This window comes from Caretta caretta, chromosome 4, assembly GCF_965140235.1.
Source record: "Caretta caretta isolate rCarCar2 chromosome 4, rCarCar1.hap1, whole genome shotgun sequence".
Classification (NCBI taxonomy): Eukaryota; Metazoa; Chordata; order Testudines; family Cheloniidae; genus Caretta; species Caretta caretta.
In genome coordinates, this window is record NC_134209.1 from 9496854 (window position 1) to 9567700 (window position 70847).

At 51.6% G+C, this 70847-nt stretch overlaps 1 protein-coding gene across 1 annotated transcript; it reads right to left on the reverse strand.

The window, feature by feature from the left end:
* Positions 1-11746: 11746 nt before the first annotated feature.
* LOC142071814 (butyrophilin subfamily 1 member A1-like) lies at positions 11747-21932 on the reverse strand. Its single transcript, XM_075127365.1, has 6 exons — positions 21776-21932; positions 15071-15103; positions 14941-14973; positions 14125-14145; positions 13994-14020; positions 11747-12584 (listed from the first exon to the last, which is right to left on the reverse strand). The coding sequence occupies exons 1-6, from the start codon at positions 21930-21932 to the stop codon at positions 12082-12084; spliced, it is 774 nt and encodes a 257-aa protein (XP_074983466.1). The 3' UTR covers positions 11747-12081.
* Between the last annotated feature and the right edge of the window lie 48915 nt (positions 21933-70847).

Genomic DNA, 70847 nt, shown 5'->3' on the forward strand with positions numbered 1-70847 from the left:
TGGGTACAAGGAGCGTTGCTGCAGAGTGAATGGAGAAGCCAAAACCACCCATGGAGGTGGGGTGCGGGGGCTAGCAAACTATAACTGATCAACATGAGGCAGGGTCAGGAGGCTACACCTAGAGAGAGAGAGAGGCACAGAAAGAGACACATGGATCTCAGCACTCCTTGAAGCTGGAATCGATCAGGGTTCCCAGGTGGCCTTGGTCGCTGAGGGACCAGAGCGCTGGAGCCAGGCAGAGCCCCCAGCACAATCAGTCAGGAAAAGCGAATGAGGAGGACTTGTGGCACCTTAGAGACGAACCAATTTCTCTGAGCATAAGCTTTCATGGGCTAAAGCCCACTTCATCAGATGCATGCAGTGGAAAATACAGCAGGAAGATATAGATATAGCGATACAGAGAAGACAAGAAAATGGGGGTTGCCATAACAACTCTTAACGAGACCAATCGATGAAGGTGGGCTGTTAGCAGCAGGAGAAAAAAACACTTTTGTTGTGATACCTTAATTGATTGGTCTCGTTAAGAGTTAGAATGGCAACCCCCATTTTCTCATGTTCTCTGTGTATATATATCTATATATCTTCCTGCTGTATTTTCCACTGCATGCGTCTGATGAAGTGGGCTTTAGCCCATGAAAGCTTATGCTGAAATAAATTGGTTAGTCTCTAAGGTGCCACAAGTCCTCCTCGTTCTTTCTGCTGAAACAGACTAACACAGCTATCACTCTGAAGCCGCACCAAAGGCTCTTACGTAAATTAAGTTGTCATGGGATAAGAGGGAAGACCCTTTCATGGATTGAGAACTGGTTAAAAGACAGGGAACAAAGGGTAGGAATAAATGGTAAATTTCCAGAATGGAGAGGGGTAACCAGTGGTGTTCCCCATGGGTCAGTCCTAGGACCAATCCTATTCAACTTATACATCAACAATCTGGAGAAAGGGGTAAACAGTGAGGTGGCAAAGTTTGCAGGTGATACTAAACTGCTCAAGATAGTTAAGACCAAAGCAGACTGTGAAGAATTTCAAAAAGATCTCACAAAACTAAGTGATTGGGCAACAAAATGGCAAATGAAATGTAATGTGGCTAAATGTAAAGTAATGCACATTGGAAAAAATAACCCCAACTATATCTACAATATGATGGGGGCTAATTTAGCTACAACTAACCAGAAGAAAGATCTTGGGGTCATCGTGGATAGTTCTCTGAAGACGTCCACGCAGTGCGCAGCGGCAGTCAAAAAAGCAAACGGGATGTTAGGAATCATTAAAAAAGGGATAGAGAATAAGACGGAGAATATCTTATTGCCCTTATATAAATCCATGGTGCGTCCACATCTTGAATACTGCGTACAGATGTGGACCCCTCATCTCAAAAAAGATATACTGGCAGTAGAAAAGGTTCAGAAAAGGACAACTAAAATGATTAGGAGTTTGGAACTGGTCCCTTATGAGGAGAGATTAAAGAGGCTAGGACTTTCCGTCTTGGAAAAGAGGAGACTAAGGGGGGATATGATAGAGGTCTATAAAATCATGAGTAGTGTGGAGAAGGTGAATAAGGAAAAGTTATTTACTTGTTCCCATAATATAAGAACTAGGGGCCACCAAATGAAATTAATGGGCAGCAGGTTTAAAACAAATAAAAGGAAGTCCTTCTTCACTCAGCGCACAGTCAACCTGTGGAACTCCTTGCCTGAGGAGGTTGTGAAGGCTAGGACTATAACAGGGTTTAAAAGAGAACTGGATAATTTCATGGAGGTTAAGTCCATTAATGGCTATTAGCCAGGATGGGTAAGGACTGGTGTCTCTATCCTCTGTTTGTCAGAGAGTGGAGCTGGATGGCAGGAGAAGAGATCACTTGATCATTACTTGTTAGGTTCACTCCCTCTGGGGCACCTGGCATTGGCCACTGTCGGTAGACAGGATACTGGGCTGGATGGACCTTTGGTCTGACCGAGTATGGCCATTCTTATGTTCTTATGTTCTTGTGTTTTCAAACAACAGGTCTTGGTTTTGTTTTGGTGTTTCTCCTACCTGGCCACATTTTCATCAGCACCCTTTGGGAGCTCCCCTTCTTCGGGTGGCTAAAAATCACAACTAAAATTTTTATTTAAATTATGACATTTAAATATAGGGTTTTTTTGAAAATTTACATCAAATTTCTTATGTACATATTGCTAGTTCTTCTCTTCCATTTTATGGTCTGAAATTGTCAAAGTGGATGTTTTCTACTTGTTTGTTTTTTTTTCGTTTCCTAAGTGTTAATAAGATTTTGGATTTTATGTCGATATTTTTCTACTAAGAAGTTTCACACTTAAAATGCTCATCTGTGCTGAAAAAGACAAGCCCAAGGCCTCATTAATATCCCCTAGTATGAGACTATACAGACGCAGAATTGAAAATCAAGAAGCCTGTGCTCTGTGCCTCCTTGGTCAAGAGCTTTGAGATCTACTAGTGAAAAGTGACGTGGAAGAACGAGAGAATTTCTGGCCAGGACACTGTACTTCCACAAGTAAAGAGCTGAAATGCTTCAACCATCAGGATTTGCAGTTTGAAGTCAATAGGACTTGTGCCCTGAGCATTCTCGAAAACCCCTCTCTTAGGTGGCTAAAGGCAGGCTGAAGAGCCTAATTTTGGGCTCCACTTTTTGGAAACTTTGGCCGGTATAAAAAAATTGCTATTGTAAATTACTGAGAGTTTAAATAACTTTTTATCGTTAAAACAAAATTGTTTCACTGTTGAAGTGACAGATTTTATGCCACAACATGACAAGTTCTTAATAAAAATACACGGAGTCCCTGACGCTGCAAACTCTCACTGAACTTTAAACCACAGGACTGTTTCTATGAGTAAAGTTCTGTGTCTGTTTAAGTGTCTGCAGGATCCGGGTATTAATTTTCAATTTTTGGATTTTTGCATATAGCAATTTTATAAATTATGAGACCCAGTGGCTGGGAGGTGTGGGGGCTGCGGGCTCTGGGGTGGGGCTGGGGATGAGGAGTTTAGGGTGCAGACAGGGCAGGATTAATGCAGGGGCTCTAGGGGCTGCAGCCCTGGCTAAGGGGGACTCCGCAAAAAGATCTCCAGGCTGCCAGAAGTGCAGATCTTTTGGTGGGGCCCCCTTAGCCCGGGACCCTGGACTGCGGCCACTAATGTCCCTGTGTCCGGCCCTTCCTAGCGGGGAGCAGGGAGGCGGCTTCGTGCACTGCTGTCCCTGCCCCACCGTGCTGGGCTGGAGCTGGAGCTGTGAGTGCCTGGAAGCTCCGCCCGCCCGCTGCCCTCGCCTGCAGGCTCCACCCCCGCAGCTCCCATTGGCCGGGAACCGCAGCCAATGGGATCTGTGGGGGCGGTGCCTGCAGGCAGACGCAGGACAGCGCAAGGAGCAACCTTCCCCCCCCGGGGCCGCAGCCAGGGACATCCGTGCCGTGCCGGCAGCTGCAGGGTCACTCCGGGAGGAGCAGCGCAGGGCCAGGGCAGGCAAGGAGCCTGCCTCAACCCCAGTGCACCCCCAAATGGGAGCTGCCCCAGGCAAGCACCCCGCACCTCACGCCCCAGCCCTGAGCCCCCTCCTGCACCCTAACTCCCTTTCAAACCCCATACCCACACCCCAACCTCCTGCCCTGAGCCCCCTCCCGCACCCTAACTCTCTCCCAGACCCCCACCCCAACCTCCTGCCCTGAGCCCCCTCCTGCACCCTAACTCCCTTTCAAACCCCATACCCCCACCCCAACCTCCTGCCCTGAGCCCCCTACTGCACCCTAACTCCCTCCCAGACCCCCACCCCAACCTCCTGCCCTGAGCCCCCTCCAGCACCCTAACTCCCTCTCAGACCCCCACCCCCACCCCAACCTCCTGCCCTGAGCCCCCTCCCACACCCTAACTCCCTCTCAGACCCCCACCCCAACCTCCTGCCCTGATCCCCCTCCCGCACCCTAACTCTCTCCCAGACCCCCACCCCAACCTCCTGCCCTGAGCCCCCTCCCGCACCCTAACTCCCTCCCAGACCCCACCCCACCCCAAACTCCTGCCCTGAGCCCCCTCCCACACCCTAACTCCCTCCCAGACCCCACCCCAACCTCCTGCCCTGAGCCCCCTCCCGCACCCTAACTCCCTCCCAGACCCCCACCCCAACCTCCTGCCCTGAGCCCCCTCCCGCACCCTAACTCCCTCCCAGACCCCACCCCAACCTCCTGCCCTGAGCCCCCTCCCGCACCCTAACTCCCTCCCAGACCCCCACCCCCACCCCAACATCCTGCCCTGAGCCCCCTCCCACATCCTAACTCCCTCCCAGAGCCCACCCCAACCTCCTGCCCTGAGCCCCCTCATGCACCCTAACTTCCTCCCAGAGCCCACCCCACCCCAACCTCCTGCCCTGAGCCCCCTCCTGCACCCTCACTCTCTCCCAGACCCCCACCCCAACCTCCTGCCCTGAACCCCCTCCTGCACCCTAACTCCCTCCCAGAGCCCACCCCACCCCAACCTCCTGCCCTGAGCTCCCTCCTGCACCCTCACTCTCTCCCAGACCCCCACCCCAACCCCCTGCCCTGAGCCCCCTCCCGCATCCTAACTCCCTACCAGACCCCCACTCCTACCCCAATCTCCTGCCCTGAGCCTCCTCCTGCACCCTAACTCCCTCCCAGAGCCCATCCCACCCCAACTTCCTGCCCTGAGCCCCCTCCCGAACCCTAACTCCCTCCCAGAGCCCACCCCTACCCCAACCTCCTTCCTGAGCCCCCTCCCACATCCTAACTCCCTCCCAGAGCCCACCCCACCCCAACCTCCTGCCTTGAACCCCCTCCCACACCCTAACTCTCTCCAAGAGCCCCACCCCAACCTCCTGCCCTGAGCCCCCTCCCACGTTCCAAACCCCTGATCCCCAGCCCTGCCCCAGAGCCCGCACCCCCAGTCGGCCCCCTCACCACCTTCCGCACCCACCCCCCTGCCTCAACCTGCAGCCCCTCCTGCGCTCTGAACTCTGGACTCCCCCAAGCCCTCTCCCCACCAGCAGCACGGTGCTCCGGGGAGAAGGGGCCTCTCTCCCTTGCTGGGTGCTGGCAAGAGGGAGCTCTGGGGCCAGGAGAGCGGCCTGTGGCAGCCCTTCATCCCCAGCTGGCTCCCCTCCCATCTACCCCTCTCCTCTCCAGGCCCCTGCTGCGTGGCCCTTCATCGCTGGTGTGCGAGCGCGCGGCTGAGAGGGAACTTAGACTCCAACCCCCTGCTCGAAGCAGGGCCAAGCCCAACTAAATCATCCCAGCCAGGGCTTGGTCAAGACGGGCCTTAAACACCTCGAAGGAGGGAGATTCCACCACCTCCCGAGGGAACCCATCCCAGTGCTTCACCACCCTCCTAGTGAAATAGTGTTTCCTAACATCCAACCTCGACCTCCCCCACTGCAACTGGAGACCACTGCTCCTTGTTCTGTCCTCTGCCACCACTGAGAACAGGCGAGCTCCGTCCTCTTCAGGTCGTTGAAGGCTGCTCTCAAATCCTCCCTCACTCTGCTCTGCAGACTAAATAAGCCCAGTTCCCTCAGCCTCTCCTCATAAATCATGTGCTCCAGCCCCCTAATCATTTTCATTGCCCTCTGTTGGACTCTCTCCAATTTGTCCACATCCTTTCTGTAGTGGGGGGCCCAAAACTGAACACAGTACTCCAGGTGTGGCCTCACCAGAGCCGAAGAGAGGGGAAGAATCATTTCCCTCGATCTGCTGGCAATGCTCCTACTAATGCAGCCCAATAGGCCGTTAGCCTTCTTGCTGTTAGCCTTCATGTCCAGCTTCTCGTCCACTATAACCCCAGGTCCTTTTCTGCAGAATTGCCGCTTAGCCAGTCGGTCCCCAGCCTGTAGCGGTGCATGGGATTCTTCCGTCCTAAGTGCAGGGCTCTGCACTTGTCCTTGTTGAACCTCATCAGATTTCTTTTGGCCCAGTCCTCCAGTTTGTCTATCCAGCATAGGGGTAGGGTCCAACTTTTCATTTCTACTTGATAGCACGTTATTTAATAAAATGGATACATTCAGGAGCAATAATGGTCTCCATGAGGTTTGAAATGCAATGTCCTGAGCTTGGCCTTGGGGTGACGGTTTATTTGTGACTTTCCTGCTGTGAAGGAGGAGGAATAACATGGGTCTGAGTTTCTCAGATTTATTCATCTGCAGAGGGGAAGAATGTGAGAATGGGCCTTCATGGGGTGAGATGGGACCTTCAGGGAAGTCTCTTGACATGTTTCTTTTAAATTACAGGGTCTAGCAGGGCTCTGCTGTTTATTCCCTGCAGGTATCGTGCATTCCTCGATCTGGAAGGTTTAGCTCAGTGGTTCTGAACCCATGGCCTGTGGGCCACTTGCAGCCCAATCAGCACACAGCTGTGGCTCATGTGACATCCTTGGGGCATTCAGGTAGTATCTGTGTTGTGTGGATGCAGCCCACATAAGGAGGGGGCTCAGGACTGGGGCAGAGTGTTGGAGTGCTGGGGGAGAGGGTTCCAGCTGGGGGTGTGGGCTCTGGGGTGGGGTTGTGGCTGAGGGGTTTGGGGTGCAGGAGGGGGCTCAGGACTGGGGCAGAGGGTTGGAGTGCTGGGGGAGAGGGTTCCAGCTGGGGGTGTGGGTTCTGGGGTGGGGTTGGGGCTGAGGGGTTTGGGGTGCAGGAGGGGGCTCAGGACTGGGGCAGAGGGTTTGGGTGCAGGGAGTGAGGGCTCCTGGTGAGGGTGCAGGCTCTGGGGTGGATCCAGGGATGAGGGGTACAGGCTGCAGCGGGGAGTGAGGAGTCCCCCCAGCCCTCTCTCTGTGCAGCAGCCCGGGGCCAAGGGAGAGGCACCTCTCCCCGCCTGCACGGCCTTGATAGCCTGCTGCACAGCCGCGCGGCTTAGAGGGAACTTAGGTAGCTGCCAGGCAGCATGAAGGAAACACCACTGAGTGGTGCGATCCCCACAGTCATTGACACAAACAGGCTGCTCCAGGTGTCACGGCAGTCACACAGCCAGACAGCTTTGGACAGGTTGGGAGACACCCCCAGTGATGCCCTGGATGTATGGCTGACGAAGGAGGAGGAGGAAATTGGGCAGTTACCTCTGCATGACATTTTCCTGGAGTGGCATCCCTGGGTGGAGTGCCACGTCTGGGCTTGGCCGACTAGCATGGGCTGGAGGGGCAGGAGAGTGCTGCAGAGCTGGGAGGAACGGCTGTGGGAACCGGACGTGGGGAGGTTGAAGTGTAGGTTCCTGGAGACCTGTGCAGCGCTCAGCCCGGAGCTGCAGGGGTGGAGTCCTGACACGAGAGCTCCCCTCGGCCCCAAGAGGAATGTTACACAGCCCTTCAGGCCAGCCCTTGATGTGGTTGCACCACTCAGGGTGTGACAAGGGGTCTCTCTGTCCCCAAATGTCTTCCCATTATCTACCCTTCAGCTCCCACGAGAGGTCAGCTGTGTGAGAGCCCAAGAGAGTACAATAGCACATGTATCCCGGTGCCTTGTCTGGGAGCCCCTCCGTCACTGTCCCGAGGAGTTGGCTGGGAGTCTGCTTTCCTCCAAATGTTCAGTCAGGTAGTTCACGCTCTGAGGTTGAGCTGCAGGTCGCCTGTCAGCCCCAGAGGCACAAGGAGGTGGCATTCCCTCTGGCTGGGCTCTCACTGAGTTAACCCGTTGAGCATTTCGCCCACTTAGGCCCTGGTTTTCTGCAGACATTACAGGTCAGGTCTCTGAGAGCCCTTGGATGAGGTCTCCCCGCATCAGCCGCTCCCCCCACTTTGGGTTTATCTGAGTCCCTCTTCTGGGGTGCCCCCATCGGTTCCCTTTCCCAGTCCCCTTTGAGTCTCTCTTGATACCCAGAGCGACTGTCCACAAACTCTTCTGCCAACCCGCCTGCACTACGCAGAGCCTGAGGCTTCTTGTCCACTAACCATCTTTTAAGCTAGTGGGGACAGGGCTCGTAGAGTTGTTCCAAACCAGCCCGATTATACAAATCCTCCAGGGTAGTGACACCTGCACCCTAACCTCATTTGTGGAGATACTCTCCCCTCAGAATGGTGGCTTCTATATCTGTCACACCCGGGGTCTTCTGCACACCCCAAGAGCTTTTCCTATAACCCCAGGTGCCAAGTCACACTTAATCAGTAAAGCCTTTTTGAACCGTTCATAGCCACCACTATCAGCTCCATCCACTCGGCTGTATGCCTCCGTACCTTTAGGGCCAAGTAAGGGAGTGAGACTGCGGAGTTGTCTGCAGGATCAACCAGGTTCAAATCACATGCCTTCTCAAAGGCTATGAGGTAGGCATCCATATCCCCCCACCTTATCTGGAACAACCATTTAGGATCTAGGCTCCCTGTGGACTTGGCATCCCAGGGTCTTTCCCCACTTTCCCTCTGTGGGTCCTCTTGCCCCTCCACTTCTCTAGCTGTAGTTCATGCTTTTCCTGCTTCTCCTCATGCTCTGCCAGCTCCTTTACCTTCAGCTGCAGCTCCCGCCTCTTCTAATCTATCAAAGGGGACCTGAATCATGAGGGCACCCTGCTGGACGGGGAACTGGCTCTTGGGGGCATCCTGCTGCCACCTCTGTTGCTCTCAGGCCTCACTGGAAAACCCCCCTGGGTCTGGAACCTGTTTCTTGGTCCTTTCATCTGTCTCCAGAAGGCTTAGCCCTCTCCCTGGACAGGGTTTGTCATGCTCTTCCTAGGGAGGTGGCCTAACCAGCGCCGAACGAGGGCCTAGGTTACATGCCCTTTTCTTGTTGTTTCCTTTGACTACCCTTGTTTTACTGCTGCAAGTCACTTATTGCAAAATACTCCTGGTGCATTCAGCATCCCACCTCTGCCACCAACTGTTGTGGATCCACGGGATCAGTTCTACACCCCCAGCTTTGGAACAGGCTCTAGGAGGAACCCCATCAGTCTACCAGACCCTCCAGGGGGCCCACTCGGCCTGCAGGATAAGCAACACCGCTTCACTGCCTCCTTCGACTGGACCTTTAGCACTGCTGGGTCACAGCAGGATTTCTGTTCAGCAAGTCCTACTGTGGTAGACTACGTCCTGGTAGAGACTTGTCCGCTCCTCAGGGATTAATGTACCTCAGCCAGCATTTGCGGTGACACTCACATCATGTTGTCAAAACAGTCGGGTCTATTAATCAACTGGACTCAGCATAGGACGTCCTTAGGTTGGCACAGAGAACTGAAGGTTAAAGCACAGTTCAGGTCCATTCTGGCTAGCCCAGAGCCCAGCCACGTTGTAGTGAACCCCATTGCTCAAGTTCTGTCTGTCTCTCAGTCTGACCTTCTTGGTCAGACTCCAGGGGAAAGCCCGACTCCTTCCAGCAGCGAGCTTTGATCCCCCACCTCACACCTTTCCCATCTTTGTTCTCGAGCTGGGGGATGTTGCTCAGCTTCCCTGTTGTGAAGTGGGGAAATCCACCTCCTCTGGGTCATTGGTTGCTAGGCAACAATGTCTTGGTGATGGGCTTTGCCATTGTCTTCACACTGGGGCTTGCCTCAGTCAGTCTTTTCCCAATGACCCATTTAGTCTCAGCTAGGTAACATGTCTCTTAGCCTGCCCTGAGCGCAAACAATCCTCTGTCTCCCACTGGCATCAATGCAACATATAGGGGCCATGTAAATAGTACAGAACATTCCCGCTGCGTGATACAGCTCTCTGGTCAGACTGAGCGCTCCGGGGCAGGGACCTGTCTGTGCTCTTTGTCTGTAGAGCTCCTAGCACCACAGGGCCCCGATCCTGACTGGGGCCTCCAGGCACTGCTGTGCTGTAAACAAATAATACCAGTAATGGACTGATAACAACATGCAAGGGCTTGACCAAAGCTGTCCAACCTTTACCGAGACCCTTTCCACAGCATTCACCGTGGGGTGGAATACAAGGGTGGGAATTACACACACACACAAACACATCCTCCAGAGTTTGTCCAGCTGTACTCGGAGATGGGTTGGAGTGGCTGCACTGGACTGGTGCCCAGGAGAGGCTGCACAGTCCTGGGGGTAGGGGCTGCTTGTGGCCAGGTGGTATTAGAGCACATGGCCATGGTAAAGGGGCAGATCTGGGAGGGAACCTGTCCTGGTTACAGGGTTATCTGCACCTCTGGCCCCTCTCTGGGCTCTCTGAGTGAACCCTTCCAGTGTCCGGGCTTGTAATGGCATGGTGAAGTGTACTATACAGTTCAGCCACTAGGTGGTGCTGTGTGTAACAGACCTTATATAAGCTAACCTCCGCCATGCCGGGCCGAGCATTAGAGGATCTTGTGGCAGGCGCATCTGTGGTGTCTCTCTAAGCCGGAGGCTCTGTAGCCAGGCCAGCTCTAGTACTGGAGCCTGACCTGCTGGTAGCAGCCCTGGAACCTGCCATCTTCCAGGGGTACATGTCAGGCCTTGTACCTGTGTGTCCATGTGTATATATATCTGCCCACTTGAAGTTTCCACTTCATGCATCTGATGAAGTGGGTTCCAGCCCATGAAAGCTTATGCCCAAATAAATTTGTTAGTCTTTAAGGCGCCACAGGATTCCTCATTGTTTTTGCTGAAACAGACTAACATGGCTATCCCTCTCAAACATGTTTAATAGTGAGGGTAATTAACTATTGGCACCATTTACCCAGAGTCGTGGTGGATTTTCCATCACTGACCATTTTTAAATCAAGAGTGGATGATTTTTTTAAAAAAAATATCTGCTCTAGTTCGAGCAGGAATTATTGTGGGGCAGGTCCCTGGCCTGTGTTACACAGGAGTCCAGACAAGCTGATCACAACAGTCCCTTCTGGCCTTGAAATCTGTGAACCTGTGAAAACAATGATCAAATCCAGGGCACAACCGAGACTGACTCCATAAGTCAGTGGTTTAACAATGATGTTGGTTTGGGTCATCAGCTCCTTAAATCATCCAATTAATAGAGGAGATGATCAGATCCTGCGGCTAACATAAGAAAGCACTGCTTTCGTTTCATCCTGCAGCAGGAGATGGGAGAAGGCGGCTGTTTTGATTTAAGAAAATCCTGTTTAGACACCAGAGACACTGGAGCCGAGGTGGGTGGGGGTGGAGAAGGCTAGCGCCCCTCAAGGGCAGTATTATGAGGATGGGGAAGTATTATGAGACTGATCTAGTTTTTGCCCCCATGCTTTGTTCCGCTCAGGCTGGGTGGGCCTCCATGGCTTTGGCATGTAAGAGTCTAGTCTCCTGTGGGCTGCAATAGTTTGGTTTAATCTTCGATGTTGGGCTTGATGTGAGCGTGCTGGGTGTGTTGGTGGCCTGTGATATAGAGGAGGTCTGACTGGATGATCTCATGGTCCCTTCTGACCTAAAACTCTACATGGAGCTGGTGTAGGACATACCTGTCATTTTGGGTTTAGGTTCAGCATTCCTGGATGCTGTGAACCCAATGATCAACACTCATCCAGAGAACCGGAGCTCCCTCCATTCCTCTGACTCCATTTCTTTCACCAGTAATGTCGCAGAACATGGTTACTGGTTAGGAATCTACTTTCTTGGAGCCTTTTATCCAGTTTGGACAATGTGATGTTTTGGGACAGGGTTTGACACATGTTCTTACCCCTTCCACTTATCAATGATGATCAATTGATAAATTACAGTACTAAGAATCAGGAAACATTCATTGATTATGTGCAATTACAGGTGTTAATTAGAGCTGAACAAAAGTTTTCATTCAAAAAATATCTTGAGGAAATTTGGCCGATTTACAAAAAGAGATTTTTTTGTGAAAACATTTGGATTTTCTTGAGGGTTTTTTTTTTTTCCATTATTACAAAATTTTCAATTTAAACCTTTCATTTGGGCAGAGGGGTCCCATTATGTATTGTTTATTGGGTTCTGTTCTATTCTATGTAGCTTCTTACACCACACTCATCACCATAATATCAGGATTTCTTCTGCTTTGCCAATTTTGAGCCCTCAACTTAGTCAAATGGTAGGATTTTCAAAACTGAAAATATTCATTCTGGAAAATTCCAAGTTTTGAGAAGAATAAAAAAATAATGGAAAATATTTAAAAATGAAAAATTAGTCCATTTCGGAAAACAACAGAACAAAAAACGTCTTTGACCAGTGAGAGGTGCTATCCCCACAATGCCATATCTCAGGGACACAGCGTGATTGGGGAGTAGACCCAGAAGAAAGGGTGGAGCTGTCCAGTGAAAGAGCTGGTGAAAGTGTAGATTGGGGCCTCCATACCAGGATGATAAAATGACACCAGGCCCCGCTCATAGTCCAGATACACTCCGATCTTCCCAGGGCTCCCAGTCAGGGGCAGGAGGGTCTCTGGGGAGGTGCGAGCCCGGTAATGGCTCCCACACTGATCCACGGCCCAGATCCTCTCCTCAGGAGAAAAGCAGATCCAGCCCTTCCTCCTGACAGATTCTTTGGCCACCCCCACAGCCCAGGTCCTACCACCTCCAACCGCTACCTCCCAGTAGTGTTTCCCCGAGGCAAATCCTTCCGAGCCCAGCACGCAGGTTTCACTGTCAAATCTCTCAGGGTTGTCAGGCACGTCCTGCTGCAGGCCCCTCCATTTCACAGATCGCCGATTCTTAGAGACCTTGAGGCTGGGATGAGCCGTGTCCGGATCCAGACTCACCATCGCTGCAGAGATGGGGCAGAGCATCAGGGGCAGAGTGCAGCCCACTGCATAGGTGCTGACTCCGTGGGTGCTACAGGGCTGGAGCACGCACGGGGAAAAATTAGTGGGTGCTCTGCACCCACCAGCAGCCAAGCTCCCCCCCCACCTCACTTCACCTAACCTCTGCCTCCTCCCCTGAGCACGCTGTGTCCCTGCTTCCCCTAGCTCCCAGTGCTTGCAGCCACAAAACAGCTGTTTCGCGGCGTAACAAGCTCTGGGAGGGAGGGGGAGGAGCGGGAACGTGGCACACTCAGGGGAGGAGGCGGAGCCGGGGAGGGGATTTGGGGAAGGAGTCCAATAGGGGCAGGGAGGGGGCGGAGTTGAGGCGGGGACTTTGGGGAAGGGGTTGGAATGGGGGCGGGGCAGGGGTGGAGTCAGGGCAGGGCTGGGGGGAGAGGAGGGGTCGAGCACCCACGGGCACCAGCAGAAGTTGGTGCCTATGCCCATCGAGGCTGTTTCCCATCCTCCCGCCAGCTCTGTCTTGGCTAGGACACTCTCTGATTTCCTGCCTCTAACTCCCAGGGATCTGCTTCTCTGCATTTCACTGCAGCTCTCCTCCCAGGCAATAGGGGCAAATAGTTCCCCTGGAAGAGCTGGGGATGCCTCTAGCTCCCATTGGGCCTGTCTGTAAGCTCTACAGAGGCCCCAGTAAGGAACGAGCTCAGGTGTTACACACACGGAGATCATTTCAACCATTAAAAGAACTCAGTAGTCACCCACCACAAAATCTGTGCTCTGGGGCTGCTACCACGTTTCCACAGCTAAGACAGCACCTGAGTTTCCAATCTACACCCGAGTTGGGAGCCCTCTATTCTAATACCCACAAAGTCCTATCAGACTCAAATTTGGTAGATTTGGTCCAGGTCTGAGGTAGAATTTTTCTACCATATTTGAACTGAATTAGCCAAAGGGCTACTGACTGACAACTCCATAAAAACAGAGATTTCACCAGAGTTCAAAAAGCATTAAGACAATTACCCGCAGCCAGTTAAGGTAATTTACACAGTTTCCTAGAACCCTTCTAGTTCATGAAGTTAATTAATAACAACACAACACATGAGAATTCACCATATGTGTCCAGTAAAACCCCAACTCTGAACCATAATTACCAACGGCTGCAAGCACCTACCCCCCTGAATTGACAGCAGGTAAGTTCCCGGCCTTAGGAGCACTCTGACTTATTGCAGTTACACTGGAGAGCTCGGGACTCCATCCTTAAGTGTGAGCATTTGTTTTATGCAAGTAAACTGGGGACGAATCTGGCATTTTCATTGACCATACTGCTCTTTCCCTGTGACTTCTGGCATGTGCGCGTTTGCTGGGCAGCAGAGTGGTGCAGGGGGTCTGACATTAAAATACCAGCTTCACTTACCTGCATTTTTGCTGACTTTACTCCAGCCTGAAATCAAACACACCAAGAGGTGAGCACTCCCCGGAGCACGGACTGCCGGCAAAGGACACAATGTCATCTGGGGTGGGGGAAAGGGGACACATGGCACTTACCAAGTTCGGCCAGGGATTTCTCTGCAAACAGAGAGACATAGGTATGCAGTCAGTTCTACAACAGCTCCTGGGTTAGGGAATCTGCCTTTAAAGGACCACTTTGCCCTCTCCACTGTGCTCTCTGCTGCCCTCTTTCCGCCCAGGTTTCCTGGCCTGAGCTCCATCCTCATAGAGCTCTTAGTGGCTTTGGGCTCTGTCAATTACACCCCCCTTCTTGGCATCTGACCCTCGCTGGGCTCCTATGGCCCTGCCCTAGCTGGGCTCACCTGTGGTGTAGTGTCCACACTCCCCATGTGCCAGGCAGCTTGGTGAGGGGCTAGGCCCTGATAACATGGCAGTGAGGGTTTAATGAGCTAACCTTGGCCCTGAACACTGGATCTCAGCTCATGGGCCCAGCAACATGAGCTGGCTCCTTCTCACTGAGTTTGTGCCTCAAAGTGTCAGAGAGTGCTAGGAGACTTTGGGACTGCGCTGAGCCCCTGTTTCCAGGGCATCAGAATCCCCCCCACCCCTCCATTCCTTTAAATTCAGTAGCAAAAAGGTACGTGGGCTCAGGCAGACCCACCAGTTTTGGATATGGACATTCCCCTGTGTGCAGATTTTAAAGGAAGGGGCTGAAATCAGGCTTATCATGGAAACTGAGCAGCAACCTTATCTATGAAGCAGTTACCCCACTCGATGATTAGTCAGAGCTCCCCGTCCGTTTGATTCCCAGAGCCTCTCCTAACAGATAGTGCAGAGACAAAAGCCAAAGTCTGTCTGACTATGGACAGTGAGAGAAACTTGTTCAAGCCTCCGGAGAGCCCAGACATTTACCTCTCTCGTTCTCCAGCTCAGCGCGCAGAATCTCTGGAAGAGAAAAGGAAGAAAGAGGCGAGGTTTCATCTTGTTGCATTAACTGGGTTATTCCTACTGTTATTTCAGGGAACTTGTCCCAGGAACTTACCTCTCTCTTTCTCCAGTTCAGATCGCAGGTTTTCTAAAGAAAGAAGAGTGAAAGAGGTGAGATTCTGGGGGGCAATGGTCCCCTCTCATACTAGCAAAGAGCTGCCATTGTATAGAACATCATAGATTCACAGAGTTCAGGGCCAGAAGGATTGTAGTCTGACCTCCTGTACATCACAGACCTTAGACCCTCACTCAGTCACTGCTGTACCAGGCCTAAGGTTACAGTTCAGTCACGGGTATTTTTAGAGAAAGTTGTGGACAGGTCATGGGCAATAAACAAAAAAATTCCCCACCTGTGACCAGTTCATGATTTATACCATAAGTCCCCCTAAGTAAATCTCAGCGGGGCTGCTGCTGGAGGGGGAGCAGGGCCATTGGCACCAGCTGCCAGGGGCCACTGAGCAGCAGCTGCTTCAGCTGCCCGAGGGACCACTGCTCAGGCGCTCTCTGGGGCCAGCCCCACCGGCTGCTGGTCAGGTGGTCCCCGGGGCCAGCTGCCCTGGACCATTCCAGCAGTGGCTGGCAGTCAGTGCACCTGGCCGTGGGGCTGTCGGGACAACTGGCTGACCTGATTTGGAAAAAGACGTTGAAAAACTGGAAAGGATGCAGAAAAGAGCCACAAAAATTATTTGAGGGCTGGACAAAATGCCTGACAGCGAGAGACTGACTTATAATAACTGGATTATTCACACACGTAAAGTTAAGCTTGTATCTAGCTGAACTGGGGCCCTGAGCTCTCTGGGCCTCAGTTTCCTGAGTGTAAAGCGGGATAAGAAAGGGTTCCTCGCCTTGTGCGGTAACTGCAGTTCTTCGAGTTGTGTGTTACTCCATGCTCTGTGTATTCACAGCCCGGCGCCTCACATCGGAGATTTTAGGTAGCCGTTTCTGTTCGGCCCACACATCCGCTCTCCCCATCTCGTGCTCCGCATTAGGTCAATATAGCGCTGTGCAGACAAACTGCCCCCAGTTCCTTCTCCACCACAGAGCTCATAGGTCAGAGCTCCAGAGCAGGGGGGAAGGAGGGCAAATAGTGGAGCACCCACAGGGACACATCTCAGAGAGCGACAGGTACGGCACCAGGTGAGGGACCCTTTCTCCTTCTTGCAGCGGTGTCTCTGTGGGTGTCTCGGCGACTCGGCAGTCGTACCCGTGACGGAGGGGTGGGGTTTCAGAGTCGAGTCTAGTCCTGAGCATCAGACATTGGAATAAAATATAGCAGAGGATGCAGGGGTGCCGGAACTGGGGGGATCAAGGGGCCAGGCCCTCCCCCCACTTTTTGCCAGCTATAAAGGCAAGTGATGGTGGGGAGAGGAGTGAGCAGCAGGCGGGGTCTTGGGGGGAAGAGGGAGTGATGCTGGGGTTTGGGGGAAGGGTTGGTGCAAGGTCAGGGGCTTGGGGAGAAGAGGTAGTGTGAGGTCAGGGCCTTGGGGGCAATGGGTGGCGTGAGCACAGGGAGAAAGGGGCGGGGCCTCAGGCGGGGCATGGCATGTGGGGTGCAGCCACAGTTCAGGTGCCTGTGGGCCCCTCACACACTTCTAAGGTGCCTCTGCTGAGATGTGGGTGACTGCATGATGTTCAGCAAATGTGTGAGCAGATGTCCACGTTTCTGCTCTGCACATGTCTGTGATCGGAACATTCTTGAGTAAGGCTGTGTAAGTGGAGAGAGATCTCCTGGAGTGAGTTTGAACTGTACAGGAAGGTGGAATGCCTTAAGTGTGATAGCAAGGGGTAATGCAGTCTGATATCCATCTTGAGAGTCTTTGTTTAGTGATTGAGGCTCCCTTAGATCTGTCTGCAATGGAAAGAAGTAGTCTGCGAGATTTTCTGAAGAGCTTAATCCTCACCAAATAAAAGGACTCTCCTGACATTGAGAGTGTGTAGTGTCACCTCCCTTTTATCCTGGTGTGGTTTTGGAAAGAAAGTGGGGAGATGGATAAACCGTGTTTATGAGGAAGTGTGAAGATATTTTCAGTAGGAACGTGGGGCACAGTCATAATGTAACCTTATCTTTGAAAACAACTGTAAACAGGGGGTATACCAATAGAGCCCCTATCTCTCCCACTCTCCGTGCAGACATAATGGCCACTAGGATTGTAGTTTTCATAGAGAGGTGTAGAAGAAAGCAGGAGGCCATGGGTTCGAAGGGAAGTCTTGTAAGAAACCGAAGGACGTGGTTGAGGTCTCATGACAGTGTAGAACATCTGATTGTGAAGACTGCAAAGAGCTACAAAAGGATCTCACAAAACTGGATGACTGGGCAACAAAATGGCAGATTAAATTTAATGTTGATAAATGAAAAGTAAACATAATCCTAACTATACATGTACAATGATGGGGTCTAAATTAGCTGTTGCCACTCAAGAAAGAGATCTTGGAGTCATTGTGGAGCATTCTCTGAAAACATGCACTCAATGTGCAGCGGTCGTCACAGAAGCAAATAGAATGTTGGGAATCATCAAGAATGGGATCGATAATATGACAGAAAATATCATATCGCCTCTATATAAATCCATGGTACGTCCACATCTTGAATACTGCGTGCAGATGTGGTCGCCCCACCTCAAAAAAGATACATTGGAATTGGAAAAGGTTCAGAAAAGGGCAACAAAAATGATTAGGGGTGTAGAACAGCTTCCGTATGAGGAGAGATTAATAAGACTGGGACTTTTCAGCTTGGAAAAGAGGTGACTAAGGGGGGATATGATAGAGGGCTATGAAATCATGAGTGGTATAGAGAAAGTAAATAAGGGAAGTGTTATTTACTCCTTCTCATAATACAAGAACAAGGGGCCACCAACTGAAATTAATAGGTAGCAGGTTTAAGACAAACACAAGAAAGTATTTTTTCATGCAACGCACTGTCAACCTCCGGCACTCCTTACCAGAGGGTGTTGTGAAGGCCAAGACTATAACGGGGTTCAAAAGGGAGCTAGATAGATTCATGGTGGCTAGGTCCAACAATAGCTATTAGCCAGGATGTGCAGGAATGGTGTCCCAAGCCTCTGTTTGCCAGAAGCTGGGATTGGGTGACAGGGCATGGATCACTTGAGGATAACCTGTCTGTTCATTCCCTTTGGGGCACCTGCCATTGGCCACTGTCAGAAGGCAGGATACTGGGCTAGATGGACCTTTGGTCTGACCCAGTATGGCTGTTCTTATGCTCTTATGTTCACACCACCATCTCAGCAGCTCACCTCTTGGGCACACAGAACACTCCTGCGGACACTCTCAGCAGGAACTTTTCCCAGGATCACAAATGAGAAATAGACCTTTCCATTCTCCACAGCATATTTCTATGTTGGGGAGTCCCAAAGATAGACTTATTCCCCACAGCCAGAAACAAGAAGTGCTCCCAGTTCTGCTCCGGAGCTGTCCTGAGTCATCACTCTCTCGGAGATGCCTTTCTCCTACATTGGAACACAGGTCTCCTCTATGCCTTCCCTCCAATTCCTCTAATGTCAAAGGTCTTGCTTGAGGAAAGAAAAGAAAGGGCCAGGGTTATACTTATAGATCCCTTGTGGCCATGACAAACATGATTCCCATACTGTACTCAACTGGCGATTTGCATGCCAATCACTCACCAGCCTGTTCCTCATCTCCCCTCTCAGGATACTGGCAAGGTCCATCATCCCAATCTACAGGTTCTCCAACTCAATGCTTCCAACGCTTAGAAATGACCTGCTCTGAGTATGTAAAGACCATGTCTACTCAATAGTGGAAGAGATTCCAGCTCTGGTGTGACTGGAAACATGTCACCCCTACATCCTCTCCACTACCACTTGTGGTAGATTGCATCCTAGAACTGAAAATGTCAGGGTTATCGCTACGCCCCATGGAAGTGCATCTCGCTGCCATCACTGCCTTCCATCGTAAGACGACAACAAGAAGATGTCTCAGGGCATGAGTAAACCTTGCCACAAATAAGAACATAAGAACGGCCAGACTGGGTCAGACCAAAGGTCCATCAAGCCCAGTATCCTGTCCTCCAACAGTGGCCAATGGCAGGTGCCCCAAAGACCTCTATCATATCCCTCCTTAGTCACCTCTTTACCAAGCTGAAAAGTCCCAGTCTTATTAATCTCTCCTCATACGGAAGCCGTTCTATGGGGTGGTGAATGCACCAGGTCCAGAGTTTCACTGCCTTGGTACAAAGGGAAGGTGAGCCTGCTCTTCCCTAGTGATTTATGGAAAACATACATGCAGTGTTCTCTATCATAATCTTTATATGCTTGCCCCAGGCAGTGGGAGGAAATGTGAACAAGTTTCCTGACTGCTCTGAGTTCCAGTAAGTAGATATGCAATGTGGATTCGAAGGGGAACCATTTGCCTTGACTAATGTTTGTGTCCAGGAGAGCTCCCCATCCCAGTAGGTATGCATCTGTTGTTATTATTAACGTTGGGGGTGGTTGAGTGAAGGGAACTCCTGAGCAGACATTGTGAGGGTCTTTCCACCAGTTGAGGGAGTTTTTGACTGTTGCGGGCATCAATAGAAGTTTGTTTATACTGTGTGTGCTTGATATGTGCTGAACCACCACTGAAGCCCGTACATGTGGAGTCTCACGTGATTTATTACAAAGGTGCCTGCCACCATGTGTCCCGGTAGTTGAAGACTATTTCTGACCAAGGTTTGAGGGTTGGCCTGTCCTGTTGAGATTAAGTTGTCTCAGGTGTTTAACCTGCATAATGGGAGGAAGGCTTTGGCCTCTGCTCCATCTAGGTAGGCCCCTATAAATTCCAGATGTTATACTCGAGTTAATATGGTCTTTTGGATGTCTACTTTTATGGACCTATTCCTCCAACTGGCTCTAGTCTTTTGTGGGGGCGTCAAAGCATCATCAAAGGAGCATGCCTTGAGCAGGCAATCATCCAGATACAGGAATATTATCACTCTTTGTTTGCAAAGGAGCACCACAACCATAGAAAGGGCCTTTGAGAACACTCTGGGTGCAGACAATGAAAGTGGTCTTGTCCCAGAGTGAATACTAGAAACCTTCTGTGGATCGCGATATGGAAGTAAGCATCTTGTAGGTCAAGGGTCGAGAACCAGTCCCCATGGTCCAGAGATGGGATTATTGCTGCCAAAGTCACCTTCTTGAAGCGTTGCATCTTTACAGATCTGTTGAGTGATCTTAGATCCAGAATGTGTCTCCAATCACCATTCTTTTTCAGTATCTGGAACTACTTGGAGTTGAAGCCCTTCCCGCTGTGTCGAGTAGGAACTGGTTCTACAGCACCTAGGTTCAGAAGATAACTTGTCTCCTGATGTAAAAGCTGCTCATGAGAAGGGCTCCTGAGGAGGGTCGGGGGGGAGCGGTAGGCAGGAGTGAGGGAGGTAAAATGGATCGAATATCCTGTGGAGATGATCTCCAAAACCCACTTGGTCCCAGTTTTGATGAAAAAGAGTAAGGCAGTTGCTAAAGTAGTGGTGATGTTTGTGTTTTTGCAGCAAATTAAAATGGGGGTGGTACCTCGGGTCCTCAAACAACAGATCAAAAATTGTGCATATATGTAGATGTCTGTAATGTTGATGATTGTGGGGCAGTTGATCTTCGCTTTTGTATTCATTGTGTTTTCTGTTGGGGTCCATAATGCCTCTGGGGAGGAGAAAATTGATCAGGCCGGGATCTCTGTGTCATCTGTGATTTATTATATCTTCTTTTTTATGCAGGTGCATAAATTCTCAGTGAATGCAAAGTGGCTCTAGAGACTTTTAGTATGTGGAGGGATTTATCCATTTTCTCTGCAAATGATTTGGATCCTTCAAATGGAAGGTCCTCCACAGTAGACAGGAGTTCCCTTGGAAAGCCAGAAAGGTGAAGCCAGGAAGCTCCGCATGCCCACTGCTGTTGAGATGAAGCAAGCAGCTGTGTCAGCGATGTTTAGAGAGGGGCCTGCAACAATGTCCTGGCAAGAAGCTGACCCTCAGTAGTGATCACCTGAAACTAATTGGAGATGGTCAATGAAGGTGTTTAATGTAGAATAATTGATATGGTTGTATTTTGCCATAAGAGCTTGGTAATTAGCAATCTTAAATTGCAGGGTCACCTAAGAATATGATTTTCAAGTTGTTTTAAGTTCTTGTCATAGGGTGTTGATTTAACATGGTGCTGTCTGCCACGTTGATTTACAGCATTGGTGACACGGGAGTTTGGGAATGGGTGCGAAAATAAAAAGTCCGAGTCTTTAGAGGGAACATAATATCTTTATCCGCTCTCTTGCATGTGGGATGTACTGTGCCACATAGTCTTTGCTGGGTCCAGCGATACCTCGTTAATAGTGAGTGCAATACAGGCTGATGATGAAGGGTGTAGGATGTCAAACAGCTTGTGTTGCAAAACCTTGACTTCTTCCAGTGGAATTTGTAGAGAATCCACTTCTCTCTTGATGAAGTCTTGAAATGGTTTGAAGTCATTTGCCAGAGTTGGTGGGGGAGGCATAACAGCTTCATCAGGAGAGGATGAAGAGACGTTAGTCACTGGAGTAATCCCTTTGTCTCATCTCACTGGCTGTTCCTGAAAGTTCTTCTATTGTGGTTCAGGGGATCTAGACAGAGAAGCAGTAGGAGATTGCCTTCTCCTACTGTGATGAGCAACACTAGGGGCCCTCAAGAATTGGAGACTATAGGCCGCCCACAGGTCCCCGTATGGTCACTGAGGTGGTGCAAAGGGCATTGATGGGTGCACCCAAGGGTGTCCATACCAACTGTGTGGGTCATGTCTCTCATGGTGGTAAGCTGGTTCTGCAGAGGTTTCTGGGTGATTTGCTCCCTGGTAGTGGGACAGAGAGCCTTCCAAGGAGACTGAGGAGAATCTGTCATCCTCCTCCTCCTCCTCGTCACTTGGAAGAGGTGGAGCTGTCATGGATGCTGTGGGAGACTCCATTGGTACTGCATGTGTGTCTGGGCACTGAGATGTGGTCAGTACCAAGAATGTGTCGGTGCTGAACCGGGGCCACTCAGGCATCTCTGAAACCAGCAAGTCTTTAGGCAAATGAAATTCCTGTGATACCAGAATAGCAGGTGGCGCCGTTGAGGGAAGCTGAGCAGACGTGGCTCATGTAGAAGGAGCTGACAGTTGTGGGAGTCTTTTGCACTCTGATAAATGGCCGGTAGTGTTGTTCTGGTCTTCTGAAGAGCCGAAGCACTTGGTATCGAGGCCCTAGAGCGCTCTATCGGAGATGAGCTAGAGGAGCTGGTTCTCTCTCTACCACCCCTTTCCCCCCAATGGTACCAAACTCCCATAGCCTGTGCCCCTTGGGTTTTTAGGCTTACTGGTGGTACCAGTAGCTGAGGAGCCAGTCGTCTCGTGGGTACCCCGTTGTAGATCAGTCAGTACCAGGGTGGTTGATCTTGTTAGGGATCATTTCTTTGTGGTAGATTCTCTACCCAATGACTTGTAGCCTGCTTTTTTGTGTCTTTTTGAGAGGAATCCAAAAATTTCCTCTTCCAAGCTGCCATAGTGTGTTGAGCCGAGGAAGTACATGGAATCGGCCACTTTGGGGACTCTTGTACGGGGGTGTGTGTCCCAGGGCCAGGGTCAGAGGCTGATCCGAGTGAACTTTCCATCATTAGTAGTCATAGTTTTAGTTAAAGGTTATTCCTAGCTTTTAATTTCAGGCAGAAAGTACACTCTTAAGGCACGTGTGACTCTCCAAGACAGCAAATGCAGTGGGAATGTACATCACTGACTGGAATTGGTTCTTGGGAGGAGAAACAACACTTAAACCTGGAAGAGCCAGGCATACCCTGTCCAGGTTTCACTTCCCCAGAGGGAGGAGGCAAGAAAGAACTAAGGACAGGGAGTTCGCTAGTCTTATAACAAAATAAAGAGGGGGGATTAGTTTATTGTTCCTTTTTTTTTTTTTGAAAAAAGGAAACAGAAGGGGAGTATGAACACTAACTGACTGAAATGCAATGAACGAACACTAATCACTCAAAACAGAAAGTAAAATATAGATGAGGTATTCTCAACTCGGAGGCTGCTGAGGCCCTGTCTCAGGTCAAGGTGGTTGAGAAGGAGCTGAGGGCAGTTTGCCCGTGCAATGCTCTATAGCTCTAATACAGGGCCCGAGACAGGGACAGCATCTGTGGGGGCTGAATAGACGCTGCTACCTAAAATCTCCGATCTGAGGCATAGGGGGCACAAATACACGTTCAGTGAAGTACCCACAGGACACTACTCGAAGAAGAATGATACTTCCTTCCTCCCACCCTTTGTCTTATCTATTTAGCCCTTCAGGCCTTCTGCCATGTGTCTCTGCATGGTCCAGCACAACGGGGCCTCCAGTTCTCTTGTAACATCACTCATAATAATGTAACTCTGCTCAACTCACGAAAGGGCAAACCGCAGAGATTAGAAAATACGGAGCGGTGCAGAGACCTTCCTTCCTGCTGACAGTGAACCAGAGTCAAGAACATGTTGAACTAGATTTGATTCTTTGCAACTAGATGTGTAACCCACTGGCGGGGTGAGTTAAAAGTCCCCCTGTGAGTCCATCCACAGAGAATACAAGATGTTACAGCCCCTAGCAGCGGTGAACTGCACCTTTCAGAGGATCTGGCCTGAGCCAGTTGGAACCCGTTGTTGTCACGCAGAGGCTCATGTCACGCAGTGCTGACTGTGGGTGCTGGAGACTGTGTTCAGATGACAAGCTATTGTCTTAAGTGTGAGGGGGCTCCTGGTCCTGCTTGAAGGCTAAGGACCCTATAGGGAAGTGTCAGTGTGTGATCTGAGGCCTGAGAACAGGAATGGTCCAGCTAGTCCATTGTCCTGTCTTCAAACAGTGGTCAGTGCCAGAGGCTTTAGAGGGAATGAACAGAACAGGCCAATTGTCAAGTGATCCATCCCCTGTCAAGTCCCAGCTTCTGGCAGTCAGAGGTTTAGGGACACCCAGAGCATGGGGTTGAATCCCTGACCATCCTGGCCATTGATGGACCTGTCCTCCAGGAACTTATCTAGTTCTTTTTTGAACCCAGGTCTATTTTTGGCCTTCACAACATCCCCTGGCAACAAGTTCCACAGGTTGACTCTGTATTGTTCAAAGAAGTGCTTCCTTTTGTTTGGGTTAAACCTGCTGCCTAATAATTTTACCCAGTAACCCCTGGTTCTTGTGGTGTGTGAAAGGGTAAATAACCTTTCCTTAATCGCTGTCTCTAAACCACTGATGATTTTATAGAATTCTATCCCCTCCCTGCGTCCTCATCTCTTCTCTAAACTGAACAATCCCAGCCTCATTCATCTCTCCTCCTAGGAAAGCTGTGCCGCATCCCTAGTCATTTTTTGTTGTCCTTTTCCCAGTCTAATATATTTTTTGAGATGGGGTGACCAGATCTGCACACAGTATTCAACGTGCGGGCATACCAGATTTATATAGTGGCAGTATAATATTTTCTGTCTTATTACCGATCCCTTTCCCAATGATTCTGTTCTCTTCTTTGGCTGCCGCTGCACATTGAGTGGATGTTTTCAGAGAACTATCCACAGTGACTCCACGATCTCTTTCCTGAGGTGTAACAGTGAATACAAACTCCATCATTTTGTATGTGTAGTTAGGATTATGCTTTCCAATGTGCATTACTTTGCATTTATCAACACTGAATTTCATCTGACATTTTGTTGCCCAGTCATTTGTGAGATCTCTTTGTAATTCTTTGCAGGGAGCTTTGGACTTAACTGTCTTGAGTAATTTTGTAACATCTGAAAATTTTGTCCCTTCACTGTTTACATCTCCAGCAGCCAGTGTGCAAAGAGCCGGCCTAGACAAGGAGGGGAACAGTTGTGCTGTTCTGCCTTAAACTCACAGACTTTATGGCCAGAAGGGACCATCAGGATCATCTAGTCTGACCTCCTGCACATCGCAGGCCACAGAACCTCGCCCACCCACTCCTGTAACAGACCCAGAACCTCTGGCTGAGTCACTGAAGTCCTCAGATCATGATTTTAAAGAGTTCAGGTCACAAAGACTCTGCCATTTACACTAGTTTAAACCTGCAAGTGACCCATGCCCCATGCTGCAGAAGAAAGGGAAAAAAAACACCAAAAAACAAAAAAATCCTTGGGTCTCTGCCAATCTGACCAAGGGGAAAAGTCCTTCCTGAACCCAAATATGGTGATCAGTTAGACCCTGAGCCAGCTTTGTGTCTCTCTGTTTTTGGGTTTTGTTGTAGTAATTGGTCCTGCAAATTTACCCTAATAATGAGCTCAACTGTGAGACAGGAGTGAAAGCTCACAAAATGTCACAATAAGCTATAACAATGAATCTGGAGGGGAAAGGGTGAAAAGGGGAGGGAGACAGACTGAATTAGTCCACACAAAAATGCCTCCTGATAGAACTCAAAGACTGTGTTAAGATCATGCCTGGTAAACAAGAGAAGTGTGGGATCAGAAATCAGTGAAACAAAATTTGTCAGAAATTAGGCCTAAATGGTGGACAAAATAATGAGCGGACGGGCTATTCCACCCCTCACTCCATTTTGGGGTTCTTAAAAAAAAGATTTTGGCGGGAATATATTTGAAGAGATGCAGGGTACTGCTATTCTGGCTGAAAGAAGGGGAAGGAGTGAGCTTCACCATCATGGCTGCCACTCCTCCCTCCCCTGGAAGCCCAGGCCTTCTTCATCCTAATCCTGAGAGATGTCCTGACCAGACCAGGCCAGAGAGAGGGACCCAGAAGGCAATGCCACGTCCACCAGCTCTGGCTGACTCCTGAACACCACGTGCAATGTGATGTCTGCCCCCACCAATGCGTCCTTTTCCTGCTCTTTATTAGTTCTTCTCCTTCCAGTCTCTCTCCTTTTTCTTTCTGTCTAATAAGAATCTGGCTTAGCTGGCCAAGAATGCTTATTTTGCAGCACTGCTGTGATCCTGCGACCAAAGAGGCAGTTAAAAGCTATGCCCCAAACAGCCCAGTGCTGGTGTGATTTTTCCAGAGTGGCTGATCAGAATATGGGCTGGCTTGCGTTTCTCCGCAGTGAGGCTGCCAGCGAGAGGCAGCACCAGAACAGAAGCTGCATTTTCTCTCTTTGCTACTCTTCTTTCTCGCTGTTTGAAAGAGGTGCCGGCATCAAAGGAAAGGAGCATCATACGCTGGAGAGAGGCAAAGGTGGGACAGCTGGGGTGACTCTTGACTCTGCAGCCAGGGAGAGGAGGAACTGACTCCCTCCCAGTGTCACACAGCATATTGTCGAAATACTTCTTTATTGTGAATGATGATTTACAGTTTAATATATTCCTAAGAGAGTATTTGATGTTATTTCTATTCCATCATTATTCCATACTTTCTATTATGGCTCCATGTCTAGTTGGCAGCTGGTATCTAGCAGAGTGCCCCAAGGGTCGGTCCTGGGGCCGTTTTTGTTCAATATCTTCATTAATGATCTGGAGGATGGCGTGGATTGTACCCTCAGCAAATTTGCAAATGACACTAAACTGGGAGGAGAGGTAGATACCCTGGAGGGTAGGGATAGGATACAGAGGGACCTAGACAAATTAGAGGTTTGGGCCAAAAGAAATCTGATGAGGTTCAACAAGGACAAGTGCAGAGTCCTGCACTTAGGACAGAAGAATCCCATGCACCGCTACAGACTAGGGACCGAATGGCTAGGCAGCAGTTCTGCGGAAAAGGACCTAGGGGTTACAGTGGACGAGAAGCTGGATATGAGTCAACAGTGTGCCCTTGTTGCCAAGAAGACCAATGGCATTTTGGGGTGTATAAGTAGGGGCATTGCCAGCAGATCGAGGGACGTGATCGTTCCCCTCTATTCGACGTTGGTGAGGCCTCATCTGGAGTACTGTGTCCAGTTTTGGGCCCCACACTACAAGAAGGATGTGGAAAAATTGGAAAGAGTCCAGTGGAGGGCAACAAAAATTATTAGGGGACTGGAACATATGACTTTTGAGGAAAGGCTGAGGGAACTGTGATTGTCTAGTCTGCGGAAGAGAAGACTGAGGGGGGATTTGATAGCTGCTTTCAACTACCTGAAAGAGGGTTCCAAAGAGGATGGATCTAGACTGTTCTCAGTGGTAGCGGATGACAGAACAAGGAGTAATGGTCTCAAATTGCAGTGGGGGAGGTTTAGGTTGGATATTAGGAAAATCTTTTTTCACTAGGAGGGTGGTGAAACACTGGAATGCGTTCCCTAGGGAGGTGGTGGAATCTCCTTCCTTAGAAGTTTTTAAGGTCAGGCTTGACAAAGCCCTGGCTGGGATGATTTATTTGGGGATCAGTCCTGCTTTGAGCAGGTGGTTGGACTAGATGACCTTCTGAGGTCCCTTCCAACCCTGATATTCTATGGATCTTTGATTTTATGATTCTAGGGACACCATCATAGGACCTAATCACATCAGCCACACCATCATGGGCTCGTTCTCCTGCACATCTACCAATGTGATGTTTGCCATCATGTGCCAGCAATGCCCCTCTGCCATCTACATTGGCCAAACCGGACAACCTCTATGCAAAAGAATAAATGGACACAAATCAGACGTCAAGAATTATAACATTCAAAAACCAGTCAGAGAACACTTCAACTTCCCTGGTCACTCAATTTCAGATCTAAAAGTCGCAATTCTCCAATAAAAATACTTCAAAAACAGACTCAAACCAGAAACTGCAGAATTGGAATTAATTTGCAAACTGGACACTGTTAAATTAGGCTTGAATAAAGACTGGGAGTGGGTGGGTTATTACACAAAGTAACAACTATTTCCCCATGCTAAGTTTCCCAACTGCTGTTACTCACACCTTCCTGTCAACTCTTTGAAATATGCCATCCTGATTTTCACTACAAAAGGTTTTTTTCCTCCTGCTGACAATATCCCACCTTAATTGATTCGTCTGTTAGAGTTGGTATGGCAACCCCCATTTTTTCATGTTCTCTGTGTGTATATATCTTCCGACTGTATTTTCCAGTGGATGCATCCGATGAAGTGGGTTTTAGCCCATGAAAGCTTATGCCCAAATACATTTGTTAGTCTCTAAGGTGCCACAAGTACTCCTCGTTTTGTTTTGTTTTTGCTGATACAGACTAACACGGCTCCCACTCCGAACTAAATGATTGCATCTCTCCCCACTACAGATCAAGAAGCACAAAGAACACCCTGGAAACCAGGCCTTTAAACGTTAGGAAACATCAGAGTTAAGGTGACGTGTATATACTTCGCGCAGTGCTGTTGTGCATGTGTGTTATGATACAGACTCACAAGTGTGGCCTTGGGGTCAATTCCCTGCCCCCCACAGCATCAATTTCCTCCAGACTCCCAAGGGAAGTGGTGCTTCCTCCATCCCTTGATGAGATGCCTTTCTGGAGTCTGCTTTTGTCCAAAACTCGCTACTGCGCCATGCAGGAGGCCTGTGATTTGTAGGGGGGCCAGATGAGATGATCTAAGAGTCTCTTCTGGCCTTCAAGTCTCCAAATCTCCGCAAAACCGAGTGCGGCACATTGAGCATCCTCTGATGGTTCCACGTGTGGCCTGCGTGAACCCTTGCACGACCACTGAGTGTGTGGGGGTGACCCAGGGGGAGCAGCTCAAACACGCACAGGAGCCGGCTCGGGGCAGGACATGAGCCCTGCAGGGCAGGGGTGGGGGTGGCAGTGACATCACAAGGGCCTTTTGCAGCACTCAGCTGATTGGTGAAAGGAGGTTGGGAGGCGGTGACCTCACAGAGAGTCCACGACAACGGCCAGGGAGGACAGGCTGCAGGGCAGGGGGATCTCAGAGACCCCCGGGGCTTTGCTGCAGGGAGTCTCCTTCTGGAGGTGTCTCCTTGAGGACTGAGAGAGAATTCAGGGTCCCGTATGTGAGCGCGAGGTGGAGCCTCTCTGGAGTTTTCTCCTTTCCCACTGCTCATTGAGCGAGAAGACAGACGTCCCTGTGGAGAAGGGAAGAGCCCCAGAGAGGTTTGGTACCGAGGCAGCCTGATCCGCCCGGTGCTGGCCAAATTCTCGGCACGGAAAACAGGAGGTTAAGGTGGGACAATTTTCCCCCAGCTAGGCCTTTGTCCCTTCGAGTCTTTGGGGTTTGACATTTTTGGTTTCCCTTTTCCTGCTTCCCTCCATCCACTGGCAAGGAGGGGGCTGCTCTGTCGCCCTCATGGTGGGAGGCCTCCCAAAGAGATGGGACAGGAAGCGTGCTCTGAGAGTGATCCTCACCGGTGACCTGAGCCATCCCTGGGCCATCTGGGGAACCCTCAGCCCACCGCCAGAGTCTCCACGCTGATTGCTGAGCAGGGGGTCTCGTGGCAGGGAGGAGACTCAGGAAGGACTTTGTTGTTCTCTTTTAAGGCCCAGCAAATAAGCCAGAACCAATCATCTGCTTGGTGAATTGTTCTCCTTCTCGCTGCTGATTGTCTCTGAGCCGTTCCTGGTTCTCGCTGGTGTTCTCGTGCTTCTAAAACACTTGCTGAAGAATCAGTGTGAATGGTTGATGGTCTGTAGCTCATTGCAGATCCCTTTATTCTGATCCTTCAGTGTGTGAAACTCCAGACTGATGGTTCGTTTGAAAGTCAGGACACCCGGGTCCTGTTCCCAACTCTATCCCGACAGGTTGTGTGATGGAAGACAAGGCCCTTCACCTTTCTCAGCCTTCGTTTCTCCCTCTGTCAGTTGGGGAGAACAATCCTCTCACACCTACCTCCTGGTGTGGGGAGGGTGGGGAGCTGTGGGGACCTGTTTGAGAGCGTCACTCGGAGCAGTGTATCATAGGAGGTGTCCTGTCGGGTTGAGTCATTCCAGAGGATGATGTTGTGCAGCAGAACCCCGTTTTCCCAACCTGGCGTGACACAGCTTTGCATGTGAACCGAACCAAGGGCGCACACAGGTCCAGAAGCCGGCGATTTCTCCTTTGGCCGCTAGATGGCGCTGCAGCCTCCCACTTCCCCCTTCTCCTGGTCAGCGCAATGGGGGTTAGTCTCCCCAAAAAGAACGCCCGTCTCGCTTTGAACGTCCCTTGACGTGCACCCTGTGGACTGTCGGGATACGTGTCCAAAAGTTGCAGGGCTTGTTTCATGGTCTACACAACGACAATCTTTCTTCCTTTTTAGACGTGACGACCTTTTTGGTCAAGATCCTTGATTATTCAGGGACTTATCCCAGAAAACCAAAATATTTGGGACATAAGACTTGTCTGGAAGTGCGCACAGGGCTAAAGTGTTTTTGGCCATAGCAGGTGCCTTGTCACAAGAATGACGTCCATCCCCCTTCCAAAGAAGCCCCAAATGAGCTGTTACCAGAATTGCCCTTTACCTTGGGGTACGCCTATTTGTTAGGATTCCTCTTCTGGTGGGGGGGGGGAGATTCTGCAATTCTGTCAATGTGCTGCTTTTGTCACTTGAGTTTTCCTATGGATCGCTACTCCTTCCTTCTGCAAGTTCCCTCCCAATGGAGCTACCCTGCAGGACCTCGGTTCCCCAGGGCTGGGGTCTTCCAGCCCCCAAATGTGATGAACATGAACAGACACACAGGCACACACACATGAACATAGCATGTCAGAGAGGACTGGGTCATCAGCACTCACAAGCTGACCCCTGATGTGTCCCGGGACTCAGTGGGCTGGATCGAACAGCAATTTAATGCTGGTCCCCTCACATGTCCTTGGACTCAGAGGGCTGGGCTGAGCAACACCTTAATCTGCCACCCTCCTCTGCCCCCAGGTTCAGCACCTCCCTATCCCCGCCTTCACCCCACAACCATTCTGCTAGTAACCCACTTGATGAGCAAACCCCGAGGACTTTTGGGGCTGCAGGGATATTTAGCTTGGGTACAAGGAGCGTTGCTGCAGAGTGAATGGAGAAGCCAAAAACACCCATGGAGGTGGGGTGGGGGGGCTAGCAAACTATAACTGATTACAGGAGGCAGGGTCAGGAGGCTATTCCTAGAGAGAGACAGAGGCACAGAAAGAGACAGATGGATCTCAGCACTCCTTGAAGCTGGATTCGATCAGGGTTCCCAGGTGGCCTTGGTAGCTGAGGGACCGGAGCGCTGGAGCCAGGCAGAGCCCCCAGCACAATCAGTCAGGAAAAGCGAATGAGGAGGACTTGTGGCACCTTAGAGACGAACCAATTTATCTCAGCATAAGCTTTCATGGGCTAAAGCCCACTTCATCAGATGCATGCAGGGGAAATACAGCAGGAAGATATAGATATAGCGATACAGAGAAGACGAGAAAATAGGGGTCGCCATAGCAACTCTTAAAGAGACGAATCAATGAAGGTGTGTGACGTGGTCTGTGTGTGACGTGTGTGTTTGTGTCTGTCTGTGTGACGTGTTGTGTGTCACAAGTGTTTCATGTTGTGTGTGAGACCTGTTTGTGTGTGTGTGACGTGTTGTGTGTGTGACACGTTGTGTGTGTTTGTGCAACATGTGACGTGTTGTCTGTGCGATGCGCGACGTGCAACGTGCAACATGTTGTGTGTGCGACGTGCGACGTTTTTGTCTGTGACGTGCGACACGCGACGTGTTGTGTGTTCTACGTGCGGCGAGGAAAGCGTGACGTGTGATGTGCTGAGTGTGCATGCGACGTGCGACGTGTTGTGTGTCCGACATTCGACGTGTTCTGTGTGTTACGTGTGACGCGCAATGTGTTGTGTGCGCAGGTGTGACGTGCAACTTGCAACGTGTGATGTGCAAAGTGTTTGTGCAATGTGCGGCATGCGATGTGTTGTGTGTGTCCATGCAACGTGCAACATGTGATGCGTTGTATGTGTGACGTGTTGTGTGTCACATTGTGTGTGTTACGTGTTGTGTTTCATGTTGTGTGTGTCTGTGTCTGTGTGAGATGGGTTCTTTGTCGTGCTGTGTGTGTCTGAGAGACGTGTTTGTGTGTGTGACGGGCCGACGTGGATGGGATGAAAGAGTGAGGCAGGGCTGAGGGCAAGATTTCCAGCACCAATCGAGCTTTGTGGAGTGATGGCTCCTGCTTGGCTTTTGCAGCTGCTTTCGCAGAGGAATTGTCCAGGAGCCCTAGCCAGATGAGAATATGGCAGGAGTGGACCTGAGCAGCTTGGACATCTTTCAAAGCAGACATGAAGAGTCATCAGCTTTCTGCCTCCCGCATAACTGGCTGTGAGTCAGCGGTCAGTGCTTTCAATTCCTCATATGTACTCCCTGTCGTACTCTTCACAGGCCATGGCCTTCCTTGTTGAGTACGAGGCTCTGGGATTAAGGCTGAGGAAGGGACCAGGGTCTCCTGAGCAAAGTGACGATTTTGGGTGCCATTACAATGGACGCCTTCTACTTGCAGTTGTAAAGTAGGAACGGGAGATGGGTTGAGGGCGGAGCCGTGGGATACGGGAGATGTGAAATGAAGAGACTACGCGACACTGCAGACGGAGATGCTAATATTTTTTGTTCCCCCCCCCCCCGCCAGTCTGCTGGGTTTAGTAGGAAGGAAAAAGAAGTCAAGCCTCAGAGTCTACTGCCCTCATGCGATGGAAGGTGAGTGAGAGCAGCGAGCCTGTGACCGTTGTTGATGCCAGGCAAAAGCCCTTCATCTGGGAGCTGAGCAGTCGCCAGTCTCGGTGAGATAAGTGTCTGGTTTGGTGAGGGCTCTCTTCACGCCCCACCTGAGTCCAGGTAGAAAAGCCCTGTAAATTATGGTTCGGTTTGTAAGAAAAGGTTCCTGATCAGCTGTGGTTACGAGGGAGAAAATATCCCCATTTTCAGAAGCTGCTCATTTCTCTGGTCAAGAAGGGTGTCTCCTCCGCAGCAGAAAGTTGGATCCAAGAGGATGACTCCAGGTGGTGAGTGGCTTGCCTTGCTCTCATGTTTCTCTGTCTTCTCTCGTGTGTTCGCCAACTCTCTCTCTCTCTCTCTCTCTCTCCTCTCCACTCCTCTCCTGGTGCCAATGATGACCAGGCCCCGGGTGCCTGGGCCCCAGTTCCCCGCCTGTGCTCCATCTCTTCCTGTATCTGCCTCGCCCCTTCTCCCAGCCCACACTGCCCACCGCTGCATGGATGATTTCCCCCTCTCCTCCACTGCACCCCCCTCTGTGGGGTCCCTGCCACTCACCGTCTGCCTCCTCTCCTCCACCCCCTCCCCCGCTTCCCCACGGGTCACTCTGGGGGCCGGTTTTCTTCACCATCTTCATGCATGATCTGGAGGATGGGATGGATTGCACCCTCAGCAAGTTCGCAGATGACACTAAGCTGGGGGGAGAGGGAGATACGCTGGAGGGTCGAGATAGGGTTCAGAGTGACCCAGACAAATTAGAGGATTGGGCCAAAAGAAATCTGATGAGGTTCAGCAAGGAGAAGTGCTGAGCCCTGCACTTAGGAGAGAAGAATCCCATGCACTGCCCCAAGTATGCCATGTCCCCGCCCCGAACCGACCCTCCCGGAGCATCCTCAATTCCATGAAACAGCTGTTCTGGGGTGGGCAGGAAGTGCTGGGAAGGAGGGTGGGGAGTTGCTCAGTGGGGGTGTGTCTCTCTGGGTGGGGTCTGTGTGTGTTTATGCACAAGCTGATTGTGATGTCACGGAGGCCAACAGCAAAGAGTGTTCGGCGTCAGCATTCTTGCCCTGCCGTCAGTCTGCCAACTGGCTTGGTTGACAACGGCTGGTGACCCAAGGAGCTGCTGAGAGACGCGGACCATCCCTCTGTCAGCAACTTCTTGAATCAGCTATTTCCACAGGTGTTTGAGGAACAAAAGGATGAGTTTTTACAGAAGGTAATTCCCAGATTCTTTCCCTGCTCATTAGATCGCACACGACAGGTCGGTGCCTCCTTCTCATCGGGACGGGTGGGGGCGGGTGTGGCAACAGGCAGGTCTCAGCGTTCCCTTTTGATTTGAAAGTGGCCATCTCTCAGGTCTCCTCCTGCTTCAGCCTGTCAGGTTCTTTGGAGGCAGATTTAGACGATTTTATCTTTCAGCAGACTAGTCGGGGGGAATTTCCAGGGATCGAACCAAAAGGGAAGATAACAAAACTCGTGTAGAATTTAGATTGAGATCTCCATCAATCGTCTTTCCCTTGGAGTTGCCCCTAATGCACTCCTTGCCTTCAAGTTGGGAATAGAAACCCTTTGTCTCCTGTCATGACTGCCAAAGAAATGTGTATTGAGAGAATATCGATCTCAGAATTTACAGGATTGAAATGCCCATAAATGAGCTCAAATAATGCAGAAGAAATTAATCTTAAGATATTGAAAGTGATACAGCTCCACTCCCATCCCCTGGCTGTCATCTTGGTAGCTCTCTCAGAAAGAATCTCATGGCGATAGATCTCAAAACTCTCTACAAATTCTACTCTACCCCCTTGGGCTAGAGAAAAGAGATGTGTCGATCCCCCCCGCCCCACAATTCCTTTCCAGGAAAGGGGTTTCAATCAACTGTCGCCTACATTTGTCATGGGTCTCGCTGTGATTTCTTTGTCCTTGTTTTGGAGGCCTAACTTCTGACTGGATGTTGGAAATAATATGGGTCATTCTTCATTTCAAGTTGACTGATTCTTTCCCCCATGCTAATACATTCCAGATTTTCAAATAGTTGAGAAGAAGTCAACATATTTGCAGCTGCTAATTCATCCTTCCAGACCCTCAAACCCTCGAGATGACAATCTTTTCTTCCTTTTCCTGGCTTCTCTGGGAACAGAGCTTTCTTGGTTTGCAGCTTGGCCCGATCTGTTCCCAGAGTCCCAACATTCTGTGCACAAAGGAGTGGGGTTAAGAAGGAAGCATTTTTGCAACTAGGCCCAGGCAAAGAACATAGAAACTGACCTTTTGCTCTTTCTATCCCTAGCCTCTGTTTGCCAGGTGCCAGGAATGAGCAACAGGAATGGATCGCTTGATGATTCCCTGTTCATTCCTTCTGGGGCACTCAGCACTGGCTACTGTCAGAAGACAGCGTACTGGGCTCAATGGACCTTTGGTTTGACCCGGTCTGGGCGGTCTTGTGTTGCTTACCTTCTTGGTTGCAGCAACCAGTCCTGGCTATTAGAGGAGCAGATGGCTTCAAAAGACCACTCTCGTGGATCTGGGAATCCTGGGCAAACTAATTCCCTTCCTTTCGAGAAGGACAGAAAAACCCATTTCCTCCTTCTTTCTATTCCAGGCTTCGTTCCTTTTTCCAAAGACTCGCCTCTCGGGAGCACAGAGAGATCCATGTGCACAAAGTGCTCGTCCAACCTGCAGCCATTGAGGCATGCTCTGGCCTCAGCCCCCAAGAACAGGCCTTGCCAGAGAAGCCCCAGGGAAGAAAATGCTCATGGACCATCCTGTCAGGCATGAAAAGACTCTGTGTCTGTTGCCAATCCCACAACTCGATGGCAGAGAGCAGTGAGGAGAGAACAGCTTCCTCTCCAAGAAGGTGGACGCACTTGTCCCTGAAGAAGAAAGCAGCGGAGACCCAGGTGGAGGCAGAGGAGGTGAAGCTGCAGGAGACAACACACAAAGTCGAAGTGGATCTTACAGGTGAGATGGTTCAATCCACATGGTTCACGAGGAGCATGTGAGGAACACTCACACCAGTCACTTGACAAGCCTCGACATCAGGGCCATCTCATGGGACAGTGATAGGTACCTCCGGCTCTGGAATCCATAAAGAGGGTGGCAGAGGTCCATGGCTGAGGTAGGGAGAGCTGACAATGTCAGGTCACCCCCCTCTGGGGATCTGGCACGGTGGGTTGGGGACTATTAACATTGTTCCAGGCTGGAAGGAGAAGAGAGAGGCTGGACGTTGGAGGAAATCCTTTCTTTTCTCCTGGATTGGGTCCCTTTCCTCAAGAAAATGCTCCAGAGGTCTCAGCAGGTCACAGCTGGGAACCGTACCAGAGCTGAGTCATTCCTTCTTGGGGGGTTCAATGCAAAAGTAGGCCAGGTGCCCATCACTGACAGGAAAGGGGTGCAAGGGGAGGGGAAGAGTAGAGGACACCATTGAAAAGAAACTGGCCCCGAGGGAAGAGGAAGCCTCGTGTGGTTAAAGCCTCCAGCTAGGAGTCAGGAGAGCAGAGTTCTCTGCTGAGCTCTGCCAACAACCTTCAGTCTGACCCTGGGCAATTAGCTTCAGGGCTCTGGGCCCAACTTCCATCCTCTGTAAACCGGGGGGAAGACATGGAAAAGCAAAATGTTAAGAATGTTTCTTTCTGCTGCAGGGACGAAGAAGGAGCCATCTGACACGAAGGGGAAGTGGGAAAAAGGAAGCCCAGAAGAGCAGGAAGAAGAGCGCACTCCCAGCCCCTCATTAACAAGCAGCTCCCATATGACGATGGTAATGGTGCTGTGTGGCCGTGCTCATGGAAAGCATCCCTTGCTGTGTGTAGGAATATCTCCCAGGGGCTGAAAAGAAACACTCGTCAAGGGTGATCAACTCCAGCCAGTCTTTATCTGGGTCGCTTGAACGAGGCCCGCTTTGACAAAGGGGTTTAGGCACCTAAAGAAGTCCAGAGGTGCTTTGTGGGATTGGCAGAAGTGCCTGACTCAGGTGCCCAATTCTCATGCACTTTCCATGGCATACAGGCACGGCTGAAAACCAGACCAGGCCCATCCCTGCCCTGGTCGGGGGAACCCACATATCTCCTGGCTGTGGGGTTCTGGCCCATCTCGCGGCACCAGGAACACTTTGAGACACAGAGAAAAGGAGTCTGCTCTAGAGCCTTAGCTAACAGCCTCTTGGCTTTTCGCTCCTGTGATTGAGGCTCCTGCACTAAGCTCCAGAGGTTCCAGGTTTCCTCCCAGCTGCCAACATCTGGGCTCTGTCCGAGTTACAAAAGCCTCTAGACACCTTTGTAACTCTTCCTCTTCGGGACAGAGCACCCTGCAGCGCATACAAAAGGCTGCAATTCTGGGAGCTTCTGACCCGCCGGGGGTCTGGAGTATGGAGGCGAGTGTGCCACTCCGCCGTGCTCTACTGCATCCTAGGATATCAGGGTTGGAAGGGACCTCAAGAGGTCATCCAGTCCACTCCCTTGCTCAAAGCAGAACCAAACCCCAATTTTTACCCTAGATCTCGAAATGGTCCCCTCAAGGATTGAACTCACAACCCCGGGTTTAACAAATGCTCAAACCACTGAGCTACCCCTCAGCTGTTGGCAACCAGGACAGACGGTGCTAATCCAGTGCCATGCAGGCCAGCTGCAGTAATCCCCAGGGGGTGCCCTGAGACCCCAGGGCAAAGGCCTCCAGCACCCCAGGCCCTGGGTTGAGGTGACCCTGGAACCAGGCCCCCTGGAGTAACATTGTGCCCAGTGAGTTCTCACCCCCAGGGCTCTGGCCCCAGAGGCCCACGCTTTGGGCTTCTCCTCAGCCAGGCAAACTTGCTTCTTCAGTCTCAGTTACTTTCTGTCCTGACGGCGATTCCTGCCTGTTTTCTGGCAGCCCCACAGGCTGCTAGGTGGGGAAGGAAGAGGGTGTTTCCGTTTGGGCCCTATTCTCAGTCCCTTCCTCGCAGACACTGTGGGCTGTCAGAATTGCTGAGCCAATCTCCTCAGGCGCTCGGGGTGGGGTGGGACATGGGGCAGATTCTCCAGTGACCCCTCGGCGACACTCAAGGAGCAACTCGAATGGACTTTGCAGGACATTGAGGCTTTCTCAGCAAAAGCGGGGTTTCCTGCGAGGAGGGGCTAGCGAGGGAGGAAACGGGGCGGCCCTTGGGGTCCCAGCACTGCCCGAGAGGCTCCCGTCTCTTCTCAGGGGAGGGGGCCAGAGAGGGGACAAAAGGCTAAGGAAACCTTAGCACCTGGGGAGGCCTTTGAAGAAAAGGGCTCATCCGGAGTCTCCACGCTCCCTCGGCACTGCCAGCCTCCCCCGGGGACAGACTGTTCCAGGGCAGCTGCCCGAGGGAAATACTCAATCCCAACAGGCTTTGTCCCTGTTCTTTGCAGACCCCCAGGGAGCACCCTTCCTCAGCCCCGCTCCATGCCCTGCTGATGGCAGCCGTGAAGGGTCTGACAACACCCACCCTGCAGAGATTTAGAGCCGCAGAGGAAGAGCTGAGGGCCATCGTATCTCTCCATGGAGACAAGATGGAGAGAGTAAGAGACTCCCGCAATGGGGCAGGGGGATGCTGCGCAGAGAGGGGGATGGGAGAAGTTCCTCTCCTCGGAAACCATTCCTGGGACACTGGCATGGGATTGGAAGGTTGGCTCAGCCCCTTGCCATTCATCGCTTGGCCACGGGGATAGGCGACATTCAAGCCCTTCTCCAAAGACCGCCTGCACGTGGCGCGGAAGTGCAGACTTAGTCCCTTCCTGGGCTTTGGCTTTCCTGGAAACGCTGAGACTAATCAATGAACAGAATCCTCAGCCTGAACTTCCTCCCCAACCTGCCTGTTCCTAGGGTTTCCTGCAGGTCATCCCTGTCTCTGCCCGAGTTCCTTCTTTCCAACAGGTCCCAGCGGGAAGTTAACAAATGGCCCCTCAATCAGCAGATTGATTTGTGCAGGGCTCTAACTCCTGCTAGCAGAACAGGTCAACAGAATCCAGCCACCCACCTTGGAGCTTCTGCTCCTTGTTCGAGAGAGGAAAGAGCAATGACCAATTCCTCACGGAAGAGTCCTAGGGGGTGGCTTGTCCCTTTAGGGTCTGCTCCCTGTGTTGCAAACTCTGCAGCAGGAGCCTGAAAGCCTGGCCCTATGGACTTGGGCTCCCAGGGCTGGCACTGAGGGGCCAAAACAGCAATGCAGACTCTTCTGGGCTGGGGCTGGAACTTGATCTCTGAAGCCTGGGGAGGAGGGTGGCTTCAGAGCCTGGGCTCCAGCCCAAGTCACCTTGTCTGCACTGCTCTTCTAAGTGCCATAGCATGAATCCGAGGTTAGAGACTGGGGACTTAGGAGACTGGGGCCGGGAGCTGGCTAGCCCCACCCAACTAGCCCTGCCTCCCATCTCTGCCATGGGCTCTGGGATACATCGGTAGAACCAGCTGGGTCTGGAGCAGTGCTTCTCAACCTGTGGCCCGGTCAGCACAGAGCTGCGCCCCTTTGGGACATCCTCAGGGACAAACAGGTCGGATTGGATGTGTCCCACAATGGAACCTAGGTTGAGAACCACTGGTCTGGAGGAACGGATTGTGCAAGAAAGAGCTAAAAGGAAGTTGCAGAGATGGAGGAAAGGCTCCTGGAGGGAAGCCCTTGAGAGCGGGGCTGAGAGCCGTTTGCTACGGCAGGGAAGGCCCTGGGACATCAGGAGAGTTAGGACTGTGCGCACTCTAAGGTTTTGTGCGTGTTTTTGAGCTTGAAGGTGCTAACCCAGACCTCAGGAAGACTGGGGTTCCTGGACTTGTCAAAGGCTCTTAGGGAGCAGCCAAGATAGGCAACCGAGGTCAGAGGAGGCTTGCAGGGCTGCCAGGAGGGCTTCCCTGGGAGGAGGCCACTCATTGATAAATCCATCCCTCAACTTTCTGGCATTCTTCGAGGTTGGAGACGTCGTGGGAGGGATCTTAATCTGGCTTGACAACAGCTGTGATCCCAGAGCCAGAAGAGCAGTGCTCAGGGCCATGGCCTTGCTGGCTCGCTCCCACCCCCAGGACGTGGTTCTAACCTGTGTGGCTCACACGCTCTCATCGCACAGGTAGGGAGCTGCTTTGTTATCTCCTCAGTCCAGTAGTTCTCTTCCTGCTCCTACTGACAGGCCACAGGCCGGGAGGGGTCCGTGGGGCTCACACAGTTGGAGGGAGTTTCCTGCTGTGCAGAGAGCTGTCCACGCTTACGAAGAACAGATGGCCAGGCCCAGCCACTGAGGAGCCAACCCCTCCTCCTACACTCCCCGGGATGGAGACATGCCACTTTTCTGGAGAATTCCAATATTGTCCTGATTTCTATGGGTCACCCCACTTCCTCTCAGATCCAGTACAGGGCCAATCAATGATTTGGGGGCTCACTCAACATCCCTGGCTCATGAGGTCTGGCTGCTCCTTACTGCAGGAGAGAAGGCAGAGATGGAAAAGGCCCATGAGGCCCACCTGTCTATCCCCTGGAGACCAGTGCAGGATTCTTACCTGTCGTCAGACCCCCCAGTTATTCCATGGCTGAGGAATTGGTGACAAAATGCACTCATCCTTATGGAGCGGTGGGGCAGAGGTCAATCTCTTAAGACAGACATTTCCAGCCCTTATTGATCCAAAAGAAAAGAAAATCAAATCAACAAAAAAATCATCCCCACATGACCAGATCCTAAATGCAGTGCAGCAAGCAGACAGCCAGCATTAATAGCTCTGAGAAGGGGGAGTGCCTCTTTCCACCTCAATAGATTGTTAACTTTCAGTCCTGCTGGTTATTGCTGATCACTTGGAAGGGTCAGCCAGCTGAGGGGTTTGTAACACAACCCCCATGTGCCTCGGGGCCATGAAACCCAACTGAACCCAAGCCAGAGGTCAAAAGTCCAGCTTTCCTTGGCATCTTCTGCAATGCAGTTCTGCACAGACCTGAGAGAAATTTGTGTCACACTGCAGAGCAAATTGAAGAGCGGCAGGAAAGAAATGGAACTTCTTACCCAATTCAGTTATCAGAGGAATACAGTGTTGGTTTTCAGATTTCTTTGAGTGTTTGATTTGTAAACCTTTCTGAATTTCAGAATCAGGTCTGAATTTCTTGGAACAGCCACAGTGCTTTCCAGGGGCTGTGCTCAGAAGTGACAGAAACTCGGCAGCATTGGCACAGAAGTTCAGTCAAGCTTCCGGAAGACCTTGCTTCCAGGCCATTTGCCCTTGAGTTGTCCAACCTAGGTCTCAATGTCCTAGGGCTTCACTACCACGTCCGACCTTCCTCACCAAACTTGGAAGTCAAATGACTGGAAGTCTTTTGGATCCATCTGCAGTCTCCCTCTGCAGATGCCTGTGGGGACAAGCAGGACTTAGATCCGCAAGAATGGAGGAGGGGGATTTCAGTCCTACTTTCCTTCCATCTCTGTCACATAGGGCTTTACAATCTCCTCTTCCAAGCTCTTGAATCTTCTCAGATCAGGGCATGTGCTGACTCACTCTCTGACCCTGTCCACCACACTGCAGTAGAATTGAGCTGCTAAGAGACACTTGGCCAAACGCTGGGTCTCCGTTATAGCCCCAAACAGCCAGAGGAACTCCAATGATGTCAGGCAAGTTTCTCGGGACTGACCCAAGTGTAACAGAGCAGAATTTTGCAGTCTGCGGGTCACAGTTTGGTGGTCATTCAGTGGTCAGTACATGCTCACTGTCTTGGAAAGAGTGGGTTAGCTTTAGAAACAGGAACCCATTCGGGGAAAGGAATAAATACAACTTTCTCTGAAGGGACTTGCCCTGCCTTAGCCTCCCTGCACCAGTGGCTGTCTTCTCTGGTATTCCAAGCCTCTCCCTGGGGAAGGCAAGAGATGGCCAAGCAGGAAAGCTCTGACGTGTGTTTCTGAATTTGCAGATGTGCCATTGAGTTGTGGAAGGCCTTGGGTGAAGAACCACAGCTCACCAGGGAGGTGCTGCAGCAGCTGCTGGACAAGCTCCAGCAGCGACGCCAGGAGGAGACGAGCAGCCATGTGTCTCTGGCTGTAAGTGAGGTTTGAGATGTCACCTTGCGAACCCGCCACCACAGGGAAGATGGTGCATCTGTGTGTGTGTGCGAGTTTCACCTCTTCTTACCTTCAGGCCATGGCTCCACCACACATTGAAGCTGACCTAACTTAAATGGGCAGACAGCCGCCACAGCGATTCCATCCCTGGTGTGTGTCCGCACTTTGCTGCTCGTGTCGGCAGTGCCCGTCCTCACCAGAAGGGCTTGTCTTGATTGTAGGGTCAGGGTGGGGCATTGTGGGAAGGCTCCTGAAAGCCAGTTGAGGAAAGCGACGCGGTGTCTGGTCTGACGCTGCATCGACCTGACTGCATCGACCTGGACTCTCTGCCACGTGTGGAGGTGGAGTGACGAATTTGGCACCAAGGGGCAGTTCTGACGATGGGAAGGAAATTCCATCCTTAGGGGGATGCAGAGTGAGCGGCCTTGCGTTGACCTCACTCTGGAGTGTAGACCAGGCCTTAGTGTGTCCTCGCCACTTCCAATCAAACCAAAGAGGGGTAGTAAAGTTTCCCCCAGGTCAAAGTTACACATCTGAAGTGGTTTATCTGCTGGTACCCTGGCTCAGTTGTCTTCTGCTCCAGATGGCCCTTTAGTGAACAGGTGCAGTTCAGGTGTCTCTTGGAAGTCTCCAGGTTTCTGGCTCTGTAAACTGTGGCTAGAAATCTTCCCAACATGGCATCCTGAGAAGTCCAGTACTTTTGACTGGGCCAGAAACACTGGGCCTAGGAGAACGGATCTCCTCAGGATGGTTTCAGCCCTTCCAGTCATGGCTGGAAAGCCAAAGCACAGGCTCTGCACCAGAAAGAGAAATAATGGGGAATAACAGGTTTCAGAGGAACAGCCGTGTTAGTCTGTATTCGCAAAAAGTAAAGGAGTACTTGTGGCACCTTAGAGACTAACCAATTTATTTGAGCATGAGCTTTCGTGAGCTACAGCTCACTTCATCAGATGTATACCGTGGAAACTGCAGCAGACTTTATATACACACAGAGAATATGAAACAATACCTCCTCCCACCCCACTGTCCTGCTGGTAATAGCTTATCTAAAGTGAGACTGGGAGTGGCTAAGTCATTATGCAAGGTAGCCTGTTTCCTCTTGTTTTTTCCTACCCGCCCCCCCCCCCCCCAGATGTTCTGGTTTAACTTGGATTTAAACTTGGAGAGTGGTCAGTTTAGATGAGCTATTACCAGCAGGAGAGTGAGTTTGTGTGTGTATGGGGGTGGGGGGGATGTGAGAAAACCTGGATCTATGCAGGAAATAGCCCGACTTGATTATGTAAAGAGTTGTCACTTTGGATGGGCTAGCACCAGCAGGAGAGTGAATTTGTGGGGGGGGGTGGAGGGTGAGAAAACCTGGATTTGTGCTGGAAATGGCCCACCTGTTGATCACTTTAGATAAGCTATTACCAGCAGGACAGTGGGGTGGGAGGAGGTATTGTTTCATATTCTCTGTGTGTATATAAAGTCTGCTGCAGTTTCCACGGTATACATCTGATGAAGTGAGCTGTAGCTCACGAAAGCTCATGCTCAAATAAATTGGTTAGTCTCTAAGGTGCCACAAGTACTCCTTTTCTTAATGGGGAATAACGTCATCCAGACTCTTCTCATCTTTCCATCCTGCTTCCGTTCCAGGAATGGGGGAAGGTTCAGGAGCCTCCAAATGTCCCCACCCCTCTCAGAAGCCAATACTGTTTTGTAATACGCTGGAGAGGAAAGGAGACATGACAAAGGGACAATAGCGAATGGCAATGGGGGCAGGTGGCAGATTGGGAGAGCTGAGTGAAATTCTTTCCCCCCTCCAGGCAATGAAGACCATTTATGAGCTCCTTTTCCTACGGGGATACCGAGAAGCCATCCTGCAAATGTATCCCCAGCTGCTCATTCTCTGCGTCAGGCAAGTGCAGTACGTGATGGATCAGCACTTGCCAGGGACCTACATGGCCAGGCAGACATCCAGCCCCGAGGAGGGATGCAGCTGCCTCAGTCTCCTAAGGTAATGCCTGAAAGGAAAAGGAAGAACAGATTTGTTGGGCTAAACACATGGGGGCTGTTCACGGCCATCAGTTGTTCGGGTGCTGTCGTTAGCCCAGGCTCAGTTGGGAGCAGGTCTCTCTTGAGGGAAAAGGGTTGAGAGCCGTGCATTCTTGTGAGTCACACTCGCTCATCTGACGCCGTCCACAGCCCAGCTGCTTTCCCTACACACTCAGGCAGCAGCCATGTTTGTGCATCCATCCACGTCTGCCACCCGCCAAAGGGTCAGTGCTTTCATCAGTGCCTGCTGAGCAAATCCGTGGGCCTCTCTCCCCGAACGCGGACAGAACCACACCGGCAGCACCGGGGGACAGGCCCCGCAGGACGTCAGCCTCACAGGCAGACAGGAGGAAGAGGGACCAGTTCATCTGGTTCTGTGGGCACAGTTAGGGGCTTCCATCTGCACGGGAAAGAGAGAGCGCCAGAAGACACCTCAGGTGGCGTAAACTGATGGAGCTTTGCTCGATTCCACCAACAAAGGATCTGGACCCACATGCCCGCTTGAGTCCTGTTACCTGTCACAGTAAAGAATCAAGTATTCAACCATTGGGAGTGATGACACCAACCATTTGAAGAAGCTACAGTGTCCCTAACTGGTTCCAAAGTCGGTGAAACTGCAGTGTAGACAGGGTATCACACTGGATCGATCCTTGGGGAGGCTAGCTACTGCTGAGCATGCTGGGTGTCTCAGGACTTGTGCAGATTTGCCATGCTTGGGGCTGATCTCATTGCTTGACACTCTTTTTTGTTTGTTTGTTTTTGTCTTTAGCACCTCAGTGGAGGCTGTGAAGACGCTTTTCTCCATGCCCGGCTACTGGAAGGAATTTGCCAGCATCCAGTTTCATCAGGGTTGGGACATGATAGCCTCCCGATATCACTACTCGCAGGGGGTTGGCCTGATTGCAAGGTAGGAGCTCAACGTTTCCTCTTCTTTGGGTCTCTCTTGGGAATGGGATTTCCGTGTGAAATAGTCCTCAGTTCCAGGCTGCCAGCTCAGCCCAGCAACTGGAGCTGAACGCTCTCTCCCCCTTGAGAATCAAAAGGGACTTTCTGTTCCATGTTCCAGAGCCATGATCGAGTTTGAGAACCCTCAGCTCCCTGCAGTTTTCAGAGAGGCAATCACCATCGTCCAGAGTGGGAAGGAGGAGGAGCAGAGAACTATCGCCCTGGCTTTCTGCACTGAGGTGAGATTCATGAGTTGACAGGCAGAAGTGGGCTTTCTGGAGAGCAGCTCAGGACAGGAAGCTCTAGGCTACATTGTCAGCAGCTTAGCAGCCCTACCGCCAGCTAGCTCCTCTCCGCACATGGATGGATGCGGGGCATGGCAAAGAGAGGGAGGGAGAGACAGGGTGAGATTGCTCCTGGCTGGATGTGCCCAGATGGGGTTATGGGACAAGAAGCCATGTTTCTCCAGTGCCCCAAGGCCATGCTTCTCTCCTCACCTTTTCCTGGGGTTCTGCTTTTCTTCTGCCCCACGGCTCTCTCCATGGCACTCAATGAGGTCTGGAGATTCCCCTTTCCCTGGGGGCTTATTTGTGACTTCTGCATTAGTCTAAATTTGGGGAAGGAACCAACTGAAACAGCAGCAATTGGCTCCCTACTCACCAGAGACTTTGCATAGGAGGAAGTGGCCCTTTGGGAAAGACGACTGTCCAGGGAACAGACCCCACAATAAGACCTCTGCTCCTCAACCTGATCTTCATTTGGCTCTTGCCAGTTTCTCCAGAGTCCTTCCATTGACACCATCCTGACAAGATCAGCCCTCCAGGCACAGCTCATGGACTGGACCAAAGATGCAAATTCCATCATACGGAGGCTCAGTCTGCGAGGCCTTGGCAGTATTGTGTTCCAGCCAGAAAAGGTGAGAGCCGGGGATTGCCCAGGGGACCCAGGAAGCCAATGTCCATCAAATAGCTCAGAAATGAGAGGGAGAGCCACACACAAGCCTTCTTGTTTAAAACACAGCCCTCAAATGGTGGAGGTGCTTTCGGAACAAATCAAGGCATGCCATGCTCCCTGCTCCCGTGAGCTGAGCCCTGATTGCAGATGGGATGCAATGCGGGAGGCGGGGTGAGCAAAGACAAAGGTGACAGTGAGCAACTGGCACAGAGTGACAGGAGAATGACTTTCTGCCCCGTTGGGGGGCTGTGCCCTCCGTGGTTTATCATCGGTGGCAGTGGTCCATCATGTGCTCCAGGTTGTCACCTGGGATAGTAATGAGCTGCCTTCTTCATTCCGGCAGGTGCAATTCTTACGGGCCCAGCTGCCAGCAATCCTGGCCATGTTTTGTGACAGGGATGGAAGGCGTGTCATGGAGGCCATGCATAAAGCTGCAGACATCATCCACCTCCTCAACAGGGAGGGGCTTGGCTCCATCTCCCAGGACATTGCTGTCAGCCTTCGCCCCTTCATTGATGACGTAAGGCTTGGAACCCGCAGAAGAAGCCCATTCCCCCGCTCCAGCTGTCTGTGATGCCCTTGTCTCTCTCTCCCCATCCCCTTCCTCCCGCCCCTCAGGCCTGCCATGGAGCCGCCAAGGAGTGCCCCCGCCATGGGTGGGGAATCTCCTGCTGAGCCACCTCCCTGTCAGAGCTCTTCTCTCCAAAGCTCAGCCTCAGTGCCATGCTCCCAGCCCCTGCTGCAGCCTGGCCTGGGGGAGAGGGGGCCTGGCACTGGGCAGATGACCAGCTGCCTGGAGAACACAGGCCCCCAAAGAGGTGGAGATTCTCAGCAGGAAAGAGGTGGGTCGGGAATGGCCCGGCTCTCAGGGGCACCCAAGAGCCAAAGAAATGCTGTCTTTTGGAGCAGCCAGTCCCTGCCAGGCTCCAGCAGCTGCTTCTCCCCTTCCCCACACCAGTCTCCAGCAGCCTGCCTGCCCTCTCCCCTCATCTTCTCGGGTTCTAGGATTCTGTGCTCTCCAGACAGAAACTGCCTCTGGGACGCCCTGGGCTGCACTGTCCCGCACAGGGTCTCAGGCCCTGCACAAGATGTCCATGGCGCTGGCCTGGTGGCCTCCCTGCTCCCGCCAGCCCAGGTAGTTCACACAGGGGGACCGGAGCAGCGTGCGCATCACCACTCAGTGGCGTTCTACTCTGATGCTGCCTGGCTTTAACCGGGGGTCCCCACCCCCTGTGTGTCATTGCCAGGAGAAGGGCAGTGTGCGCTCAGCTGCCATTGTACTGCTTGGCAACGTGGTGAGCAGGGTGCAGGACCCCGACAAACCCTTCGTGCAGCAGGAAATCATCCACTGCTTGCTCCCCCTGCTGCTGCATCTTGAAGACCAGGAGGAGAGTGTGAAACTGGTAAGTGCCACGGTCATTATTGCCTGAAGAGCAAAGAGCCAGTATCTCCTGGGGCCCCCACTCCAGTCATCGCCAGAGCCCCTTGCCCAAGCAGAGTCTTCTCCTCCCTGCTTCACTCCATGCTGGAGCCAAGTGCCTCATCCATCCTCACAGCACACAGCACAATTGGGAAGAAAAGCCTTCTTCTGGGAAAGAGGTGGGGCATAGCGTAGCGGAGCCGGGAGTCCTGCTGCTGGCCCCGGCACGGCCCAGGGCCTGCATCCCCCTGAAGTGCAGGGCCCCCCAAAGCACGGGGCCCTGGGCAACCACCCCAAACCATCCAAAGGACAGGAGGGCTCTGGCTCTCTCCAGCCAACTCTCCCTTTCCTCTCCTCAGCACACTCCTGTGGAGAACAAATGACAGGAATCTCCACTGGCAGGAAAAGCAGGAGAACAAGGGACGGGGAAGGTTCCATGTCCCCCAGACTATCCCTCTCTCAGGGAGAACCCTCTTGGTCTCCTCTTCTCTTGCAGTCATGTAAACTGACGCTCTTCCGCTGCGCAGTGTTCCTCAGGTGGGCTCATTTGAAGACCCTCTCCCACAGCTTGGCCTGGGATGGCTCCTCACAGCTCTTGAAGTGTGTCTGGATCTGCTTGGTAGGTGAATTCCTTGTGCCTTGAGAGTGCTGAATGGGGACTTGAGGAAGACCTTTCTAACTCCACACCCTGAGTACCCATCCGCTTCGGTCGGGCTGCAGGACTCCGTTCCAGGCTCTCTGCTGGCTCATTTCAGCAGGAGTTACAATCCGTTCACATTGTTGACATTTTTCTCCACAATTCTCCGACCTTCAAACTTTTGTCTTTTCAAATGAAAGCTGAGGTTCTGGAGAACACAATAGGAACTTCAGAGGGGTGCTGCTCTGGTGTATGGGTTCATATTGGCGGTTGCCAGGGCCTGGCTATATGCATTGGCTTTCCTGGACTATTTGCTGTGGGAAGAACATGTCATTTGTATATTGTGCATTTCTTCCTTCTTTCTTCCTAGATGCAGAACAACGAGAGCCACATCCCCAAATTCCTGTTCCAGGCCTTACAGTACCTGGAAAGCTCACAGACAACAATAAGACATTCAGCAGCCCGATTCATTGGTAAGCAGAGCAAATTCACTTGATCTTTTCTCAATGCTTCCTTCAGAGCCCTTTTCTGGACGGCTGCTCTGTTCCCTCCAACAGCACCAGAATCCTAAAACGGGGTGTGTGTGTGTGTGCATGTGTGTGTGAATAAACATGTATTCCAAGATGAAGGGAGCAACTTAGCTGAATCGACTGCACCAACTTCCCCCGCCCACAACAATTCTTTGGATGCGCCTAGGGGAAACCAGCAGGATGTGAATTCAATCTCCTTTGGAAATCAGCCTCTCAGTAACTTCTGGGCATCTGATGCTTTCTCGAATATGCTTTGTGAACAGATGTAAGGAATGTCTGGAATTTCCCAAAGGTGTCTTGGGAGAATGGCTGCATCATGAGCAGTTTTCAGGAAAGGATCTGAAAAGCCATGAGAGCCATTGTATTCATTGCAAAAAGAAAAGGAGTACTTGTGGCACCTTAGAGACTAACCAATTTATTTGAGCATGAGCTTCATTTCCACGGTATGCATCCGATGAAGTGAGCTGTAGCTCACGAAAGCTTATGCTCAAATGAATTGGTTAGTCGCTAAGGTGCCACAAGTCCTCCTTTTCTTTTTGCAAAGACAGACTAACACGGCTGTTACTCTGAAACCTGTCATTGTATTCATTGTTTGTCTAGGAAATACTATCCACCATTACTGTGATTTGTTGTCTGAAACAGTGAATGAAGATGGCATCTCCCGCCTGTATGAAGGTAAGGAAATACCTCTGTGTGTTTGGCCCTCTGTGGGAAGCACAGGGCTGCAGCACAGGGCCTGAACACAGCTTTGAATGTGTCCCTCTCAGTCTAAGGACAGCGCTGAAGGAAGAAGGATGGTCACGCCAGCTTTCATTGTGGTCCCACAATCTGTGTATGGGAGCAGGGGAATTCCATCCCGAGCTCCTAGTGTAGACATAGCCTTAGAGCTGTGTGGGGAGACTGTCTTCATCAAGGTCAGAAAGTCTCTAAAGGAAGGCCTGACCCAACTGAAAACGGCTGTTGGTATTAAGGATGATGATGATGACGATTCCCCTCTGTAGGGAAAGATTCATCACCTGCCCTCCCTGGAATGGAGTGATTGCAGGCCAGGGACCTTCACTCCGAGATTGGTTATCAGCTCCGAGGAAATCCCATGAGGGCACATGAGTAACACTTTTCCCTGTGAGCTCTTCAGGAATGAAGGCACAGGGCCACAAAGGATTTCAGGAGACGTTAGGAGCCGAAATCCCTTTGTGGATCTCGGCCTCAATGTTGTATGGTTTAATGTGGCTGCCGCTGTCACTTTCCTGTTCCATCCAAAGAACAAGTGCCCCCAACCGTCTATGTGTACGGGTGTGTGGAGGAGTGTCTGCCAGCAGAGGGGGAAGCTTTGCAAGAATGGGGTCTCCTCTCTGTCCAGGGCTATTTTGGGAGGAGCAGAGTTGTTGTTCTTGTGCCCTTAGACTCTTGGGGAGCTAACAGCAGGGGGCAATGGCCATCGGAAGTGGAGGTTTCCTAGGTACCAGTCACATCAGCATCACGGGGTTTTCAACCCATTTCCTCTTGGTTTCAGCTTTTCACGAAGTGCCTTTGAAATCAGACAGGACCACGTGGTACATCCTCAACAGATATTATAAATGGTTGCAGAAGCTTGGAAATCTCGTGTCGGGTTCTGCATTTGACTAGGGAACTGGGACCGACACAGACGAGCTCTTTGTCCTGCTATGGTAAATACAACAGACGCTTCTCAACTTTTTGGTGTCCCTGGCCTCTGTTTGCCAGAAGCTGGGAATGGGGGACAGGGGACTGATGACTAGATGATTGCCTGTCCCTTCATTCCCTCTGGGGCACCTGGCATTGGCCACTGTCGGAAGACAGGATACTGGGCTAGATGGACCTTTGTTGTGGCCTTTCTTATGTCCTTATGTTTGGAACCGGGGCTGAACAAGGAGGTGGATATCAGCAGATGACCCAAAATTATGTCGATTAGTCGGGCCTAGAGAAGACTTGGAAGAAGTTGAAAGGGATCTAAGAAAGCCATGTCATTGGGCAGCCCCATGGCAGATGAAAACCAGCGCTGACCAAGGCAGGGCCATACACATGGAAAGCAGTGAGGTGAACGACTCCTCCATAGCGCTGGTGTCAGAGGCCAAAGCACGGCTGGTTGGGCCCAGTGGTTGGAGCAGGGGCGCTGGGGCCTCGTGCTCAGAGTGGTGGAGGCCGAGCCGAGGGGAGCCAAGGGTTGGAGCCGGAGTCAGGAGTCAAGAGCAGGATTGGAACAGGCTGGGGAATAGGGCAAGGGCCGGATTAACGATCCCCGGCCAATGGGAGCTGCGGGGAGGCAGAGCCTACAGGGAAGATCAGCCCCCGGGACAGAGGTTCCCGGTGTGGTGCTCGTCGTGGTGACGTGGCTGGCGGGGATGAGGAACGGCAGCGTGAGGAGCCTCCTCACCCCCACCCCAGCGAGGCAGAGCCGGCCCGGCCGCAACGCAGCACGCAGGGGTTTAGTGGCTGCAGCCTGGGCCCCCCTTAGCCCTACTCCTTTCCTGAGTGCACCATTGCCCCACTTCTGCCCCATTCCCACACACTGGTACAGGGCAGAACCCTGGAGCTGATCTCTGAAATCTCTCTCACTAGAAGGAAGTCACTGCAAAGGCAGGACAACCCCACCTTTGGGCACCATGGAGGACATCTCATCCCACTGCACAGAGCCCTACATTCACACAGCTTCTCGCATGTGGTTCCCTCACTCATCAGAGCCAGGTGGAGAGAGGAAAAATTCTCCCAGACTCCCTTTTACCATTGCCAGCCCAAAGGGTAGCAGAGGTTGCGGGGGGTTGGGTGCTCTCTTTAAGAAATGCCAGCTCTCAGGGAAGTTGCCAATGAGCATCAGCAAAGTGGGGTGGGGTTGTGCTGTGGAAAACTACCCTGCTTGAAGGTTTTGTTCTTCTCATTTGTGTTCCTGCCCTTTCTCCCTCTTCCAGACATCGAGAGGCCAACAGGAGCCAATTGAGCCCACCACTGATCCCATCTCTTGTGAGATGGCAAAGCAACTTTGCATGGGAAGGAGGAGACACAAGAGGCCGAGCAGCATGTGCCGGGCTGAACCAGCCACACAGAACCCCATAGTCTAGGTGGAGAAAGCCAAGCCCCTCCCCAGCCCTGCCGGACATGCTCCAACTGGAGCACCAGAGTGTAAGGGAGCAGCTCAGCTCACGCTAGGCAGACCGCTGAAAATGGAGGATGCACACTGTAGGCTCCAGACCAGAAACAGCTCAAGCCCCTGACTGCAGAGCTCTGAGGCGCCGAGACCCAGCCACGTCCCCAGGGGCCTGCAGACATGCAAGGGAGATCGGACACTCTGGGAGTTTCCCACGCTGGGAACCCAGAGACCCCCAGCCCATGGCCTAGAGACATCTCCAAGGAAGTAACCTGGGTGAACTAGCCATTGTCATCCACAGTGCTGGATCCCCACTGACTCAATGGCACTGAAGGGCAGCTATACAGACTCCGGCCGTTGGGCCACACAGCATTGAGGGAGAGAGTAGCCATATTGTCCGTTGCCATCGGGCCACACGGGCGTAAGAGACAGGATAGACATATGGACTCTGGTCGCTGGGCCACACAGCCCCGACGGAGAGGGCGGCCGCACGGACTCTGGTCGCTGGGCCACGCAGCCCCGACGGAGCGGGCGGCCGCACGGACTCTGGTCGCTGGGCCACACAGCCCGACGGAGCTGGCGGCCGCACGGACTCTGGTCGCTGGGCCACACATCCCGACGGAGCTGGCGGCCGCACGGACTCTGGTCGCTGGGCCACACAGCCCCGACGGAGCGGGCGGCCGCACGGACTCTGGTCGCTGGGCCACACAGCCCCGACGGAGAGGGCGGCCGCACGGACTCTGGTCGCTGGGCCACACAGCCCCGACGGAGCGGGCGGCCGCACGGACTCTGGGTGTTGGGACACACACACTGCGTGGGAGGGCAGCCATTTTGACACTGGGCATTTGGCCAAACTACCCTGAGGCTTAGGGAAGTTATTTGATGTCAGCCATAGGACCTCGCCCCTTCACTCCTCAGACATCGCTCATCTGTCACCATGAGACCGACCCCATGACAGAAGACTTTTGGGGTCAAGATGCAAACAGGAGTCGAAGCAAGGAGTGGCATGTGACCCCTCTAAGAGATCCTCCCACTCCTTTACCAATCTGGGGGTGTTTTATCTCCATGCACCTGCCTCAGGAATGGATTTGAGCAATTGGGGAATGTTCTGGGGCAGAGTGACCCATCCGGAAGTGGGTCACGTGACCCTCCAAGAGCTCCTCCCACTTGGGGTGGCCTCAGCCCCTTAGGACCCACCAGAGAGGGGATTTCACCAAACATTGTAAGTGCCCTGGTGGGGTGACCTGCCCGCAAGAGGGGTCCATCACCCCTCCATGAAATCCCCGCACCGTCCTCTGCTAATCAGTCAGGGTTTTGCACACACGCTTTAGGCCATCCCAGAAGGGAAACGTAACGATCAGAATAGGCAGTGCCCGAAGGTCTAGGCCAGAAGCCGCCGATCTCTGGAGCTCCATGTTTGCGAGGCTGGCAGCATCGTCCTGGAAGTCGCAAGACAACACTGCGGGGAAGAGCTCGTCTCGTTCCAAGGATGTCTTTTGAAGAAACCGTGGCCTAGACCTTCGGGCTATACCTGTTCTGGATTGGTACACATTTCCCTTCTGAGATGGCGTAAAGTGGGAGTGAAACCCTCGCCAACTGCTAGAGGGTGGTGTGGGGACGTTTTCGAGGGACCACGGGATCCTGTTGCGGGCATGTCACTCCACTGCAGCACTTCTCTTCTTTGGTCAAATCCCCTCTCGGGGTGGTCCTACGGGGCTGACGCCCACTTCAATTGGTAGAGGACACAGGGAGGAGTTCTCAGAGGGGATATACAACCCCCTTCTGCGTGGGTCACCCTGCCCCGCAACCTTCCCTGATTGGTCAAATCCAGTCTCCGGGTGTGTAAAATGCTGGTTGCCCCTGCCAAATTTTCCTAAAAGAAGGGAAGAAAGGCATGTACCTTTTGGGTTATCTGTCAGGTGGCCATCTTGGACTTGGGAAAAGAAGCTGGTGACCTTTAGCCATTTCCGATATTAGTTTGGGTTGGGGAGCACACTCCCACGCACGGATTGAATCCGCGTAGATAGGGTCTAACATCCAGGCAGAGACGACGCAAAGAGGGATAGGGAGGGTTTTTAGTTAGGTCTACTCACCCGTTCTTGTGTCCATCATGGAGTCCCTCCCTGACGTCCAATGTCAAGAGAGCAGCAGCCGTCCATCGCTGTCCCTGCAAGAGAAGGGAGAGAGAACATCAACCTGACCTCCTGGGTGTAATTGTTTGGGAGACTGGAGCACTTCCAGAGTTCAAGTTTTTTTAATCTACCCCTTCTCTAGCCTAGCCTAGTCCTTTTCCCTCTCGTAAATAAAGTCTTGTTTGTTTGCTTGCCACTGCCTGGTGTTATTTTCTTGTGCTAAGGCAAGCTCTGACAGACTGGCTTTACAAAGGGGACCATGTGGGAAGAATTTACTGTCAGGTTCCCTGCATCTTCTGAATGGGGTTTGGGTTCTGCCCTTTTGAAAGGAAGGAAAATCCTTCCAGGTGATCCTACGGGGCTGAAACCCACTGGGATTACTTAGTAATCTGTCCTCTTCACTACCATGCTTGTGACCCTCTGTGTCATAGGGAAGTAGCCCATGGCTCATTATGCATCTTTGGATTTAAAATGGACACGTGTGGTGTACAGATGAAGAAGGACAACTTTTCAAGTCCAGTGTGCACAGAAATGGGATGGACATTTCAAGGATTGAATACAATGCTTTGATCTTCCATCTGTTCATTAAAGAAAGACAAAGGTGCAGATTTGGGAGGCTCGGCACTGACTTCCCCAGGATCATTCCTCTCCGCGTAATTCCCATGATAAATCTCCTCTCAAGGACGAGCCTGAGGAAGTGTGATCAGGGGAACTACCCAGAGCACCAGATAAATCAGGGCCCTGAGCTGAGAAAAACCAAGCCTTGGAAAGAGGCCCAAGCAGCTCAGCCGTCTTGTCCTCTGCCGTCTTGTGTGTGTGTCGCGTGTCGGTGTCGCGTGTGATTTCGGTGTCGTGTTGTCTGCCGTCTTGTGTGTCGTGTGACGTGTCCTATGTCGTGTCGTGGGCGTGTGAGACGTCGTGTGTGTGTATGTGAGACGTCGTGTGTCTCGGTGTCGGTGTCGTGGGTGTGTGAGACGTCGTGTGTGTGTGAGACGTTGTGTGTCCTGTGTGTCGGTGTCGTGTATTTATGTGAGATGTGTGTCGTGTGTGTGAGATGTGTGTGTGCAAGACATGTGTGTCATGTGTGTCAGTGTCGTGCGTCGTGTGTCGTGTGTGTGCCGGCGTGTTTGAGACGTTGTGAGTCGGCGGGTGTCGGTGTGTGTGGTGTGTGTGTGTGGGCATGTGTCGTGTGTGTGCGGGCGTGTGTTGTGCGTGTGTGTGTCGGCGTGTGTGAGAGACATGTTTCTGTGTGTGAGGCGTTGTGTGTCATGTGGTGTTGTGTGTGTGTGTGAGACGTGGTTGTGTGTGTGTTTTCTTGAGTGTTTTGTTGGTGTGTGATGTGTTGTGTGTCAGTGTTGTGTGTGATTTTTGTGTGTGTAACGGGTTGTGTGTCGTGTTGTGCGTGTGCGACGCACACTGTGTTGTGTGTGCGACGCATGATGCGCTGTCTACAACGTGTGACAGGCTGTGTGCGATGTGTTGTGTGTATAACATGCAACGTGGGGTCTACAACCTGCGACGTGCGATGCACGAGCAACACTCGACGTGCTGTGTGCTACGTGTTGTGCATGTGACATGTAAAGTGCGACGTGTTGTGCGTGACATGTGACGTGCTGTGTGTTCAACGTGCAACATGTCAGTGTCGTGTGTGTGTGTCTCAATGTCATGTGTGCCAATTTGTGTCATGTGTCGTGTTGTGTGCGTCGTATGTCTGTGACATGTAGTGTGTGCGTGCGCACGACGCGTTGTGCATGTGCATGTGCGTAGTATGACGTGTGTGATGTGATACGTGCGACAAGCGACAAACTGTGTGCAACGTGCTGTGTGTCGTTGAATGTATGTGAGACGTACTGTAGGTCGTGTTGAGTGTGAGACGTGTTGTGGGTCGTACTGAGTGTGTGAGTGTGACATGTGGGTCGTGTTGTATTGAGTGTGACATGTTGTGGGTCATTTTGTGTTGAGTGTGTGTGTGTGTGAGATGTTGCGGGTCGTGTGTGTGATGTTTTGTGTGTGATGCTTTCCGTGTCATGTTATGTGTGTGTCTGTATTGTGTGTTATTTTTGTGTGCCGTTTTGTGTCATCGTGTGTGTGTGACGTGTGTGCGTCCGCGCGTTCGACGTATTGTGCGTGTCCGTGTGGGAAGTGCGAAGTGGGATGGGTCAACTTGCCGCCCCCTTCCCCAGCACTTTAGCCCCCTGTCGTAAACATGACCCTACCCCCTCCCCAGAGTGCTACTGACACTAAAACGACCTAAAAGACCCCCGACTTATCACTATTGGCTGCACCCCATTGCCACCCGCACTTCTATGCTGCTGCTGGCCAAACCCTCCCCCAAAATCTAAACCCCACCCCCTACCCGGAACCCAACTGGAACCCTGACCCCATAACCTGCCCCCCAACTCGAAACCCCTGAACCAAAACTGTAGCCCAACCCTCACCCCAACCCGAACCTCCAGCTCTGAACCCAGCCCCCCGAAGCCTGACACCGCTTTAAGCCAGAGCCCAGTTCCCCATTCCCACCCTGGGCAACAACAGTGCAAACCACCCTCCTGCCCCCCGCCCAGGAATCCTGCTTCTTAACACCCCTTCTTTGGAAATGAACCTTTTCTTCACTTGCATCCCACACATCTTCATTCTCCTTTGAGGGGTTATTTAGTGACAGGGGTCCACACAAGGCAACTCTTTGCTATTACAGCGTAACAGGACACAGAGAAGTGAAAACAGTGCAAACAACACTCCACGAGTTTTCAGGAGGTTTAAACACCCAATACAGTTGAACATTTAACAGTCGCTTTGATCTCTACTAACACACACATCCGTTGGCCTGAATACACTCTGACACAAGCTGCTCTTTCAGCGTCACACCTTGTACAAACATTACTGCAACAGCGTGTAGGGCAGCGTGACCCCCGGGGGTCTGTGAGCTGGTTTCAGGGCGTCCGCAGGACCCCGCAGCTTGGCCTCCCTGCCTGTTCCACCCACCGCCTGTGCTTCCCCGGAGGGATCTCCAGACTGTCAATGCTGCCCGGAGCTTCCCTTCCCTGCCAGGCCTGAGCAACCAGCGCTTGTAACCAGGCCACTCACAGCCTCCCCGCGGGGAGCGTATGGACACAAACCGGCTGGAGAGCAGTTAGGGAAGGAATCCCTGGAGACTCGGGGAGCATCTTCAGCGGATGAGGGTGACACACCCCACAGGAGCTGAATTTCCCACTCGGGTCTAAGTCGTGCCATGTGGATGGGGCAGCACGGTTGGGAGGCTCTGTTTGCTGCGGTGGATCCACTGGGGGTTGATGTCGTGGGGGTCGAGTGAAGACCCACTAAATTGACAGCAGAGCGCTCTCCGGTCGCCGTTGGGACTGCGCCGGGAACGGCAGGAGGAAGGGAAGTCGACCGAAGAGCATCTCCCGTGGACCCAGCCCAGTGTAGACACAGCAGTAAGTCGACCAAAGCTACATCAAATCCAGTTCTGTTATTCATGGAGCAGGAGCAGCGTAACTTAGGACAACTTACTGCGGTAGGATAGAGTCATAAATAGAAAGGGAAGGCTAACCACCTTTAAATCCCTCCTGGCCAGAGGAAAAATCCTCTCACCTGTAAAGGGTTAAGAAGCTAGGAGAACCTCGCTGGCACCTGACCAAAATGACCAATGAGGAGACAAGATACTTTCAAAAGCTGGGGGGAGGGAGAAACAAAGGGTCGGGATCTGTCTGTGTGTTTTGCCGGGGACAGAACAGGAATGGCGTCTTAGAACTTAGTAAGTAATCAAGCTAGATATGCGTTAGATTCTGATTCCTTTAAATGGATAAGAAAATAAGCTGCGCTGAATGGAATGGATATTCCTGTCTGTGTGTCTTTTTGTAACTTAAGGTTTTGCCTAGAGGGATTCTCGGTGTTTTGAATCTAACTACCCTGTAAGGTACTTACCATCCTGAGTTGACAGAGGTGATTCTTTTTACTTTTTCTTCTATTAAAATTCTTCTTTTAAGAAACTGAATGTTTTTTTTTTATTGTTCTTAAGATCCAAGGGTCTGGGTCTGTGGTCACCTATGCAAATTGATGAGGATTTTTACCAAACCTTCCCCAGGAACGGGGGAGCAATGTTTTGGTGAGAATTTTTGGGGGAAAGACGTTTCCAAACAGCTCTTTCCTAATAAAAAACCCGGTTAGACTTTTGGTGGTAGCAGCGAAAGTCCAAGGGCAAAAGGTAAAATAGTTTGTACCTTGGGACGTTTTAACCTAAGCTGGTAAAAGTAAGCTGAGGAGGTTTTCATGCAGGTCCCCACATCTGTACCCTAGCGTTCAGAGTGGGGAAGGAGCCTTGACAGATTGACACAGTGTGAGGCCTGAGTTTCCCCTGCAGTCTGAATACTCAAACACCGGCTTGGCAACACAAGTCAGCAAGCCCAGGCCACATAGAGACAGGCTCAGTGTGCAGTGTGGACAGACCCGCAGACAACCCCAGTATTGTCAAATGAGGAAATCCTGCCTGTGTTTTGACTTGCTGGTAGAAGAGCCGAGTGACATTGGAGCTCACCGAGCTTCACTGACCAACGCAGCGCTCCAGCACCTGAGCTCTCGGGCTCCCTGCTGAAAGAAAAGCTGAAGGAGCGACCAAGGTCAAAGAGAGGTGCTTGTCTTTGGCCCAGGGCAGGGAGTCCCACCCTCAAAGCGAGAACATTTCTCTCTTTGTCCGTCTGAGTTGGGGCAGGAGCGATAACACGTCCTCCTGCATTGGCTATTTCAGAGAGTAGTTTCTGACTGTCTTCTCCAAGACAGGGTGCGAAACAGGCCTCAAACCTGACTGAGTGGAAACAAGAACGATGCAGCTCGACTGAGCCAGCTGAGACTTGAGATGTGCCCCTTTGCTCGAGTGAGGGAATGACCTGTGAGGGGACTGGAAACCTGACCGGCCAATTCTTAACTTGCATCTCTCAGCCTCTTTCCTCTGAGTGCCGTCACGGTAGCTTCAATACTCCAGCACCGGACGCCCTGCCAGCTCTGGGCCCGACAAGCTTTCCTTGGGATTGGATTCTGGAGAGCAGGGGGCAGGGAAGCAACAGGTGCATGTGGCTCCGTGGTGAGGTTTTCCTTGCAAGATGTGTGTGTGAGTCTGTGTGTGTCGGAAGCACTGAGTGCGGCTCTCACTGAACCCACGGAGGGCGAGGGTGGCGGGAGCGAGACAGTAGAAGTATAAAGGGGCACGGACGGGCGTAACGATGATGACTGTGTTGTGTTTCATTCCTTAGATGTGGGGCCACCACCTTTCTCTTTAGCCTTTTCGTATCCCAGGGGTAAAACTCGCCATCTGTCCAGCTACAAGGGCGTGTTTGTGTTCATTCCTGCGAGCCACACAGGGGTCTGAGGTTGCTGCTTCCAATCCTCTGGCTCTGCCGGGAGAAGGGGCAATTCAGGCCATAACTGAGCTGAGGGAGGGAGATGAAATAAGATGGGTCCCAAAGATTGATCCCTGAGGAACTCCACTGGTAACCTCCCTCCTGCCTGACAGTTCACCTTTCAGCAGGACCCGCTATAATCTCCCTGTTAACCATTTCCCTATCCATCTTTCAATTTTCATATTGATCCCCATCTTTGCCAGTTTAACTAATAATTCCCCATGTGGCACCATATCAAACGTCTTCCTGAAATCTTGGTCAATTAGATCCACTGCGTTTCCTTTGTCTAAAAAATCTGTTACTTTCTCAAAGAAGGAGATCAGGTTGGTTTGGCATGATCTACCTTTTGTAAAACCATCTTGTATTTTGTCCCATTTACCATTGACCTCAATGTCCTTAACTACTTTCTCCTTCAAAATTTTTTCCAAGACCTTGCATACTACAGATGTCGAACTAACAGGCCTGTAGTTACCCGGATCACTTTTTTCCCCCCTTTCTTAAAAATAGCAACTATGTTTGTAATTCTCCAATCAAACGGTACAACCCCTGAGTCGACAGATTCATTACAAATTCTTGCTAATGGGCTTGCAATTTCATGTGCCAGTTCCTTTAATATTCTTGGATGAAGATTATCTGGGCCCCCCGATTTAGTCCCATTGAGCTGTTTGAGTTTCGCTTCTACCTCAGATATGGTAATATCTACCTCCATCTCCTCCTTCCCATTTGTCATGCTACCATTATCCCTAAGATCCTCATTAGCCTTATTAAAGACTGAGGCAAAGTATTTGTTCAGATATTGGGCCATGCCCAGATTATCCTTGACCTCCACTCCATCCTCAGTGCTGAGCGGTCCCACTTCTTCTTTCTTGGTTTTCTTCTTATTGACATGGTGATAGAACCTTTTACGATTGGTTTTAATTCTCTTTGCAAGGTCCTTCTCACTTTATCCCTTCATGTTCTGACCTCAAGAAGGTAGCTTTCCTTGCTGATCCCTCCCATTTTCCACTCCCTGTATTCTTTCTCCTTTTTCTTAATCAGCTCTCCGAGATGCTTGCTCATCCAGCTTGGTCTACAACTCCTGCCTATGAATTTTCCCCCCTTTCTTGGGATGCAGGCTTCTGATAGCTTCTGCAGCTTTGATTTAAAGTAATCCCAGGCCTCCTCTGCCTTTAGATCCCAAAAGTTCTTCAGTCCAATCCACTTGCCTAACTCATTTCCTTAATTTTTCAGTCAGCCCTTTTGAAATGAAAAACCCTAGTTGCAGATTTATTTTTTGGTGATCCTTCCGTTCAGTTTGAACTGAATTAGCTCATGATTGCTCGAACCAAGATTGTCCCCTACAACCATTTCTTCTAGGAGGTCGTCACTTTTCACCCAAACCAAATCTAGAATGGCACCCCCTCTTGTCGGTTCAGCAACTACTTGTTGAAGGAATCCATCAGCTATCGCATCTAGGAACATCTGAGCCCGATTATTATTACTAGCACTCGTCCTCCAATCTAGATCTGGGAAGTTAACGTCTCCCATGATCACGCAGTTTCCATTCGTATTTACTTCATTAAAAACATTAAAGAGGGCTCGATCCATATCCACATTAGATCCCGGCGTTCTCTAGCAGACTCCAAGTACTATCCCAGGGGAGTCTCGAGGAGTTCTCTTCCCCAGCGTCATTTTTGCCCAGACGGACTGTGTCTTATCCATTCCATCGCTGATTTCTTTACATTCTACCTCCTCATTGATAGACAATGCTACTCCACCACCTTTACCTTTATTTCAGTCTTTCCTAAACAGCACATACCCTTCAATACCCGTAGTCCAGTCATGACGACTATTCCACCCTGTTTCTGTTATCCTGAGAATATCTGGTTTCACTTCCTGCACCAGTACCTCTAGTTCCTCCATTTTGTTACCAAGGCTCCTCGCATTAGTGTACAAACATCTTCATTTTTGTTGGTTTGGCCTCCCTCACCTTCTTTACCCAATGAGGCATGGTCATTCTACAGCCAGTAGAACCTATTAGACTGGTATCCACACTGCCTTCCTCCTTATAGCCATTCTCCTACCCATGGCTGTATCCTTTCTTACTTTGTTTTCTTCCCTCTCAAGGCTAAAATCCGGCGTGGAGATTACCTGGACATCCCCTAACCAACCATCTCCCCCAGATTCCGAGTTTAAAGCTCTCTGAATCAGTTGTGCCAGCCTCCATCCTAGAAGTCTATTTCTTTCCCTACTCAGATGAAGTCCATCCTGAGAGAACTGTCCTCTGTCCAGGAATGCCTCCCAGTGGCCATACATCCCAAAGCCCTCCTTCTAGCACCACTGCCTGAGCCATCTGTTGACAGTCATAATCTTGTCACGCCTTTGTTGCCCTTCTCCAGGAACAGGCAAAATCCCACTACAGATCACCTGAGCCTCAATTTCCTTAAGCGTCTTCCCCAGCCTAGCACAGTCTCCCTTAATCCTTTCCAGCGAGAATCTAGCTGTATCATTTGTTCCCACATGAAGGATAATTAGGGGATTCTTTCCCGTTCCCTTTAGGATACTTGTCAACCTCAGATCTACATCCCGTATCTTAGGACCTGAAAGACAGCACACCCTTCTATTCTCTGGATCAGCTCTGGTTACAGGCCTGTCTTGTCTTCTCAGTAAAGAGTCCCCGGTCACGTAGCCCTGCCTTTCCCTGGTGATGATGCTGTTCTCCAGTCTATCCCCTGTTCCCTCTGGCTGCAAGTTCTTTCCATTCCTATTCTCCCTTGTAATCCTCTTCTACCCATCCTGTATCCTCCTGGGGCTCATATTTGGTGTAGTCTCCATTGACTCTTCCCCTTTTCCTATAGGACTAGCCACTCTTCTCTTCCTCCTTGCCCCTCCACCTTCAGTGACTACCTGTTGAGCCCCTTCTTCATTTTCCAACTCTCAAATCCTATTCCTGAGCTCTATTTCTCCTTCACGAGCCCGTCGTTTCCTCTGCCTGGTTCTTGTAGTCACATGCTTCCACTGACCACTTCCCTCACCCAGCAGTCTCCCCTCAGAATTTCTCAGTCCTGCTTCCATCTGCAAGTCTGAGCTTTTCCCTTCAGATACCTCATGTCTTTGCTCCATCATCTGCTCAAACCCCTTTCTAAACTCAACCAGACTTTCCACCTGCATCTCCAAACCTCAGATCTTCTCCTCCATCAGCTCAAGCAGACGGCATTTCATGCAGACAAAACTCTTACCAGGTCCCCCCTCCAGGATCATGGACATACGGCAGCTTCCACAGCCAGTCATCTCCATTGTGTCTTCCACGACATGAGTCACTCCCACCGCTGCCTCTGTGTCTGTCATCGCCTTCCCACCTAAATCCTGTTCACCTGGGAAACACCCAAACCCCACCCCCCACAGCAACAACAAACCCCAAACAAGCACCACAAGACAAACTCCCCCTCAGACTCCCCTGTTTACAGCCCTGTTTGCTGGCTCCTGTGCCACGGCCTGACTGGCTGGCTCCCTTCATAGGACCCTGAGTCAGAGAAGCCGGGGCCCCAAATCAGGGATCAACTTCTCCCCCAGCACAAAGCCCCCACAAGCCTCGGCACGTACACATAATCCCAATACACAACCAAATACCAACACCTTCTCCCCCACACCATTCACAGCTGTTGGTGGGTCCTGGGGAAACCCTGGTGCACCAGCGGGGGGGTGGGTGTCTGACGGGGGTGGGTGGGGTGGCAGGGGGCGGGGAGGGGCCCAGCTGGGAGGTGGAGGGGTCTGTGTGGTGTGAGCTGTGGGAGGGTAGGGGATGGATTGGTGCTGTGGGAGGAGGAGAGGGGGGTTGTGGACAGGGGGCGATTGGGTTGTAGGGATGGGGACTGGGTCTGGCAGGGATGTGGGGGAGGGAGAGGCTATAGGGGACCTGGATCGGGGACTTGGGTCAATGGCATGGCTGCGGCTGTTGAGTTGGGTTGGGAGGGGCAGCACCATGGCAGCCCCCAGGGGGACACAGCATGGCTGTGGGGGGCTGTAGGGAGGGGAGGGGTCTGTGGGGTGGGGTGTCTCAGCTGGGTGGGGTGGCTGCGACATGTGGGGAGCGGGGGAGGCAGAAGGGGGGCCGGGGGCTCTGAGCCGTTCTGGAGAGCCCCCGGCCATGCCCCTGCCGTCCCCCGCCCCCCGCAGCCTCCGCTCCCGGCGCCGCCGGCCCATGCTCCGGGCAGAGGGGCAACAAGCCTGGCCGACCCCGGGGCTCTGTGCGGTGCGGCCCGGCGGCTGGTCCTGGGGCTCCAGGCAGCGCGGTCAGGGGGCAGGGAGCAGGGGAGGGGTGGGGTAGAGGGCAGGGGAGTTCGGGGGGGGGTCAGGGGCTGGGGGGCGGATGGGGTCAGGGCAGTGAGAGGGCGGGGAACAGGGGGTTGAATGGCAGCAGGAGGTCCCGGGGCGGTCAGGGAGAAGGGGTGGTTGGATGGGGCAGAAGGTCCGGGTGGCAGACAGGAAGGAGGGGGGGGTTGGATGGGGGAGTGTGGGGCTGTTAGGGGCAGGGGGATCTGGAGCCCCTCAGGGAACAGAGGGGTTGGATGGGGCCGGAGGCCCGGGGCGGCCGTCCAGGGGCGAGAAGCGGGGGTCAGATGGGGGCGGGGGCCGGGCCATGTCTTGCTGTTTGAGGAGGCACAGCCTCCCCTAACTGTCCCTCCGTACAATTTCTGAAACCCGATTCGGCATCAGGCCAAAGTTTGCCTGCCCCTGGGTTAGGGCCTGATTCATGCAAAGACCCATTGGGAGTGTGTGAACATTGCCCCATTTCTGAAACTGGAAACAACCCCCTGCACAGGGCTGGGGAAACAGAGCAGAGCTCTGGAGCCTGAACCCCCTCGTTAGAGACTGCGATGAAATCCTCTCAGGCATTGGCATCCGGACAGCAGGAGTATCTGGCTGTGTCGACTCTCTCCTCAGGCCCTGAGCGACCAGCACCCCGAGCCAATGCCTGAGATGACGGGGCGTCCAGGATTTCCCGGTATATGGATCTTGGGTAGCAGATAGAAGACCCCTGGTCGGGGTTCCAGGGGCGGGTCTGTGCAGATTTGTTCTTGTGCTTTTTCAGGGAGTTTCTTGAGCAGATGGTGCAGTTTCTCTTGGTCACCTGAGTGGGATCAGAGGGGAATGGGCTGGAGAATGTGGAGTTGGAGACCTGCCGAGCAGCCTCTTGTTCATATTCCGACCTATTCATGATGACGACAGCACCTCCTTTGTCAGCCTTTTCCATTCGGATGTCAGAGTTGTTCCTGAGGCCGTGGACGGTGTTGTGTTCTGCACGGCTGAGGTTATGGGCCAAGTGATGCTGCTTTTCCACCACTTCAGTCCGTGCTTGTCGGGTGAAGCACTTGAGTCCAGTCTGCTGTTTCAACCTTCAGGAGGATTCCACGCAGAATCCTTCTTTTTGTCGTGTTGGTAGGAAGGTCTCTGTGGATTAGTGTGTTGTTCAGAGGTGTGCTGGAAAAATTCCTTCAGTCGGAGACGTGGAAAGTAGGATTCCAGGTCACCGCAGAACTGTATCATGTTGGTGGGGGTGGAGGGGCAGAAGGAGAGGCCACACACGATACCCACTTCCTGGACACTACAGTGTTAATAAGCGATGGTCACATAAATACCACCCTATCCTGGACCGCTATACTTACCTACATGCCTCCAGCTTTCATCCAGACCACATCACACGATCCGTTCTCTACAGCCAAGCTCTAAGATACAACCGCATTTGCTCCAATCCCTCAGACAAAGAAAAACACCTTGGGGTCAATTGGGGTCAATTGTGGCCTTGGGGTCAATTCCCTGCCCCCCACAGCATCAATTTTCTCCAGACTCCCAAGGGAAGTGGGGCTTAGTCCATCCCTTGATGAGATGCCTTTCTCGAGTCTGCTTTGGTCCAAAACTCGCGACTGCGCCATGCAGGAGGCCTGTGATGTGTAGGGGGCCAGATGAGATGATCTAAGAGTCTCTTCTGGCCTTCAAGTCTCCAAATCTCTGCAAAACCGAGTGCGGCACATTGAGCATCCTCTGATGGTTCCACGTGTGGCCTGCGTGAACCCTTGCACGACCACTGAGTGTGTGGGGGTGACCCAGGGGGAGCAGCTCAAACACGCACAGGAGCCGGCTCGGGGCAGGACATGAGCCCTGCAGGGCAGGGGTGGGGGTGGCAGTGACATCACAAGGGCCTTTTGCAGCACTCAGCTGATTGGTGAAAGGCGGTTGGGAGGCGGTGACCTCACAGAGAGTCCACGACAACGGCCAGGGAGGACAGGCTGCAGGGCAGGGGGATCTCAGAGACCCCCGGGGCTTTGCTGCAGGGAGTCTCCTTCTTGAGGTGTCTCCTTGAGGACTGAGAGAGAATTCAGGGTCTCGTATGTGAGCGCGAGGTGGAGCCTCTCTGGAGTTTTCTCCTTTCCCACTGCTCATTGAGCGAGAAGACAGACGTCCCTGTGGAGAAGGGAAGAGCCCCAGAGAGGTTTGGTACCGAGGCAGCCTGATCCGCCCGGTGCTGGCCAAATTCTCGGCAAGGAAAACAGGAGGTTAAGGTGGGACAATTTTCCCCCAGCTAGGCCTTTGTCCCTTCGAGTCTTTGGGGTTGTTGGTCTGTAGCTCATTGCAGGTCCCTTTATTCTGATCATTCAGTGTGTGAAACTCCAGACTGATGGTTCGTTTGAAAGTCAGGACACCCGGGTCCTGTTCCCAACTCTATCCCGACAGGTTGTGTGATGGAAGACAAGGCCCTTCGCCTTTCTCAGCCTTTGTTTCTCCCTCTGTCAGTTGGGGAGAACAATCCTCTCACACCTGCCTCCTGGTGGGGGGAGGCTGGGGAGCTGTGGGGACCTGTTTGAGAGCGTCACTCGGAGCAGTGTATCGTAGGAGGTGTCCTGTCGGGTTGAGTCATTCCAGAGGATGATGTCGGGCAGCAGAACCCCGTTTTCCCAACCTGGCGTGACACAGCTTTGCATGGGAACCGAACCAAGGGCGCACACAGGTCCAGAAGCCGGCGATTTCTCCTTTGGCCGCTAGATGGCGCTGCAGGCTCCCACTTCCCCCTTCTCCTGGTCAGCGCAATGGGGGTTAGTCTCCCCAAAAAGAACGCCCGTCTCGCTTTGAACGTCCCTTGACGTGCACCCGGTGGACTGTCGGGATACGTGTCCAAAAGTTGCAGGGCTTGTTTCATGGTCTACACAACGACAATCTTTCTTCCTTTTTAGACGTGACGACCTTTTTGGTCAAGATCCTTGATTATTCGGGGACTTATCCCGGAAGACCCAAAGTATTTGGGACATAAGACTTGTGCAAAAGTGTTTATGGCCATAGCAGGTTCCTTGTCCCAAGAACGACGTCAATCCCCCTTCCAAACGTGTTTTGAGTAGTGTTGTGTGTGTGACGTGTTGTGTGTGATGCGCGAGGTGCAACGCGCAACGTGCAATATGTCTGTGCGACGTGTTGTGTGTCCGACATTCGACGTGTTGTGTGTGTGACGTGCGACGCTCGACATGTTGTCTGTGTAGGTGTGACGTGCGATGTGCCACGTGTGAAGTGTTTGTGCGGCTTGCAGCGTGCGATGTGTTGTGTGTGTCCATGCGACGTGCAACATGTGATGTGTTGTATGTGTAACGTGTTGTATGTCATGTTGTGTGTATTATGTGTTGTGTTTCATGTTGTGTGTGTCATATTTTATGTGTTCTGTGTTGTGTTGTGTGTGTGTGAGAGAGACACGTTTCTGTGTATGTGTGACATGTTGTGTGTGTGTCATGTTGTGTGTCCTGTTGTGTGTGTTTGTGTGTGACATGTTTCTGTGTGCGTGTCATGCGACTTGCGTGCCTGTGTGCATGCGATGTGTTGTGTGTATCTGTGCTACGTGCGACATGTTTTGTGGGATATTCAATGTGTTTCTGTGTGTGTCATGTTGTGTGTGTGTCGTGGTGTGTGTCTTGTGCTGTTTGTCATGTTATGTTTGTGTGTGAGACGGGTTGTGTATCGTGTTTTGTGTGTGTGAGACGTTTGTGTGTGCTGTGTTGTGTGTGTGTGTATGTGACGTGGTGTTTGTAGAGTTGTGTAGATTGTGTGTGTGGTGTTGTGTTTGTAGTGTCATATGACGTGTGTGTGTGACGTGTTGTGTGTCATGTGTGTTTGTGTGTGTGATGTGTTGTGTGTCGTGTTTGTGTTTGACGTGTTGTGTGTTGTGTGTGTCGTGTTATGTGTGTGTTTGTGTGTGAGACGGGTTGTGTATCTTGTGTTTGTGTGCATGAGACATTTTTGTGTGTGTGACATGTGTGACGGGTTGTGTGTCGCGTTGTGTGTGTGTTTGTGTGACATGTTTTTGTGTGTGTGTCGTTTGACGTGCAACATGTGACATGCGTACATGAGTGTGTGCGACGTGTTGTGTGTATCCGTGCAATATGCAACGTGCAATAGGTGTGGGACGTGCAATGTGTTTCTGTGTGTGTTGTGTTGTGTGTGTTTGTGTGTGAGTTGTTTTGTGTGTCATGTTGTGTGTGCCGTGATATGTGTGTGTGACGTGTTGTGTGTCATTTTGTGTGTCGCCTAGAGTGTTGTGTAGATTGTGTGTGTGGTGTTGTGTTTGTGGTGACATGTGACGTGTGTGTGTGAGACGTGTTTTGTGTAGTGTTGTGTGTATGGGTGATGTTGTGTGTCATGTTTGTGTCTGTCTGTGTGACGTGTTGTGTGACGTGTTGAGTGTGTGTGTGGTGTTGTGTTTTTGGTGTCATGTGATGTGTTGTGCATGATGTGGTATGTGTCGTGTGTGTTTGTGTCTGTCTGTGTGACGTGTTGTGTGTATGACGTTGTGTGTAGTGTTTTGTGTCTGTGTGACATTGTGTATGTCGTATTGTGTGTGTGTGAGACGTGTTTGTGAGTGTGACGTGCGATGTGCTGTGTGCATGCGACGCGCAGCGTGTTGTGTGTGTCCGTGCGATGTGCAATGTGCATCATGTGACAAGCGACGTTTTGTGTATGTGCGTGCGACGTCCGATGTTTTGTGTGTGTGATGTGTAATATGTGACATTGTGTGTGTTACGTGCGACGTGTGTGCGTGCCACACGCGACGTGTTGTGCATGTGACATACAACATGCTGTGTGTGTGTTCGTGTGACACGCGTGGGACATGTGTGTGACGTGCGGCGTGCAATGTGTTGTTTTTGTGCGTGCGACACACACCAAGTCACACAAAACACGTCTGATGACACACAGCATGACACACAACACATCACACACACAACACACCAGTCACCACACAGACACACACACAACACAACACGCAACACGTCACACAACACTCTAGATGACACACACATCATGACACACAACACTACACACACAACACACCACACACACACACAACACGAAAAACAACACATCACACACACACTGAACACAACACTCTGGACGACACACAGCACACACAAACACATCACACACACACAAACACATCTCACACACATGTGTTGTGCGTCGTGCTGTGTGTGTGAGATGTGCGATGCGCAATGTACTGTGTGTGTGACTTGCTGTGTGAGCGGGCGACATGGTGTGTGTGTGAAGTGCGACGTGTTGTGTGCCCGGGCCCGTCCCCTCAGTTGCAGTCTCAAGTCTTCAGTGTCCTTCCTGCTGGCAGTGTCGGTAGGGGGAGGAGAAAGGCCAAGCGTGGGCCCCGGGTTTGGGTTTGGTTTTTGCCCCCTCAGCCCGTGTGCTTGGGAAGCCCCAGTCCAGGCGTGTCTGGGGGGGGGAGCGTGGTGGGGGCATTGCTCAATCTCCCAGCCCGGTGCAGCAATTCCCTTGCTGTGGCCTCAGGCAGGGGAATCACTGAGTGGGAGCTTCCTTGCTGGGCCACGGCTGTGGATGGGCTGTTTCACACCCCACCCGGGGGTTGCTGTCCTTCCTTGCTGGTACCTCTGGGGAAGCTCATTTGGGGCTGATTCCACAACTAACAGCGTGTTTCAGTGAACACCGGACAATTCTTGTCATTTCATAGGCATTGAGGAGACACAGATCTAGACAGAGAGAAGAGTGACTTTTGACAGCTCCTCACCTTTCCCCTGATCCCTTGCATGGCCTGGTTTACGTGTAACATCCCAATTCAATCCAAGGTGAGGAATATGGGGGTTACAGGGCACCTAGAGAAGGAGGATTTGATGTTTGCATTTTGCATAATGAAAGAGAAGGGATAATCATGTATTAAATGGATTGATGTATGGTAGGATGTGACCATATTCTGCCCGCCACCCTTTCTGAGAGCAGGAAGGAACGGCCTCGTGGGCCATTGGTAAAGAGGCATCAGCCAGATTCTGATGTCTGAAGCTGATTTCAGGCAGGAATAGACCAGAACAGTCCTGGTCACCATTGGTTTTAGGATAAGGTTTCATTACGGTATTTGCTCCAAGGTCTTGTTTCTTATCTGCATTACAAATTAAGTTGTGTTTCTTCTCTGCATTGCAAACTAAGTTGCCTAAGGTTCTTTTGTAATCCCTTTAGAAACCATATCATCCTTTCTAAAATGTTATCCTGTCTGAAAGTCTCCCTGAAATTGTTTGGTGCGAGTGAGAAATGTGTGCATAGTTCAAAATAAAGGTGAAAAACCATCACAAATGTCCAGATGGTCAAGAAGACGTGAGAGACTTGGAAACAGCAGGAGACAATCAGAAAACATCCACCGTATCCAACGCTAAACGTGTTAGCAGCACTGATGACCTCAGCGGCGAGGCAGGCACCCTGAATGCAAGACAAAGAAGAGCTAACGCTGGGAAGCCAACAAAACCACCAAATGATAACGGCGGAAAACCCGGAGATTAACCCAACTTAAGAACTAACGATTACAGAATGACATTGCAAAATCCATAGACGAAAGTGGGAATTTACGAGTCTAAAGCTGGGGTGTTTTGCCATCAGACTCTGGGTTCCATCCTGCAAAGCCTCGGAGCATGGGATCGCGACCGATGGAGCCCAGCTCCTCGCTTGTGTTCAATCTAACTGGCCATTAGATTGACAAGAGCTACAGGAAACTGGTAACTGTAAGACCATCTGCAGGATGTGTGTGTATGTGGTTAAATATATATGCTTACAGTTGTATTTTCAATAAATGCGGCGTATTGCCTTTTCCCCTGAAAAGATCCCGTGTGCTTCTTATCAGCATAAGATGCTCCCCCAAGGTGTAGAGTGTCACAAACACATCCCATGACTCTGCCCCCAACAACTGGAACTAGGACATGAATGTGGAAGAAACAAGAACTGTGTTAATGGTTTATTTACAGTAACTGGAAAGCAGGTGTTGCCGGCACCCAGTGCCAGAGGCGAGCAACAACAGGGGTTCGCTGCCGGTGTGCGTCACCCAATAAACACAACGGGGTGGAGAAGCATAAAAGTTTATTTGGAGCTCCAAGGAAGGTACAGGGAGTACAGAATCTCAAATCCTGCACACTGAGCAGGCAGAGTCACATACCTTTATACTCCTTATCTCTATTACATTACACATCAGCCAAGTAAAACTGCTTTGCCTTATATGGGTTACAACAATACTTTTTCCGGCAACTTTTAACGAGCATTTTAGCAATTCAAAACAACAGCACAGCCTGCTTAGCCTTGCGATTAATGAGGCAAATAAGCGGTTATGGTCTTGTAGCTGATTCCTGCCGTTATCCTAACGTGGCACCAGCAAAACCTACACAAAACAGCTCTATCTGCAGCTGCAGCATTATGTTGGGAGTGCAAGGGCTTTCTCAGGCCAGCCAGGACTGAATTCTGTGAAGGGGGGTTGAGCAAAGAGACTTCCTCGACACTCATGGCCTTCCAGCCCCTCGACTTACCTAGTGGCCATGCCCTGGGACCCCAACAATTCCCTCCTTTGAGAATACTCATTCCCATACCTGAGTTTTCTCACCTTTATCTGCTCACTAACAGGCTACGCATAAAATTAAGATCCCCACGCTGCGCAAAACAAGTGTCTTTACACAGGCCCACATACAGCACAGCAGGAATAACACTATTAATACAGGAAAAAGAAGTTTAAACAACAGACTAAACAACCCACTTAGCCATGGGGAAAGGCCCCAGCCAGAAAATAAAGAGCCTAGCCAGTCCTCCCCAGTTTGCTGATGAATGTCTCTTGCCAGTTGCTGCAGGCGTTGTAAATCAGCCTCTATGGAGGGTCCTGCATCTGTTAT

Coding starts and splice junctions, on each gene's coding strand:
- LOC142071814 (XM_075127365.1), bottom strand. CDS start 21,932: ATGACAGCTCCACCTCTTCCAAGTGACGAGGAGGAGGAGGAGGATGAC. Junction 15,104..21,775: donor TGAGAGACATGACCCACACA/GTTGGTATGGAC, acceptor TTCTTTCTTTAG/AAAACCTGCGATCTGAACTG. Junction 12,585..13,993: donor TAAAGTCAGCAAAAATGCAG/GTAAGTGAAGCT, acceptor CCATCTCTGCAG/CGATGGTGAGTCTGGATCCG.